The sequence below is a fragment of the Cavia porcellus genome, unplaced genomic scaffold (genome assembly GCF_034190915.1).
Source record: "Cavia porcellus strain 051 isolate PalLab524CR breed Dunkin Hartley unplaced genomic scaffold, mCavPor4.1 scaffold_24, whole genome shotgun sequence".
Taxonomy (NCBI): Eukaryota; Metazoa; Chordata; class Mammalia; order Rodentia; family Caviidae; genus Cavia; species Cavia porcellus.
In genome coordinates this window covers 21,444,098-21,516,186 of record NW_026947507.1, presented here as the reverse complement: position 1 = coordinate 21,516,186, position 72,089 = coordinate 21,444,098, and the positions used below count along the sequence as shown (strand labels likewise).

Below are 72,089 nucleotides of genomic sequence, written 5' to 3'. Positions count from 1 at the left end.
CTCAGAGAAATATGGCCTCCTGTATTTGGGGGCATGCTGACTATTGTAATCTCCTTTTTTATTAGTAGAAATGGTAACAGAATTTACCATTTTCTACTATTTTTTCCATTTTCCTAATTTCTAAGCAAAGTAATTACTCTCCATTAGAATGTCTGCTCTAAATCATATCTTGCATTACACATTTCTGCTTGAGTTCCTGTCTAAGGTTTACAGTGAGGTTATAATTTTACAGGTGACTGTCATAGTTCATACTCATTGCCGCAATTTTGTGCTGTAACCTAAATTTTATCCTTAAAATTCCTACTTTCCTGGCAACTGTATTCTTTTCTGTCCTAGTATTCCTATTGGATATATGTAATTATAAACTTATAATGTATTTATTACGTGGATTTATGTTAAAATACATGGATTTGTGCTATCTTGCTTCTGGTGGATGATATCCTCCTAAGCAAACTCTGTGCCTCTATATTTTATAATTCTAATAATGTAGGGTGCAAAGCTCTGTAAATAATGTTTGGCTAATAAAATGCTTTAAACCTAAGAGATGACCATAAAGAAGCAAGGAAGTGTCAGCTTTGTATCCAGCTTGCATAAACTTGCTAATCAGAGACAGAAGCCAAAAAAATGGAAGAGTTTGGCCGGTGCTGAAAAGTAGTTCTGAGTCTAAGTAATGGTTTGCTGAAGAAGTAGATGGTTTACTTATTTTGTGAAAGCACGACTCTTGGAATGTGTGGAAAAAAAACACGTAACAAAAAGCTGGTACCGATAAAAATGAAAAACACACAAAAAAAAAAGTAAAAAAAAAAAAAAAAAAGCTGAACTCTTTTATTTACTCTTCAGTGGTTCCCCCTTGTCCTTCACTTTCTTCACAGCCTCCTCTGCATCCGTGATTCCTCTCCTTTTCTCTGACTAATTTCATTATCTTGAATAACTTTTGATTTTCAATCATAGCTCACAAATTATGAAATGGAAGGAGCAGTTTTTAGAAACAAAAGATGGAAATAAGTTAAAAATAAAGCCCTGATGCTGACATAGCTGTTTGCTCGTAGCAACAGTACTCCCTACTGAAATAAATCTTGATTTATTTCCTTAGAAATCTGAGAAACATGACAGATGACTCTGGAGTTTTCACTTTTACTTGAATTATTGAATGCATGAATAATCCTTTATAATCCTTCATAATTAACAATGTTTCAGGAAAATAATTCATCTTTTAATGTAAATCTCATTTCTGATATTGATAGGCTGATCTATGCCTATCAAATATAGAATTCAATTAAGAACTTTCATAAAATTAAAGGAAAAGAATCAAGGGCTTGTGAGAGGCAGAGTGGGGGAAGACAAAGGCAATGAAAAGATAGATTAAAATGTTCTGTATACCAAATTCCACAAGGAACCTAAACTTATGTACTCCGCAGATGTACTAATAAACTAAAATTATAAAAAAGAGGTAATCACTTTTACAGTCTTTATTCTTCCTAGTTTTTGCTAAGATGGAGTTGCTTTATGCAACAAAGTCTTATTGGCAGAACAGAGCAGCTGGTGCAGAACAGAAAATACAGATGTTTAAACATGAAGGCACAATGTGATCAGATAAGTTAGAATAATATAAAGAAATAATATGAGCAAAAAGCTCCTGAAAAGTTCTTCAAAAATAGTGAGATGAAACTGGCGAATGAAACCAAGGTATACCTTTCAGAGAAAACTAAACCAGGCGATGCTGTATTGTCGAGTCTTTAATGAGCAATTTGCTAGCAATTCAAGAGATAATTCATACAATGATGCCGTAGAGGCAGGTGAAAATGGGCTTTTGAAAAATGGAAGCACAGTATTTATTTTTCTTTTCTCTTCCTCTTCCTTCTATTCTTCTTTTTCTTCTTCTAATTCCTTCTCTTCCTTGTTTTTCTCCTCTTCCTCCTTCCTCACCACAAATTGAAGGGGAAGTAGACAGAAGGATATAAGTTAAAATTGTCATACTATAAAAGACATAAATCAACAAAGTGTGTACTTACTCAAATCTTTTCAATAAAATTACTTCTGAATTTGGGGTGGAAGAATGTTTAGGAAATTGAAGACTATAGAAATTATTTAAATTAGGTTCTAGGGAAAACAATAAGAAAAATTGTCTGCTAATTCAAACCTTTTTCCATTTTCCTACTATACACTTTGAATAGGTATAACATTGGGTATAGGAGTAAAAAAAAATAGTAAGATTTGCCTAAGATTAAGGACTATCATTTTTAATACCATGAAATGTTAGAGGAACACCTGATTCTAAATTGCTTTTTGCATATCACTGAAATGGCTTGCTGTAAAGTCCAGACTTGGACAACAAAAATGGAGACAAGATATAAAAGATCACGAGGAGACTGAAAAGGACATTTTCTGAGATGTGGTACATGCCCCTCGATGGAGTAAAATGTTCTAATTTATTTTTCTGGGCTGTTACGGCAAAAGTGAGAAATTCACTCACGCAAGACAAGAGAATCAAGAAACAACTGAGTTTAATCTAATAGTTTGCAGACAGCAGGACAACTAGGTAATTGAGGCTGCTGACCTCGAGTCTTTGTTTTACCTTATTTTAAATATATTCTTAGAGGGTTCCAGATCTCCTGGTTGCTGTGGAGACCACACTGCACTGCATCACTTCGGTGGAATGTCACAAGACATCTGGCCTGTTTGTCTTTCAGGATGTGACTATAAGTCATTCAACCAGACTTTGTGGCTTCCTTTGTGGGTTTTATGGTTAACTATGGAGAAGGCTATTCCAGGGAAGCAGGATTAAGGTTTACTTAAAGTCTAACTGTTGGTTAAATGGAGTCTAAAAAAGCAAAATGAAGTTTATTTTGCTCTCATAGGGCCACTGTCTAATGACTATTTCAAGTGAGTAATCTTATCTTTTCTTAACTGAAAACCAATTTTTACAATATTATTTTTCACAAAAATATTTAGTAATGATTATAGCTTCGGAACTAATAGCAAATTTCAGAAAATAACATTTGTCACTCTTAGAGATAGTTCTTATTATAAATGTACACATTTTCTCTTAAAACTTAACCCTAATTTTTATTTAATGTTCTCAGTGGTAAAGCTTGCTAGTTCAATCATTGTTCAGCTTTCTTGTCACCAAGATTAGTTATTTGACTCTAGTCACACCTTTTTTTCATTCTCTCCTAGTTATAGATTATTTTTAACTATATTGTTTTTCTAGACCATGAATGATCATATAGTCACCTTAATAGTCTTCAATGTACTGTACTAATTTCATTCCTCTAATTTTGAAAATATTAGAACTAGGTCTAAGGCTTGGTTGTTGTTGAATGTAGAATTATGGAATACATTAACCAATTTTTTAAAATAACAAACCTTTTTACTGGTACAGGAATAGCACACTGTTTATGAAAGAAACTAAAAACACCAAGCTCCAATTACTCTGGAAAATATAGTTCATATGTTCTACCTATTCCTACTTATAGGAATTTCTATTCTTTTATTTATACTATATTTTTCTTTGTTACCTACATTATATAATTTTTATTGAATATTATTTCTTTTTCACCAACTTCAGTTTAAAACCAAATCATCTTGCAAACTTAATGAAAATGTCAATATTTCATTATCTTTGTAAAAATATATAGCTTTACAGGCAGATATTTATAATACAAGCAATCTCTGTTCCCCAGGTGTGTGGCCTGGTGAGCTCTCTAAATGAATGATTATCTCCAGTGGATAACAAAAGAATAGAAGAACCATAGCTAGCACAGTTCTGTGATGTGACCATCCAAAATAGTGTAAAAGAAGGAACATTTTCTTCTATCACTTTAGATTCTGTGGCTAAGCCTAAGAATGAAAATGGATATTAAGTATAGAACAGATTAGCCATACAAATTTTATTTAAGGTTGTCGTGTAGTCTCTTAGGAGAGAATAAAGACCTGAGGAAATAATTAGGATCAAGAGCTTGCATACATTTAACTTTCTAAAAAGTTTTTTGAATATTTTTATTTTTAAATTTTATTTATTTATTTTTTTGTTTCCAAAAATTTGTTTTTAAATTTTATTTTGAAAGTAGTAAAATACAACAGAACAAGACAGAATAAAGCCAACCAAGATCGTACAGTGAAATTGGTACAGAACTTCACAGCAGGGATAACAGTAATAGATATCACCGTATATTTTGTTATCTTTACAATAGTTGTTCTTTCAATCACGTATATCAAAATAACATGAAATACAGAACATTATAGAACTTATCAAAACAGAATATTGAATAGAGCAGTATCATTAATCAGAACAGAGCAAAACAGTAATAAAAATGTTTGTCTTTAAAGAGATGGTAGAAGGAAATCTCCCTTATTTGCTATGGTCAACCTCCAGGAGATGCTCAGATTTCTGGTTCCCATTTGCTAATGGGGGGACAGGAGAAGGGTGTAGGGGAAGTGGGAGGTTTGACTCTAGGCCGTGCACCAGTAGGTTCACTATTGCTTAGTAGGGAGGCAGGCTGGTTGCTTGGTTTCCCAGCTTCGTAAGTTCCAACATGGTGTGGATCTCAGAAGACACTGGTGGTTCTCCCCCTGGAGGTGCCATAGTCTGCCACACTGCAGCCACTTACCAGGGAGGGGAGCTGCTTGCTTAGCTTCCCAGGGTCCTAAGTTCCACATGGCACAGAACTCAGGAGACACTGGTGGTTCTCCCCCTGGAAGGGCCACAGTCTGCCACACTGGCGCCACCACTTACCAGGCAGGAGAGGAACTTGCTTGGTTTCCAGGGTCCTAAGTTCCAACATGGCGAGGATCTCAGGGGACACTGGTGGTTTTCCCCCTGGAAGGGCCACAGCTGGCCACACCAAGGACTTACCAGGGAGGAGAGGTGCTTGCTTGGCTTTCCAGCATCCTAAATTCCAACATGGTGTTGGAGACACTGGTGGTTCTTCCCCTGGAAGGGCCATAGTCTGCCACACCACCACTGCTTACCAGGGAGGCAAGCTTCTTGCTTGGTTTCCCAGTGTCCTAAGTTCTAACATGGTGCAGATCTCAGGAGCTGCTGGTGGTTCTCCCAGTGGAAGGGCTGCAGCTGGCCACACTGCAGCCACTTACCAGGGAGGGAAGGTGCTTGCTTGGCTTCCCAGTGCCCTAAGTTCTAGCATGGCGCAGATCTCAGGAGCTGCGAAGGTTCTCCCCCTGGAAGTGAATCTTTTTATTTTAAAGAGAATAAAATAAAAGAGAACAGAACAAAGCAAATCAGAACAAAACAATGCAAGCACCTCAGCACTTCATAACAAGATAAATGGATACCAACAGTGGGTACCATAATGTCTCTTTTCTTCAAAATAGTTGAGCATACCTTCACACACAATAATATCAAACATAACAAAATAATATAAAGCCATTCAAAAGAATGAACGTATTACAGTACTTCAAAACCAAATAACAGGAAATGAACAATGGCTACTATAATATCGTGTTTTCCTCAAAAAATATGTTTATACCATCTCACATAATAAAATCAAAGAAAACAACAAGATAGAACCAGTCAAAACAGAGGAACAAAATTATGGTAGGACTTCAAAATAAGATGATAGTAAGTCAGCAATGACTGCCAAATATTGTGTTTTCTTCAAAATAGCTGTTCATATCATCACACATAATAAAATCAAACAAAACAATAAAACCCATCAAACCAATGAATGAAAGCATCATAAGACTTCATAGCAATATAATAGGAAACCAGGATTATAATAAAATATTCCATTATATTCAAAATAGCTGCCCCTACTGATACAGGGGAATGAAACACCCAACCTACTATGTCCATGAGTTCGTGTTCTCTAAAATAAAAAAATGAATTTTAGAAACAATGAAGGTGAAGAGTAGAATGTATTTATTGAGAGAGAGGAAGCTTTCAGCTGAAGAGACAGAAGGGGTCCAAGCAGGTTGCCAAGGACTCTGTCTTTTCCAGGGACTTTTGTAGAGCACAACCATGGGTTCAAGGTGGGGAAGACTGGGAGCCCACAAGGCAGATGGGCATGAGGTGGGACATAACTATAGTTAGCCAATAAGATCAATAGTTCAGGTAAAATTGATTACAGTAGGAACAAATTGGGAAGTGAGTCATGTAGAAAGTGGGCATTCTTACAGAGCTGTGACTCTTTCCTAGGGGGATGGGAACTATTTAGGGTATCAATTTCAGAATATGGGTACATTTATATGGTCTTTTGTCTTGAGGCCTGGCCCACAGCAGGAGGTGTCAATTCTTCAGTTGTGTCCATTTACCTACCAGAGCCTTGAGATTATTCCAATTTATAGCTGGATATCTTTCCACTGCATGAAAATACTTTATCTTTCTTATCCATTCTGCAGTTGATGGACAAGTTACTCTTAGGTTTTTTTGGTCTCCTGTTACATGGAACAATTGTTTTCTCTCCTTTGGTTTTCAGTCTATGAACTTCCTTTTCAGTTAGACGTGTTTCTTGTGTACAGTACATTGATGGAGCTTGTTTCTTGATCCAATCTCCTGTGTTTCTTTTTATTGCTGGCCTGAGGCCAACTCCATTAATGGTTACAACCAGCATACATTAGTTTGTCTCTGCCCTGCTATCCTCCTGTTGTTGGCTCTCCACTTTTCTCCTTCATTCAGTTTTCTCCTTCATTCAGCCTGTCTTGTTTGGTGATCCTCCTCTGCTGCTATTACTGGAATCATAGTCCTCTTTATCTCTCTCTAGAATACTCCTTAGCACTCTCTGTAGGGTTGATTTGGTAGTCATCAATTCCTTCAGTTGTTCTTTATCATGGAAGTGTCATATTTTTCCATCAATTTTGAAAGATAGTTTTTCTGAGTAAATCAATCTTGGTTAGAAGTTGTTTTCTTTCAGGGTTTAAAACACTTCACTCCAAACTCTTCTTGATGGTTTGTGTTGATAAGTGTGCTGTGATTCTGATTGGTTTTCCTTTATAGGTGATCTGTCTCTTTTCTCTAAAAGCTTTTAATACTCTGTTCTTGTGCTGAATTTCTGGGATCTTGATTATTATATGTCTGGGTGTAGATTTACTTTGGCTATGGCTAGTTGGAGTCCTATATGCCTCACTTATCTGCATGTCAGATCCATTTCCCATGTTTGGGAAGTTTTCTTCTATTACTTCTGTGAATATACTTTTAGTTTCATTTGTATTGACCCCTGTTTCTTCATTGATATCTATCACTCTTATCTTATCACTCTTAAATTATGTTTCTTTGCACCATCTTGCAGCCATTGAGTTGTATTTCCTGATTCCATGTTATTTTTAAGAGATCTTTCCTTTCATGATCACTAGCATCAATCCTGTCTTCAAGGTTTGGAAGTCTATTGTCAGTCTCTTTCAAGCAGTTTTGCCAGCTTTTGATTGGATTTTTAATTTCCTGCATCTCTCTTTGAATCTGCTTCATGCATTGTAATTCCTTTCTACATTCATTCAAGGTTTCCATCATTTTCCTATGCTCCTCTTTATTGTCTATGTGTTCTTTAGAGCTGCAGAACAATTCTTTCAGTATGTTTGTGATTTCTTCTTTTACCTGAATCATTATTTCTGATTTGACTGCTTTTACAATCTCATCAAGTTGTTTCCTTACTTCAGTTGCTAGCCTCTCAGAGATTTCAGGTGTGTGGCTTCCGTTTTCTTCCACAACCTTATCTCCCAGACTTATTCTGTGTGGGCTAGAGGTCTGGGTTTGTCTTTTGCTCTTTCATCTTGACATTCTCCTGGGTTCCTCCCAACAAGCTGGTTGTGGCGTTCCAGTCACTTCCCACGTTGGCCGCCTGTAGGCAGTGTAGGGGGATGGGACAGGCACCTGGGTTCCTGCAATTCCAGATTAACAGGGAGATAGTAGGGCTGGAGTGGGCTTCTCTAGACCTATGCAGCTACACTGTGGCTTTGCTGATGATCAGTGGTGCATAGAGGTGGGCAGGTTCTCTCAGCCTGGGACTCCCATGATTTTGGTAGAAACACAGAGATGTGTTTGTCTGATTCTGCTAGTGGATGATGGCTGTCTGAGGGAACCCAGGGCCTCAAATGGTAGCCTACAGATGCATAGGGCTTACCTGTGTGTCCCTGCTCCTGCTGCCTGCCTGCATGAAAAAGAGCCTTCTGGTGGCAGCTCCCTGAAGGTGAAGGTGAACCTACTGGTTCTCTCTGCCCACACTGGTTGCCTGTCATCCATAGCGACGCACAGCAGGCAGAGGTGGATCTGTCTGTCTTCTTTGGCTTGTGTGGGCATGTGGATGACAGGGCTTTCTGATGGCAGAACCTGGCAGCCAGAGGTAGATCTTCTGGCTGTTTCTGTGCTGGGAATGCAGAGGAAAGGCCTTCTGGTGGTAGTGCCTGGCTGGCAGAGGTGGGTCATTTTCTGGTTCTCTCACATACATATAACTTTAAACAAAGAATGATAAATTTGTGCAGAAAAGACACAAAAGAAAGTTTACATTGTTAGGCATGTTAAGTCATGAGAAAATGACCAGGAAACATATAGGGAAAACTAATTTAAGATAACAATTATTTTACTAGTTTGTTTTGTGAAGCTTCATTTTAGTGTCAACTACTAGTCTCCAGTGATGGAAATAATCCTTCCTCATGGGACAAGATGGTGGTCTTTCCCTTGTGAAATGCTTTCAGGTACCAGTTAGGAGAGCAGAGGCCCCTTCTTGCATCTGCCATTATATGAGTACCTTCAAATTAAAATGTAATGCCTAAATGACATATTTTGGGTGGTCTAGTCGAAGTCCCTTCAAATAGCATAACTGAGTTTTCTTATCAAGGTATCAGAAGACCGAAATAAAAGTGTAGGCTGGGTTGAATTGTTGACTGGAGTGGCTATGGAAAAACTCAGCTATGGGTTCACTTGAAAGAATTCAGTTTCTTGTGTTTGTAGAACTGAGGTCCCTGCTTTCTTGCTGTCTATCACTCAAGGACGGTTTAGTTTAGGAGATGGTTCCCATTCCTTTATATACTACCCTTATACTCCCAAGCCAGAAATAGAACAGTGAATCTTAATTTCTGATTGCTTCTTCTGTCTGCAGTCTTCTTTTCCATATATATATATATATATACAAATCTTACTGGGGATTGTGAACCTGCTTAAAGCCCAATGACACATTCCATGAATCCACAGTAAATGATTTCAATTTATGGTTCTCAAGTGTGCCTCTGCTGTCCTGTTACTGTCTATGTTTATGGTGGAAATGCAGCTGTTCCAGTGTATGAGTGCTGCAGGATATAAAAAGCATCTAAATTGGTATCTTCTAAGGAAATAGATGTTTCCTCTACTTCCTAGATAAGCTATTGGATGATTAAAATAAAATCCTTTTTAAAAATAATGATAATTTTCTTATATTTTATTAACTATGTGTTTCTAACACCTGGCACAGTAAGTCCTTGAAAACTTATAAAATAATTGTTGATTTTTTATACAAACTCTCCCATCTCTTGATTTTGTATTACTGAAATGTTCAGGCATCATTTATGGCAACTATGTCAAGGAATATTTGTAAATTTTTATTAATTTCTTGCCTACTGATAACAATATGCAATACACTTCTCCACTTTTTGATGTGTTTTTTTTCAGAGCAACATTTTTTCATATTGAGTAAAATATTAGTACGAATTATACAAATTTTACCAATAACTTTGTGAATGCTTAGCTAATGCATACTATCCCTTTTTATAATAAGATGTGAGTTGAAAACATCAATTTAGCAGGATTTACTATTTCACAAAATTTTATTACTTGTTTTTGCATAAATTGATAAAAATAGTTTATTTTTTCAAAAGGGAAAATTATTTCTTTCAAATTAAGTACCCGTCATTAGGTCTTTTCTGAATTAAATTAGGATGACTGATAATTCCATTCTTTGTTTTCCATGTATATAACTCAATTTTCTAGATATTGTGCAAATATCACTAAAATTTGGCAATAAACACTACTTTCCATCTCAAGTATATTAGCCAAGTCCTTGGATTAGTATTGTTTAAAAGTATCTGTTCTCCTGAGACAACTCTGACTAAAATGAAATATTTGTGTACTGTATTCAGCTCATCAGAGTAATTCAAGGAATTTGACATTAAGAAAATGATTATAAATCTTCAAAATAATGTATCCAATTTTTGTTTTTAGGCAGGCACACTAATGGCGATGTCTCTTAAGCAAACATTTAGATTATCCCACCTGCTGGATCTATTCTTCTGAAAATGGAAGAATGTACAGATGAAGTGAATTAAACACATTCTTCATCTTGTTGTAATTGACTGATTCATAATTGGGAAGGCATTTCTTTTCCAGATGGAAGGTATTGTTTGTCTGTCTCTCATTATTTCATTCTTTGGTGATTTATTAATTTCAGATATTACCTAGATTTTCACCTTGCTCTACCAGTACCGGGTTCATTTTGTGTTTTCCTTTTATAAGGATGTGGGATGTGCCTAAAGGTAGGCAAGTGAGTGCGAGGTAGATGAACGCTCCAGAAGTGATCTCATTTTGCAAGATTTAGTGAAATGGTGAGGTATTTTATGCTCAATAGCTGTGAAATAAGTGATGTTTTTTAATTTCCAAATAAGAATATTGATTTCATTCTGTTACTTTTCTTAGAAAACAATAACATCATCATTCTCTGAGAGTCTTGTTTTTTACTTTCTTTTTTTTTTTTATTTTAAAGGGAGTAAAACAGAGCAGTAAAATGGAACAAGACAAAACACTAATAGAATGATAGGAAATTCACAATCATTACTATATTGAATGTTGTTATCCTCTAAATAGTTACCCAGACAATGTTCCAATCTGCTTACTTAGGTCAAGCAGTTATTAGAGACGTGGAGGTGTCTATTCTTAGCAGGGAACAAGGTGGTCAGGATGAGCAGAGAAAGAACTCACACGATTTTACATGGTTTTCTTTTGCTTTAATTTTATGTCTGACATGCAGATTCCTAGGATGTCGGACACACCCAGTTCTAACACAAGTACAAAAACAAAATTGAAAGCCAACCGTGGTTGAAATGTTTCATTGCCTATCAACTTGATAGATCTTTTCCCTCTCCCATCTATCTTTCCTTAATATGAATAATTCAAAGTCATCTCTTTAATAGGAAAAAACCCAATATTATAAGGAGTCATTTACATAGATGGATAACAGTTGAACAGAAAGCCCATCTCCTTGCCCAGCGCTCTGAACACCAGCAGATACTATCAGTGGTTTCTTGGCGATGCATCTGACCTTTACAAAGAGAAGGAAACACGGAGACAGACTTTCACATCTAGCCTTTGCGGCTGCGAGGCCTGTTTTCTTTTCTCACACAAGATTAACGAGTAGGCTTATTGAGATTCTATGTTCTGGCAAGCCTATTGCTGAACTTGGCAGGAACATTGAAATATCTTTATTAGAAGCAATGAATCAAGTTCCACTAAAGAATTCATAACCTCCCAAATCTCACTGGTTTCTTTTGTCAACCTTACAGAAAGGTGTGGCTTAAAAATCAGGTTTATTTTGAGAGTTGTAAATACCCAAGAATAATGCTAAATCTTGTTCTCTAAGAATATGTGGGAAATCTTCATTTAATTAAAAAAAATACTAGTCTGTGACTTAAAAATCCATCAACTTTCCAAAAGTAACATAGAGAATTTTGCCAATGAGAAAAGTTGGGCAATATGAAAACTATAATGGAGTTTGAAAAGTACTAATAGTTTCATTGAACCTGATGAAATTGACTTTGCTCTTTTAAATATCCATATTGAGATCATTATAATGGGACATTTTGTTACTACTTTCTTGGAGCAGACATTTAGAACTTTCTCATAATAACCTGCAATTCCAGAAAAGTAGCCTAAGGGAATCTGAATCTCATAATTCTGCAAGACTAAACTTGCCATTAGATCCTGGGCCCAGCTATCGAGAAAAGCTACGGACAATGAAAAAATTTTTAAACGCTGGGGAAACAAAGCTTAGCAAGTGTGTATGATAGACTTTCCTGAACTTGAGGCTTCCTTTTGTAACACAAGCTGAAGCCTGGAGGCCCTTCGTAGGTGAAAGGTAACATAAATCCACAAACCAGCCTCTTTATCAAAGTGAAAGTAAGACGAAGGATAGAATACCAGTCTACAAATATTAATACACGAATAAACCACTAACCCAGGATGATTTTTGTGTGTGTCATCAATGGAGGAGGGTAGAGTAGAATGACTCTGATTTAATTTTAAAGAAACATAAAATTACCCAGAAGCATGTGTCTTTTTAAATGTAAGTATATATTTTTAAAAGATGTAGATAATCAAATCATTCCATATAAATATGCTAGAAATTTGGATATGGAGGATTTATTGGTTTAAGGAAAAATTATTCTGTTTTGTCATTTATAATAACTTTGGTGGTTTGAAGGCATTCTATTAATATAAACATGCTGTGACTTTATAATTATATATGGTTATTTCAGAGAGAACAATTCTGTGTTAGACCTGAGAAGGAAAGACACTTGCTATTTCAACTCCTATTTCTATGATATTTTGAGAGCTGACCTGCAGATTTCATAGACTAAATGATCACCTATCATGTCCCTTTTAAGTATCAAATTTCCCAGGAATGCATTTTTTTTTTCAGCTGGCTGGAAACACAAGTGAAGTCTTATTATGTTCAGTGTTATCTATTGCATTTAGTTGTTCAGAGGCACAATGCCAGGGTACAGCCTTGTTATTTTAATAGGGTCAGTCAGGACACCCAGTATCTTAGCTTTAACACTGTTCTGTGTTCTTACAGTCACTGTACACTGTAAATGCTTTTCGCTTATTAAGTATTACAAGGCAAACTGAACTGAATGGCTGAGAAAACAACTGGCCATTGTTTCTCCCCTCCATGAAAGACACTTGACATCCATTAAAGACGTTTTGACTTCGAAATTTATCCTCTCCTTCCTGAATGTCTGCTTTTGTCAAAATCAGATGAAGTTGACAAGAACATTCAAAGATCTGGGAATTTCTGACTTCTTTATAGTGAAATTGTGGATGTATTGTTTTTGTTGCTTTTTAGATCTTTGTTAAGCCCTTGCCTTCGTGCACAGACTGCCCTTCACAAAGATCCCCATCAGTTTAACTTTCTATGAGATGGAGAGTCAAGAAAGGAAGATCACTTTCTTAGCTTCTTCCACACCAAAATGCTTATTTGTTTGTATTGTAAGAGGCTGACAGATTTGAATTCTGATTTCAGATGTCTGGATGGTTTAATAAAAAGAACACATGACATACTTTCTTTTTCTGATCCAGCAAGAAAGAGTTTCATGTCAATTCAACTTGTAAGTTACAAGTGGAAGGAAACTGTTATATAAATAAAAAAGACTGACAGAATAGAAAAAAGTGGACAGGTAGAGGCACCCTGCCCAGAAAAAAGGCATATAATAAAAATAACTTCTTTTAAACAAAGGCTGAAGTGTTTATATAATTTACTACAGTGTGAGTTTATACATAGCTCTAGACTCTGAGGTAATCCTAACCTTAGTATGTTTGCAAACAACTAGTGCTTAAAGCCTTCAGTATAATATGTTGTGAAAAACATGTTTTGAGTTAAAACTAAAAGAAAGAAAAGCCAGAATGAATATACAAGTCAAAACTATGAAGGCTCATTTAAGGGCAGATACACATTTAGGATCAACTGTGATTCATATTTTATACAAAATTCTTTTACCTCTAGGACTGAACACTTTCCAAATCAAGTCCAGTATTTTAAAAGCCTCTTGATTTTACCTTTCAACAAAAGTATGGTTATGTAGTTCATAAGCTTGTTCTTTTGTTCTATGATAGATATTTTAAGAAAGACCCAAAGAATTCTTAACTGAGAATTTTTCCAGTTCCATTTGGTTGTGTCAAATATATATCATCAATAAAATTTTGACAGAAAAATGAAGTGGAAAAATATTTAACACGGAGATTTTTGATGAAGACTTTAAAGCTCAATATCATACAAAATATCATATTTAAAACTAAATTATTGCAAAGAAGTCCACTTAGTTTATGAAACAAAAATTTCTTTGCTTTTGTCGATGATCTTTTGCATGTAGTGATTCATATAATCATTATGTTATCACTGACATGTTTAGAAGTTGACAATTTACTGCATGGATATTCTCATGCTCTTGGATTTATGATGGAATTAAATTCCAATAAAATAGTAAATTAAAAAGATTTTTATGTCAAAAATGCACTTAATACACCTAATGTACCTGAAAGTCATATTTTTGCAAAAGTAGACAGTGGATTGTCAGTTGTTTACCTTTGAGATCACATGGGAGTGGTAGCTTGCTGTTTGTCATCATAAAGTGTATCTTACCACGTAATTACAAGTCTGGGAAAAGGTCAAATTCAAAACTAAAAATATAATTTCTATTGATTATGTATGCTTTCATTCTACTGTAAAACAGAAAAAAAGGTAAGTCAAATCATAGTAAGATTTCTCTCTCTATATATATGCACATATATACATATATATACACATGCATATATATATATATATATATATATATATACATATATCATTCATAAACATTAAGGAACATTCTGACAATATAAAAGTTCCTGAACGACATACACACATCGCACAGTTTACTTATATTTATATTAAGGAACGCTAGAGTCTAATTAATTTCAGCATTGGGTAAGTTTGTTAGTCTGATAAAAATTTTTCTAGTCTTTCTGGGGAGGGGTAGGGTGCTTTCTGGGAAGCATGGAGTGGATGGGTACAATCAGGACCTGACAGTCTCGTTTCTGGCTGGTTTTTCTCAACTTAGCCTTGGATCTGCTGGATGATTGTTCATAGAGTACAGATCAAACAAAAATAAAGTAATCCAAACAAAAATAAATAAAAGTAAAACAAAATTCCTTGAGTCCTTACTAAACTCAGACACTGTTTGAAGCATTAGACAGATGACAAATTCCTTTAATGTTCCCCTATCGTAATTACTATTAGTTTGCTCTCACAATTTTTACATTTAACAATTGAGATCAAAATGAGATAGTGACTTAAATAGACAGTTATTTGGCTTCAAATTGCCACCCAGACCTGCTTTCTGACAAAGATTTTGATAAGGGTCTCCTTCTTATACAGGGAAAGGATATAAAGAATTGGTAAGTGTCATACAGGCCACTGACCAAACCAACTGTTAGATCTAAAGGAAGCAGGTTTCCCTCCCTATCTAATAATTATACAGGGAAAAGGGAAAACTAATTTTAAAAATCAAAATTGTATCTATCACAAAAGGAATATAGCTCATAGCCAGAGGGAAATTAACCTTGACTAGAACTATTTTCTGCTATAATTCAGAGGCCCTTGGACATCATGAGCTGGCCAATATATAACCCAGAGGAATGAACTTTGAACATGTTAGTAAGAAGCTTATGCTCTAGTGTTAGCCTGCTAATTTGTCAAGTAGCTTTAAAAATGTCATGCAAGAAGGCCCTGGGTTTAATGCTCAGGACTGAGAATTTAAAAAAAGAAAAGAAAAGAAAAGAAAAGAAAGTAAAAAGAAAAGAAAAAATATATATATGTATATATTTGCCTTTTTCCTTTTTATCGGTACCAGGGATTGAACTCACGACTGCCCGCTTGCAAGGCAGGCCCTTATGCCGCTGAGCTAAATCCCCAGCCCCTTAGGCAATATATTAACAACAAAACAATACATTTAAATATTTTAAGGGAAAAACATTTAAACTCCATATAATATTGCTATTACTAGAATAAGAAAATAAAATCCATTCTTACTGTCTTAAAATATTTCTCTGGGCCTAGTTTTCCCACTATTACAAGATTTTGGTCAATTTCCTCAGAAGTGCGAGGGAGTGGCGGGAAAGCGAGAGGTACAGTATCCAAGAGCTGCGTCATGTTGTAAAGTAGGAACGTGACAAACTGTGCGAGTATTTCATTCCTCCTAGGTTCTGCATTCAAATCTGGAGCTTGAAACTGAGCAGCAGGTGCTACTTATACTTTTTCAATTTGGAAGTTCTCTACTAGTATTTGAAAGTTAGAAAGGTAAGGGTAATAAAATTCTGTGGATCTTTTGACACTGAAGAGTTGATTTTAAGAAATATGAACACCTTCAATACTTTTCTACTTAGAATCTCAATGATTTCTATAGTCCTTCCATCCCAGGAAATCTACTACTATACTGAAGATTAGAAGTCATACTCATAAGGTTTCTTCAACATTTTAATACCAAATTCTAAGGTTTTCAATTAGGCAATTAAATCTATCTTTGAGGTAGAGATGTGCAGAAGAAGATAAAAAATGAATATCTAGGGTTTGCCTTACACCATTTTCTGAAATTCTTTGTGATAACTACCTTATGTATCTTCTAGAAATTGGGTTCAGATTCTTCAGTTAAGGAATGAATAATAATGATCAACTGGACATGGAACCGTATTAAGAATGATGGTTAATATTTTGGGCAAGCAATTTTCTGAAATGTGATTTTTGTCATTATAATTTTTAATGTCTTTTTGCAAATTCATAAATTTGGTCTCTTTAAGAGTCTAGGGCTCTGTGCTCCACTTTGATTCAGAAAACAAGTTTCTTTTTTGGATTGTGTTACTAATTTGTGGAGAAGGAGTAGGGTCGTAGGATTGAAAGTAATGCAGAAAATTAGGGCTTTGTAGTTCCTTGTGGCTTCATGAACTCTGATATTCTACCAGGCTTAGTTTATTTCTGCCAGAACCATAATAGAAAAGGGCAAGCCGTTGGCAAATGAGGTTATCTGAAAATTAGAAACCTACACGATGTAATTTAGGATATTTCCTCATTAAATAAAATGAAAAAGATCAAAATCACTAAAGTATCATTTGAACTAAGTCTACTGGTAAATTGTTACTATAGTTCAAACGAAGCTTGGATGGTACTTCTTTCTTCCTGAAATATAATCAGAGAGTGGACGTAGAAAGCAGTATTTTTCAATTCTAAAAGTTTCTTACTTTTCCTTAATATTGTAATTTTACACAACGAAGATTTTTCCTGAGTATATTTAAAAGGAAAATCCACTTTAGTTCTCTGTCTCTGTCTCTGTCTCTGTCTCTGTGTGTGTGTGTGTGTGTGTGTGTGTGTGTGTGTGTCTCCATCTGTCTCTCAGGAAAAAATAAAATCATAGTTTAAGACCTTTATTCTTTAGGGGAAATATCTTTCCTAAAGTAATTTTATTCAAGTTTTTTTTCTTCAGAGGTACACTATGAATAATTGGACTCAGAATCAAATAATATTTCATTTAATATATTGGGGAAAAAAGCAGTGAAAGACATAGCAGATAGATAACACACTGGAAGCAAAACAAAAGGCTTCATTTTTCTTAGAGAAGGAAGATTTATTAAATAACAGCTGAATCAGCTTTGGTTGTGTCTACAAGCAACCCTAGCACTACGTTATTGCTTTTTTTTTTTTTTTTCCAATGAAAAAGTAGGTTTTCACAAAGCAGAATCATTTCCAGCTTGGATGAAAAAGGTTGTAGAGAAATCTTCAAATATCTTCTAAGGACACACTGGCAAGAAAAATCAATACGTGGCAGAGTAGGGCAGGGTATTGGATGGGGAAAAGGGGAAGAGGAGCAGGTCATGAGGTCTACAATACGGCATCTGTTCAGATTGTTTACAGAAAGTCTCTGGCCTGAACTGCCTCCTGCTTCTAGAACATGTTCTTACTCTTCTGCCAATTGTTGGTGTCAAGGGTCACACTCATGTAAATAAGTAGCCAATCATCGGATGTAATTCATTAAGGTTCTCTGCACTAGAATAACATTCTGGGTGACTATAGTAATTGAAACTGATTTGGAGTTGATTTTTGCCTATTGTTTCATCAGTTCTCTCTGTGCTTATGATCTGGTCTCCACTTGGATTGGCTTCATTTGTAGGTTATCATGACCAGAACATGTTATTCTATGCCCTTCCTTTATCTAACACAGTCTGCATTCCATTTTCTCCTGGAGCTAATCTGACAAACTTGTTTCTGCTGAGTTGTTTAATAACAACTAATAGTTTGTGTCTTGTCCATCTAAGACAACAATTTTGAACGTAAAAGTCTTATCTTGAAAAAAATGACTCAGGTTAGGTATTTTACCTAATAAAGCAGCTAGTTAGTACAGAAAAACTAAATGAAAGGGGTTAGTTCCAAGCGAGTTCCAAGTAGTTCATTCTCTTTTCAGAGTATGTGTTTCTCATCACGTTTTCAAAGTTGACATCAGCATTTATAAAAAGCAGTAGAATTGATTACTGCTACCACCACTACTATGATTATTATACATACACGTACATACTCAATATCAAAAGAATGCTGTTTTGAGTATCTTAAAATTTAAGATACTCAAAAATTGTGCATGTTGTATATGCTTATGCTTATATACTGTGTAATGATTGCTACAGTCAAATCAATGAACATATCCATTGACACCCACAGCTGTCATTTGTGTTTTTGTATGATGAGGACACATAAAACTGTTCTTATGAAATCTGAAGTGAACAGTGCAATGTAATTAGCTAAAGTCATCTCTGTAAGTTAGATGCCAATATTTTATAATTGAAAGCTTGTACCTTTAACTGACATCTGCTCATTTTCACCAAAACCAAGTTTCTGGTAACCAGTATGTTTTCTCTGCTTCTATGAATTTTCTTTTTTATCCTAGATTTTACATATAAGGTGAAGCATTTTCAGTACTTGGTACATGCATGCGTGCATGCATGCACGTGTGTGTGTGTGTGTGCGTGTGTGTGTAGATCATTTCATTTAATATAATGTCCTCCAGTTGTACCCATGTTTCAGCAAATGGCAGGATTTTCTTGTCTTCTGTGACAGAATAATACTCTGTTGGGTTTGTGTGTGCATGTTTGTGTATGAGATTCTCTACAAGTTGACACTCATATCATGGCTATTGTGACTAGTGCTTCAATGTGTACATCAGGGTTCAGATATCTCTTCTGGAGCAATTGTTAATTCTACTTTTAATTTTTTGAGGAACTTTCATACTGTTTTTCATAATGACTATACTAACTGTGCACAAAGGCTGCATTTTTCCTCATGCTCACCAGTACTTGTTTTGAATGTAGCCACTTTAACAGGTCTGAGGTGGACTTTCAGGATGGCTTTGATTTGCATTCCCCTGCTTATTAATGATGTTGAACATCTTTTAACATATTGCTGGCCTTTTGTATGTCTTCTTTTGAGGACTGTATGTCTGTATTCTTTGTCCATGTTTTAAACTGGTTATAGTGCTCTTGAGTTGTGTGAGTTCCTTATGTCAATATTTTGAATGAGTTCCTTTAGTTAATATTTGTATCTTAGCCCTTTATCAGATCTGTGGTTTGCAAATATTTTTTCTCATTCCATAGGTTACCTTTTCATTTCACTTCCTGTGCTGTGCAGAAGATTTTCAGTTTGATGTAGTCCCATTTGTTTACCTTTGCTTTTGTTGCTTGTGCTTCTGCTGTTTTATCTACATCCAGTTACTGCCAAGGCCAATGGCAAAGAAATTTTCTTTACTTTTTTTATGTGTGTGCTGTATTGCTTCAGAGTTTACATTTAAGGCTTTAATCCATTTCAAAGTAGTTTTTGTACATGATGCAAGACAAGGATCTTTTCACTCTTTTAAAAGTAAATGTCTGGGTTTTTTCCTCAACAATATTTATGAGAAGACTACTGTTTTCCTCTTGCATAATCTTAGCACCCTCATCAAATATTATTGACCATATATCCATAGGTTTCCATTTAATATTCATTGATCTAGAAATGTTAAAAATAAAAATAAATTGTAACGATTAATTTAATCTTCACTGTATTCTGATATTCATTCCCTGCTGGACCTATCTTTCTAGACATTTTTGTGGAAATCCTTTAGTTTGCAAATAGCAGACCTCCAACTCAGTAACATGATGAATGAGCCAGATTCATTCATATATCTGAAAGTTTCAGGGATGTTTTGATTATGGCAATGTGTCCATTTTCTGTAACTCTCTTGGATGTGCACCCTCTGTATTCTGGCTTCATCTTCAAACTAGCTTTCATGACATTCACAAATGCTTGCAAGTGGCAGCCAACCATAGCAACATGCTACTCATGTTCAAGGAGAAAGAGTGTTCTATAATCACAAAGGTTTTGAGATTTTCTCTGTGAGTGATCCAATCTCTTTTTCCAGGAAGAAACCAAATTCCAATTTATCTGGATTTGTGCAGAAGTCTTTTCTTTACTGTCTTTGTTTTAAGTAGGGTAAAATAATATAACTTTGATGTTAAGGGGAAGTCAGTCTTCCAAAAGACCACAGCTACAGAACCATGGGAAAGAGATATTTCCAAAGGAAAATTTTGAGTGAAATATTCAGAGTTTATTCTTTCAGTCACTAAAAAAGTCTACGTGGAGTTCAGTGTTTGCCAAACAGAAAAATTATATGTGACTAATATCTAGTTTGGCAAAGAAAGTTCTTTTCTACAATATAGCAACTGATTCTTTACTTATTTTTTAGAACTGTCTATACATGCTTAGGCATGTAAAAGATTCCAAGTATTATACAATTAAATTTCACTTTTAGAACCCAGCCAGATGAAGAGGTTCTCAAATGTCTTAAACAATTAATTTAAGAGAAAAAAGAACAAAGTGATACCCAGCCAAAGTTCTATATCCCACATAATTTTGTGTAAGTATTTATAAAGCTCACCCTGTCCTGAAGACAGGGCATATATGAGCATACATTTGAAAAAATATAGAATTTTGAAGAAACAACTTATTATCTACCCACCAGTTTATTTCTTAGGTTCTGTTTATATGTCTGACAACAGTTCATTTTAATCTGATATTCTTATATCTGTCATTACTGTGGTCTGTTTATAATAAATTACAGACAATTAGAAGAATCTTTAGTGTCTTCATTTCAAATGATTATATAGAAATAAGAAACCTCAGGCAGCAGAATACCATCTAATAGCTATTTCCTTGCTTGGTAAGTGATACGTGGTTCTTCAACAGGCATGCTCCAACCCCCAACTCTAATGCTGCCAGTGCCTCTATATCTAAAAATATCTCAGCCAGCCTCTGGTGGTTAACAATCTTAACAAATTGGTTTTTAGAAACTTTAATACAGATTGAAGGGAAAAAGCATTTCCAGATAACAATATGAAAATTAAATCATTGTGTCACAGGAAATTAATGGCCAGCTCTTGTTTATCTGGTTCTAGCTGTGGGTCTTTCTTTACCTACATATTACAAAGTTTAAGTTTTTTTTCAGTTATTCTTGGTGATCTTTGTTACTACATGTTTTCAGTGTATAATGTTTGTATTCCTTGTGGGCAGTTGTTACATGTACACCTTAATTCCTTTCTGGATAGCCTTGCCCTGTCCTCCTGTCCCTCCTCCCTCCATCTCTGTTCCTGTCCATTTGAGAAAAATCTATAGCCTCCTATTTGGTATCTTTTATTTTGCTTCCTATTTAGGAGTTTCACATCTAGGAGAATTCATTAGATATTAAATCTTCAAAAGGCAGAATTAGATACGGATCTCTACTTGGTGAACATCCAGGGCAGATATGAATGAATCATTGTTGTAGTGAATGTCTGGATATAAGAACAAGACTGAGACCAGACAAGGTTAGGAACTGGGAAAAATACAAAAGGATTTTTTTTGTTTATTGATTAAAATTTTTTTCAATTTTTATTTTAAAGAGAATAAAACCAAATAAAATAAAACAGAATAAAGCCAATCAAAATGGTGTGATACAGGATTTCAAACAAGATAATAGAAAATCAAAAATTGCTACTGTAACGCCTCTTGACACCTTCAAAATAATTGTTCATTCAGTCAGACACAAGAAAATCCAACAAAACAAAACAAAACAGAGTACAGCCAATAAAAACAAAACAATGAACACAATACAGGACTTCAAAACAAGATTATAGTAAATCAAAAATAGCTACCATAATATATCTTATTTTTGAAATTGCTGCCCAAGCCATCAGATATAATAAAATCAAACAAGACAAAGCAGAAAGAAGCCTAACGAAAGAAAACAATGGGAATGATACAGGACGGTACAGTGAGACAATAGGAAATGAACAATGGCCACCACCTTCAGAAGGAGATCCCTTATAGGTGCTATACTGCCTATTATTATGCTCTAAATAGATGATCAGATTACCGGCTTTAGGCCTGCAAAGTCAGTGAAACACTAAACACCGCAAGCATTAAGTTGCATTGTACTTCAATAACTATCACCTCAGCCTGTGTTTCTCAAGATCATCTGGTCACTCATGGTGGGTGGGGATCTTGGTTCTTATCACCCAGCATGCATGCTGGGAGCGGCTGGTTTCTGGTTGTCCCGTCTGTGGCCCATGCAAGGTACTGACTCACAGAAAATGGCTGGCTTCTTGTTCTCCTCCCTGTGGTCTGTGAATAGCGCAGACTAACAGGAGGGGCTGGCATCTGGTTGTTCTCCCCATGCCCGCACATGGCGCTGACTCACAGGAGGTGGCTGGCTGGTTGTTCTCCTCATTGATTAAAATTAGTATAATATAAATCTAATTTCAGTGTTGTGGGAATCTATGGTATCATCTGGCTAGCACCTTTCCCTTCATTGTCCTGAGTGTGATTGGACCTTCCTTGTAATCCTTCCTTTCTGTCACTGGTAATTGGCTACCTTCCCCCAAAACGATTTCCTTGAGCAGTTTTAAAAATAAATAGAATGCCTCTCCTTTAATATTTCCTCAAGGCTGCAAGGTGTTGGTTCATCAGAAGGTACAATTAGAGACAGATCTATGAATTGTCCATGAGCAAAACTACAGGATTTAGCTTCAAGTTCCTGAAATGCTCATTTTGTGTTCATTCTCAAGAGTTTGCCAAGACAAAGAGACATTTTAAGTGGATAGGGACCAGAATGACTGCGTAAGTGTTATCTGAGAGCATCTAGAAACTGGACAGGCAAGTGTTATCTGTAGCAACTGCCTTCCGGCTCTTGTGCTAAATTCCTTGTCCCTGGGGTTGCACTGCTGGTCGTACGATGGAACAAAGTGCGGTAATAGTTACTGTAGTTTACGCTACAAAATCCCATTCTTATAGTAACTGATTGTGGAACAGGGGCCTGTGGAAAATTATAGTCCAGTTGGACATTTAAAATTCTGTCTGGTGATCTCTCTGTCCATTTTTGTGTCATTACGGGACTCATCTTTTTTTGCTAGTAAGCTTCACTTAGCTCTATCCATTCCAATGATATTTAATAATCCTTATTTCTCACTCTCTATCTTTAAGTAGTGTCTCAATGACCTATTTCCCCAGTCTAAACACACTTAGAGAAAAGTCAGTGACCAACATTAATTGTGTGGTTTCTCATGTGTTGGTGGATGACTAACTCAGATCCTGTTAGCTGCTTCCTGAAGGCCAAACTCAGTTCCTTGCCATAGAACCGTAACAAGGTAACTCTTTTTATTAAACAATTAAAGAGGGCACAAGGTCCCCAAAGGCAGAGTTAATATTTTGGTAACCTAATCCTGATGTCTCAAAACATCACTTTTCATACATTGTATTTACTGGGAGAGGGTCACTAAACAGAACAAAAACTCATGGATGTGAGATTACATGACAGTGTGGATACCAGGAGATGATCACTGTGGGTTACCTTGGTAGATGTTTGTAACATTTAGGAACTTGATATTTGAGACTTCTGATTTCAATTTAAAATTATAATCAAAAAATTGATTTTTACTTATTTATTCTGAAAGACACTAAAGAATTCTTTTAAGGTTGGAAAAAGTTTTGGGATACTTCACAGACTTATCTTTCAAGATACTTCAGATTTACCTTTATTTCCCCTCGTACTGGTGATTGAACTCAGGGCATTTGTACATAGTTGCTTCCTCAGCCCATAATAGTTTTATTTTATTTATTTTAAAAGAGAGTTTTGCTAACTTACTAAATTACTCGGGCTGGGCCATAATTTGTGATCGCACTGCTTCAGCCTTCCAGAATGCTGGAATTACAAGTATGTATCACCTTGCTTGGCTCAGAATTATTACGATTATAATTCAATTTATTTGATTTATTAAAGTGGTTTAAATTCCTTGAAGAATTTTCTTATCAGGTCACACGATTAAAATTAAAATGACATACATTTACTTTATAAATCCTGTTTATAATGTTTAAGTTAATTAAATGTACCTACTTGTCAGAAACTTGGCTGCTCAGTGAGTTTCAGTAAGGACAAACTAAAAGCAATCATCTAATTTTAACTCATATATAGAATTATATAATACATATAAAATAAAATTAAGTGCATAAGGAAAATGAAGTATTAGAACATTCTAGTTTAATACATTCAATATTAATTTCAGAAAATACCTGGAACTATAATTCGTCTTTATTATACAATGTGTGTATGTGTGCATATAATATATACATATTATGTAGTATGTACATATGTATATACGTGTACATATTACATAATATGCCCTCAGAGAAAACAAATCCTCACTTAATAAGAGCCAATTGTAAGAGAAAAGAAAGAAAAGATGCAAATAACATCTGAGAAAGGAGCAGTGATGACACTTTAGGATTTCTGAGTTCCAGCTGTTACTGCTAGTGGCCACATTTTGTCCTTTTGTTCTCTGACATTTTGGTGTCATAAATTATCATAAATTAGTCATTTTATGTAAATTATAATTGTTTCTTTTATCTAAAACCAAGAACCTTACCTCATGTGGGATTTTCCTTGAAATTTTTTTGCAGAATGGTAATTTATGGAGAGACATGAGGAACATGGCACAGTGGGAAGCAGCTGAGAAAGAGCCTTTCTGCGAACTGGTGGTCAAACACTGGAACACAGCAAAGTGAGGAAAATGAGAAGGTGGGAAATGAGTCACTGAGACCCAGGGGGATCTGAAGTAAAAACTGAAGCCCATGGGGAGAGCAAAGAGACAAACTTCATGGAAGAACATGGAAGCAGGTGGTGTTTTCTCCAGGAGCCCAGACTCGGTGAGGGGCAGCTGGAAACTGGAGTTGCTCTCTGACCGCTGGCTGCCACAGAGACTGGCAACCCCAGAAGCCCCTTGAGAGAAGCCCAGAGAAGAAGAGTACTGGTGAGCAGTCAGATAGGACTTCCCACAAGAGAGGGCAGTTGGCTAGGAGCCACCTTGGAGACGGACCAACTGAGCACAAGACCCTGAGAGACCGCAGTCTCCACCTAGAGGTTCCCAACTTAGACCTCAGGGCAAACTGCTGCAGGGAAGAGACTCCTACAGGTTGGACGAGTCTGGTTCCAGCCCGGCAGCCAAAAGCCAACATGAACTTGAGTGAAAACAGGGGTGCAGCTTGCTGGGATTAGCCTTTCCCCCATCATGGAGCTGCTGATGGCTTGTTTCGATCTGGATCTGAACTCCACTGTATCAATTGGCAGCAGAGACACACTTTGAAATGAACTTTTATTAGTCTTCTTTTCTTTTGAAAATTTTTTATCTTCTGTATTTTCTTTCTCTTTTTGTTTGTTTATATATTTTTCCTCATTCTTTGTTCTTGTTTTTGTTTAAGTGTGAACATCACTCCTGGTGTTTGCTGTTCTTGTTGTTGTTATTTCTTCCTTCTGTCTCTCTCTTGTCTTGTGTTCCAGTCTCCCAAAGTTCCCAAGACCCACCTTTGTCCTCCAGCCTTGCTTCTAATTTCTTCCTTCTTCAATTTATTTTCTTCTCTAAACCCTTCTAAATATCCTCCTCTGAGAGTAAAACTGCCATATTGAGGGCTTATTTACTGTATACAATTTTGCAGGCTTTGTTATATAATCACAAATCTAATCCAGTTGGTTAAAGGTGGAAAATTGTTACCTCAGTTTGTCATATTCTATGCTGTGTTTAATGCTACTGTTATTGCCAACTGTACCATCTAGCTAGGGTGACATAATTGTTCTAACCATTTGTTCTTCCTGGTTTATCAAGTTTGAGATTGCCTAGGGGTCATTAAAAAGTACTATAGACCAGTGCCAAAACACCTCCCAAAAAACCAAAACCAAATCAAACCAAAATAAAACAAACAAACAAAAAAAAAAAACAAACAGGGGCTGGGCCAAGTAGGCAGCAACTTCTCATTCCCAATAAATTGGAGAGATGGGATCTTTCAGTAAACTCAAAACTCCAAAGCAGGCTACACCCAGAAGACTTCTGGAGGTAGTAGCCACTTCCTGAAGGTGGTAAATACTACAAAGCTCCTTAACAATTTATAAGAATTGACACAGGATTTAGGCTAAAAAATATACAAATAAGACAAACAAGATGCAATCCCAGACATCCAGTTCACCAAAGGCAAACCCAGGGAACAATGAGGAGAACAATTTAAAAGCCACCGACCTGGACTCCCTGAGGTGGTAACAATAAAGCACATGAAATTAGGAATAATTTCTCAAATAATGACAGAGAGGTGACCATAATGAAAGGCAAGATTGATGGTTCTAGAGCAAATACAGATTTAAAAAAATAGAGGAGCTTAGGAAAATGATGGAGACCATGAATGTCCAACATAGGAAAAAAGTGGAATCCTTGAGATATGTTTGAACAAATATCCAGGAGATTAGATTCCATTTAAAGTATATGCAGCAGTATGATCCAATGTGAGGACAAAATTTCAGTCTTGGAAGACAGGATTTCAATCAGAGATCAAGAAAAGAAAAATTTCTTAAAAATAGCAAGGGACAATGAGATCAATACAGGAGCTGCTAGACAATGCAACGAAGAATAACTCCAAATGTATTCAGCCACCTTTTCTTTGACAAAGGAGCCAAATACCTGCACTGGTAGGAAGACAGCCTCTTTAAAAACGGTGCCAGAAATACTGGCTTTCCATATGCCACAGGTTAAAACTATACCCTTATCTTTCACCATGTATTAAACTAAAATTAAAATGAATCAAAGATCTAAATATTAAAACAGAAACACTAGGGTTGGGGGTGTAGCTCAATAGTAGAGTTCTTGCCTTGCATGGACAATGCCTGATGTTCAGTCCCTACCATCACAAAAATGACTAAACAAAAAATAAAAAATAAAAAAGAAGAAACACCAAATCTACTGGAAGATAGAATAACTAGAACTCTTGAAGATATTAGTGTAGTCAAAGACTTTTTGAACAGAACCCAAACCACAAGAGAAATACTACACAGGATCAACAAGTGGGAATTCATATTATTAAAAATCTTTGCACAGCAAAAGAAGCAACCAACAAAGTGAAGAGAAAATCCACAATATGAGAAAAAAAATTATTTTCCAGCTGCTCCTCAGATAAATCACTATATCTGGAATACGTAAAGAATTCAAAATAATCAGAACCCTCAGCTTTAAAGACCTAATCCAAAAATGGGCATCTGTAGTTAATAAACACTGCTCATAAGAGATACAAACAGAAAATAAATGCATAAAATATGTTCAGCATCACTGATTATTTGAGAAACGCAAATTAAAATAATACTGAAATTCCATCTAACCCAGAAAAAAAGTTATCAAGAAATTAACCAGTAACAAATGCTGGAAGACCTGTGGTATAAAGGTAACCCTCCTTCATTGTTGGTGGGATTGAGACTGGTTCAACCAATGTGATAATCAATGTGAAGCTTCCTCAAAAAACTAAAACTAAAGCTCCATTTGATCCAGCTATTTCCTTTAATATCATCCCAAAAGAATTAAAAACATCATACTGAGGCATATGCACACTCATGTTTATAGTGGCACAGTTTGTAATAGCTAAATCTTGGAAATGTCCACCAACTGATGATTGGATCAAGATTTTTTATACAATGTAGCACTTCTCTTCCATAGGAAGGATAAGCTGAAGACATTTCTAGGTAAATGAATGTGCTTTGAGTCATACTCTTAATTCAAATAAATTGGATACGCATGTGTAAATACTATATCTCTTTTTTGGTATGAAAAACTGAAATTAAAAGAGATCTAAAATGCATAATAGATATTTTGAAATAGGAAGAAGACATCCAAATATAAAGGGGAACTAAGAAGGGGGAGGGAGGGAGGAAGGAAATGAAAAGAAAAACAGATGAGAAAAGACAGCAAACAGGGAAACAAAAGTTTTTTAAATAGAGAAGGGAAGAGGGGTTGGAAGAAGGATAGGGAAAGGAGGAAAATCAAGTTACGTTATGTACAGTTATGAATTCCTTATAATGAATGGAATCATCGTGTATACTTAAAATGTATCAAGAAGCTTAATAAAAAATTAAAATAGTAATTTGTAAAATGCACAAACTCAAGACACCTTTTTTTCTGTTCATAATCTCTGATTCCCAAGAGATTTGTCCAGAAGGGGAACAGTGAGACTTAGACTTTATGCTTGATCTGACCTTGTTTTTTTCTTCCAGATTAACCAGTTTCCAAATCTACTAAAGGAAAGAAGATTTAATATTGGAGTCCTGCCTTGTGAATAGGATGGAGGGGAAATATTTATCAAAGTGTGTTGCAAAGTTAATCTAGCGCAACTTTAAAAGCACTATGGTCTCATTTCAATGATGTTTTCCAAAGAACTGGGATCATCACGGCACCTCTTTTACAGAATTGTCAAGACTTTAAAGGACTGCTTGATAGACTGTTTGGAAGAGTAAGCTTTCAATAAATATGATAGATGTTGCTGTGAATATTTTTTTAAACTACTCATGGCATTCGTATGCTTTGAGTGATTCCTGTACTCCTCTTCTTTTTCACTGTTTAGTCCCAATGGGCACTTCTGGTTTGATTTCCTGATTGTTTCTGCCTGTGTTTGCCTCTTCATGTCCATTGTTATGACATTTATTAAGGCCCCTGTTATCTTCTCTGATGAATTTTGCAATATGCTTGCATTTAGTTCTCCAGATTTCTAGGCCAGCTCTTATCTATTCCATTTTTGAAGCACTGCAAAAATAACCTGGTCATGTTGCTTCTTGATTAATATCCATGACAGGTTTTTCTTTGCTGAAACAAAGTGCAAAGCTCTTAGAAGGGCACTCTAGGTGCTACATACTGTACTCATTTTCATTGTCAGGTTCTGTGCTAAATTCATGAAAAATTGACTATAACTTGATGAACTAAGTATGCTATGTATGCCTTCCTGAAACTCTGTCCTCCCAAACTCTTATTAAAGCTCAACTCAAGTGCCTCCTCTCACTTTTGTGGTATTGGGGATTCAACTCATGACCTTCACATTGAAGTATGGCCTTATCCTTTTTTTTTTTTTTTTCTTTTTTTTTTTGGTATCAGGGATCAAACTCACAACCTGGAATTTGCCAAGCAATTACTTACTCCACTGAGCTAAACCCCCGGCCCATCCTTATCCTTTTGAATTTTTTCTTTTTTAATTTTGAGATAAGGTCTTGCTACATTTATATGCTTCCCAAGCCAGACTCAAACTTAAAATCTTTCTGCTTCAGCCTCCTAGAGTGCTGAGATTACAAGTACCTCTTATTCTATTGTTATGGTTTGGGTTTAGTTATCCCCGAAGCCTCATGTGGCCATATGGCTTTTTCAAAGGTTGTTGAATTTAGAGTGTGTGATGGTGGGATTAAGGGTATGAGATCAGCTCACTGATTGGTTTCACACCACCTTAATCTCAGCAGCATGATAGCATATGAAAGATTCAGACAGACCCTATTAAGAGCAGTGGTTAATTTTGTTGTCTTCTGCCTGACATGAACTGTTTCCTTCTGTAAAACTACCCCACCCTACCCTGGAGCCAGTTAATTATGGATTTAAACCTCTATAAACTGTGAGCCCTATAAACCGTTCTTCTGTTAATTGTGGGTGTCAGTACTTTGTCTCAGCAACAAGAGAAAAGTAAGACATTTATGAAGACTTTTACTTTTCTCATCCATTCAAACAGTTAAAATTATAATTTGCCCATTAATTTTGTACATAAATTAACTGAAATCTGGGGCTGGGGATTTAGCTCAGGGGCCTAAGTGCCTGCCTTGTAAAGCAGGCAGTTGTGAGTTTGATCCCTGGTACCCATAAAAAGGAAAAAGACAAATAAATAAATAAATAAATAAATAAATAAATAAATAAGTAAATTAACTGAAATATTTATAGCATGGAATATGTTTTTCTTTTCTTGCATGTTTATTCCCTAATCACAATTGTGAACTTCCTGAAGGCACATGGCTTACTCTTTTATGGTGTACTGGTGCCTGGCACTATGCTTTGGCTTTAGTGGACATTTAATAAGTATATATAAAGTGAAACCCAGAGCTTTGATTTTCTTGGAATTCTCAGTATTCCAAATTAAATTTAAATATTCACTTATAGAGGTTTTATCCAAGAAATTGAAGATTAACTTTTCTCACAAATTTCTCTTATATTTAGTACTGTGCTAGACATAGTACAGCCCTAAAATAAACTAAGTTTTCCTCTTCTTTTAGTGGAATAAAGAAAACCCAAACAATAGTTCACTCTTTGGTTTTTATATGCATGTTAAAATGTTGAATAAAAATTGCTACAGATCAACTGAAATGATTGAATGTAATTAAACAAAAGAGTTTAAAGCAGAATTCATTTGTTTACATGTAGAAGGAGAAAATGCCAATAGCAAAGCATTTGATGGCTGACATTTCCTGTTGAGGTGACTCCTTGGGTTATAAAATACAAGGAGCCAAAAGTATGTACATGGAAAAGGATAAATCATTATTAGCCTTAAAAATCTCTTGAAATACGAGCAATCTTTAAAAGAGAAGAGTATGTTTCATCAGACACTTCCACTTCTACTCATTAATTTGTGTTCTCTTGCATGGGTGTGTGCATGAAAATCTTTCAAAATAGTGTCATTCTGTTTGTCTTTTAAAATTGTTTTTTAAATATTTTACAGCAAGGACAAAAACTGGGATTGCTTGGAGTAAAACATTAGTTACTATTTGCAACTTATAGTAAGAAAAATGAAATTAATGGGAAGCAGAGATAAATGACTGCTGCAATTTTACTGTGTATGAAATAGTACTACAGTAAAGGAGCAGACCAGTAACCCTGGGGCCTAACACGTGATGCTGCAGACCATGAGAAGAAAGAATTGCCAAGGGACAAAGTACCGTGACACAAAGGGAATACGTGAATTATCATTGACAAGCCCTCATTACTACATGGTTCAGTAATGAGCACTGCTATGTATCCATGTGGCACTGGGAACCATGAAAAGGCTCTGTCTTAAATGCTATGATTATAATATGAAAAACTTATTCATTGTTCAATTGAATCTGAATCAACAGTGATTACAAACATCTGTCTGCAGAAAATTAAATTCCAAAATCTATTCCTTATGCTTGTATACAAGACTTAATAGGAAAAACATATTTCTCTGAGATTTATCCCATTCTCATTCTTGTATCTTTTCCTTAGAAATTCCACGACCCCCCAGCCACACACATCCTCTGATTTTAATTTTCTCTTCAAGGAATTCCATCCTAACCATCTCCCTGCACTCTCTCATAGCCCCTTCAATATGGAGAAATTTTACAGATGAGGAGGAAAGATTAAAGAAACTCAAAGGGCATTGGGGAAGTTTGTGATTTGACAAGGAGTTGTCCAGATAAAGCCAGGATGGTAAATTATGGTCTGATTGTGACACTCCTGGCATGTTTGGTGGGAGGTCAGAGCTTCATGTATCTGGGAATAGAAGACAGAGGTTTAGATTTTAGGAATGATGGGGTTAGAGGTATGTGATAGGTAAATTATAACAACAGAAATATTTACAGATATCAGATTAGGACAAATGGGGAGAGTCTGAGAGCTATTATAAGGAAAATCAAAATACATTAACATATATAAGTAAAAATACAAAGAAGCAATTAATAGAAGAGTTGGTTTTTTTTAAAGATTAAATAAAATCAACAAAACCCCTTATCCCATCTTATAAAAAAAAAGATAAGAAAAGACTCAAATTTATGCAGTTAGAAATGAAACAGTGATCACAATGGATGCTGCAGAAATTCAGAAGATCATCTATATCTACTTTGAGAAACTGTATTCTAATAAGATGGAAAATGCAGAAGAAATGGACAGATTCCTAGATACATTAACAAATTAACAAGGCTGAACAAGAAGATATAAAAACTCTGAATATATCAATGTCACTCAGTGACACTGAAGATGCAATTAAACACCTACCTATACGTCTGTAGATGAAAAGAATGGAGCGCTAATCTACCCACATTTTATAAGCTCTTTGCCACAAAATCTGCGTAAAATGAACATTGGATTTGTCTAGCATTATGGTGACCATTGTGACTCATTTTAAAAGTTTCTAGGTGGAGGCTGAAGGTAAGTATCCAGGTGGCCAAAACACACGACAGGACAAGTTAACACAGGAGGGTGCACACCGTTCTGCAGGCATACCTACCAGCACACTTCAGGCTGGAGACAACAGACATCTGATAATGAGGGAAAGCAAACATATAAAAGAAACAGAATGGCACCTTATGATTGAGGAAAATATTACCAGGAGTGGCAGGTACTTCATATAAACTAAACAGGGAATATGCAATGTCAAGAGCTTTCAAAGTCTACTTTTTGTTTACACAGAAATGTTGTGCATAAGAACCTAGTGTCTTGATGACATCCTTAATTATCTCAATGATCAAAGAATTTTCTGTATCTAGGACAAATGGATTTCCATTTGGGACATTCTAATTCTGATGCTATCTTATATTGTATTTCTTTCATTTTCACTTGTTCATAGTTCTGTACCTAGGAGACATCTCTATTCCATCATTCCTATGATAATTCCAAATGTTTGGAATTTTGTGTTTTTCCCTTTGTACTTACAGATTAACATAGGCTTCTTATTATGAGACTCAAATCTGACTTCCCAGAAGTCACCTGATTGATATAAAGAAATAACATACAGACTTCTGAGATTTTAAACATTTACATTTCTTTTAAGACACTGTAGAATCATTTAGCTACTTAACAGACATTTCATTCAGTCATATTTATTTAATATACAGCAAGTCTCATGTACTGTTTTATATATGGAGAGCAGAAACAAAGCTTGAAGAACTTCCATTATGCTATAGTATAGTAGAAAAACTATAATCAAGTAGAAAATAAAGCAAAAGAGAAAAATAAAAGAATCAAGCCTCTAAAGGTAAAAACAAAATAATGGTGGTATGATTATCTAGAAAAGCTAAGTGGTTGACTCCAAGTGGTGGAAATGGGAAACCAAATCAAGGAAATTGTTAGAGCCAACATAATCCTGACAGTACATGCAAAGAGAGCCAGCCAGACAGAGGAAAGAGTCCATAGAAAGGCCCCAATGGGGGACGATGTTGAGTGTACTCAAGGTTTTAAGAAGCTATGAGATTACATTGAAATTAGAAAGCAGAGCAGTGAAATCAGGTAAGGCCAGGCCAAGGAGGTTGATCATGTGTTACTTGCAATGAGAAATGAACGGAGGGTGATTAAGAGGTGAAGGTGACCTGATGGGCATTGTAATCACTTGTGCAACTAGAAGTACTCCTGTATCTACAGTGAGGTTACGCCTGATAAACTTATGCTCAGTTGGAAATACTGAGTACAATTTATGGGATAAATAGTTTAACAGCACAGTATACTGCCAGGGTTACCCAATCCATGGTCCATGTGCCACCTGCAATCCTAGGCGGTTAATAATGCAGCCCTGTGAAACTGTAAACTTTTAACATGGTCATGTAATTTCTAGTGATTTTTGCATGATTCAATTACGTGGCGCTCCAGCATGACTAGGCAACAACAGATTGTGCAATGCTAACTCCACTCCCTGTGCTTGCCACACAGCTGGTTGAATTGACCCATATCATTCATTGATTGGTCACTTCTAGAACATACAAAAGTATTGTGCCCAATTATAATTTACCTTCATAAAATGTTCAGAGATATTTCTTTGTGTATGTTAAGTACATTGTATGAAACTCTCAATTAGTTATTCATGTTCAAAGTACTTCCTAAAAGTGAAGCCAGCAGTTCTCTATAGCAGAATTAAAATGGAGAGAGGTATAATATTCCAAGATCTCATGGAAATTCTTATTAATTTCACATGGATGGGTTTTGCTCTAATCTAGAAAGTCTGGATCTATCAAGCAGAATGAGCCACTTCCACAATATTTCTTTGAGGAAATGATTGATTTGGAAATCTTTGGCACATACTACCCCAAACAAGTGCATTTAATGAATCTTTTATTAAGATAGATTCATAATAGCAAAAAAGACAGACTGTCACAGCTATTATATTTCGGTATTATTATGAACCTTAGTATATACAAGAAAACGCCTTCAGTTGTGGGTGTGGAAAAATCAGTTTCATCTCAACAGCAACATATAAAAGACTAAGTAAATTATGGAGATTAGAATAAAAGGGTTTTATTGAAATATAGTATTTTTGAAATCAGTACAAATCAACATAGAAAATATCTGAAAATAAAACCATGTTCAGCAAAATAAACCAGACTCAAAAAGTCAAATATCATATATCTTTCTCTCATATCTTAAAAAGAAAGAGAGAGAGATGAGAGAAAATAGGAAGCAGACAGGAGAAGAGTTAACAGACTGGGGAGAGGGAGAGGGAAAGGCGGGTAATGGGGGTGAAAATAATCAAAGTGCGTAATATGCATGTACAAATATGATAAAACAAAGCACATATTCTGCATAACTAATATACACTCATAAAACAAAAATACTGTCAACCAAAGAAAACTATTACATTTGTACTTTTTCTTTGTCATATATTACATATAAAATGTTAGGAGGACTAACAATCCTCTTTTTTTCTTCTATAACTGTTAAAAGCTTCATTCCTGAGATTTTTGGAGATAAAATTCTTAAAATAAAAAACAAATAGAAAAAAATGTTCTTCCATGATTTGAGACTGGACTTGGAATTAACAATCTCAGTCAGTTACTATCTGTCATTTTCCATGCATCAGATTTTTCACTTGGGATATTGTCACACTGTAATTTATTTCTTAATTTCTTTTTTTTTTTTTTTTTTTTTTTTGTCTTTTTCCTTTTTTTATCGGTACCAGGGATCGAACTCACGACTGCCTGCTTGCAAGGCAGGTGCTTACGCCGCTGAGCTAAATCCCCAGCCCCTATTTCTTAATTTCTAACCCTAAACTATGTTACATCTTTACAGAGTTCAGCTTAAAGATTACATAAAAGTAAAGATTATTACTCCTAAACATTTGTAAATGTTCAGTAGCTTCCCTCTTTTGAAGTGCAAAGGTAGAAACAAAGTTCTTTTTTACATTGCTTTGATTTAAATTATAATTCAAGTATTTTCTTTAAAATGATTTCTAAAAGACGTTAATATTCATGAATCACAGATTTAAATATACTTTATGAAAGCTGGAATATTCTGTAAATGTCTTGTTTTAATCACTGATTAGTTCATACACATTACAATAATATTGCTTTGTTTATACTTTTGATAGTTTATCCTAAATTTTTATCCATAGATTTATCTAATCACTTACAAAAGAATAACATCAGTTGTATGAAGGAAAGCTTTAGGCTGTAACATTTCATTTAAAAAGCTGTATTTAAAAATATGATTTGAATATGTCATGTGTATTTGTTTTCAGTGAGTTCTGGTAAATAAGATGTTCATTAATCTTTGGCATAAGATGGAGCTGTATCATAGTCTTGGAAATGAATTCCTTTAGAAGTTGTGATCTTCATGATAGCACCATTCAAATCATCATCTTCAATGAGTGTTATTAACCCGTTGGCAATCATTTCTGGGCTATAAATGAAAGAAACATTGGAATTTTGAAAATAAATAATGAGGCATTTTATCATTTCCAATTATTGTCTGAAGAATCTGCAGCCTTGAACATGTCATAGAAAATTATTTATCACTGAGCTATTTTTAACCTTCAATTTTTTATTCAGCAACAACCTAAATTACATGATACAGTGCTATATTTCCATGCCTGATCTTTTATCATTTTGAAAGGAAGTATTTATAGTTATTATTTTCACTGAGAAAATAATTATTTTTTCATCTTTATCAAATAAATAGGAATTAGGGTTATCAAAATTATTATTGGAAAAGAAATAAGTATCACTGATAGTGTTTACTGAAAATCTTATTTTTCACCAGTTGCTATTTAGGTACACTTCATGTATCATCTTTTTAAAAAGTCTTTTGAATATGAGACTTTAAAAAGTCCATGTTCCAAAGTCAGTACTAGAGGACAGACTTGGTCCCAGACCTGATTCATTTGACATAAGTGCTATGATTGTGTTGTGAAAGTCTCAACTACCCTCAGATCCAAGTCACCCATGATGTCTGTGTGTGTTTATGTGCATTTGTACAGCCCATCATTCTATGAAAATAGTAGAAATTATGGGACTTTACAAAATGTCAGAAATCCTACATGAATATTGCTTGGAATTTAGGCAGAAAATTATAATTTTCTCAAAAGTGATTAAATTTGTTTTTCAGAAAAAATTTTATGCACAAAGATGTTATCTGTACTGAAAATAAAATTTATAATGTATAAACATATTCCATTCCCTAGCTCAGAAAATTTTTATCTTTCAGACAATTTATTATAGCAGATTTTGAAGTTTGCATTGGTGACATATCTAAAAACTTGTTTTTACCCTCTGGTGTTGCTTGTCTAGATAGTACTTTACTCCATTAATGAAAAATGAGAGTGCAGTTTTACGTACTCCAGAATCCCATAGCACTTCATCATATCCTTGATGTGACCTGTGTATTCTATGTACGGCCCCATGTTTTCTTCTTTCTCAATGGACTGAAGAATGGAGGTGTTGACAAAGCCCGGACAAATGGCATTCATCCTCACTCCACTGTTCATGAGCTTAGCAGCCATCTGCAAATCAGAAGAGGTAGGGTGCAGGTTTCAGAACTTTTGTAAACAAATTAAAGTTATTTAGAAGACTAATATAAAAATATTACTCAAACAGCCTCTTAACTATGTAACAATACTGGCAAGCAGAAATACAGTAAAGAATACATACCTAAAGTACTGAATTAATTCCTGAAAGTCTCACTTCATCAATTTCTTAAGTAGAAATAGCACTGGAAAACTCCTGAAAATACTTAATTATCTAACCTGCATTTACCTTCTGAACTCTTCAGGAACATGAAGCTAAGTAGCAGAGGTCTAGAACTGATATTCTGAGTTTTCTTTCAAGAATATGTGTGCATAAAAGGATATTTTTTTGAAAACACATTAATGGAAATTTTTAGGGTTCTATATATTCTTAATAATCTGCATTATCTGGAAGAAAATTTAATTATTTTCAGACTACTCTTAATTGCACTCATTTTCAGCCTATTAATTTTATTTGAACTAATTTAAAACAAATACAGTTGATACTTACTATACACATTATCAGAGCCTATGAAATCACATTGGATTATTTCCTAAAATTTATTTGTAACTGCAGAAATCAATATTTGTGGTAACTTCACGATCATTTGTAGTCCTGTGCAGAGCAGTTCTGAGTCACAGATATGAGTGTTCCTCCTGAGGGATCTAGTCTGCCTTGCCATTTTTTCTCATTTTCGTGCTTTATGTGGTTTTCTTGTGCAAAACAGAAGTGCTTTGCAGTGTTCCTGAATAGTTGTGATGTGCTTAAGATAGTATTTGTTAGATAAGCTTCAGTCAGGCGTAAGTATTATTAGCAAGTTTTCAGCACTCACACCACACACACACACACACACACACACACACACACACACACACACACAAAGTAAGGTGACGGACTCAGTGGTTAATCAAAATTCAGTGATTACAGATTTTTGGAAATTGTACCCTATATTTCCCCTAGAAAGAATGATTCAGCAGTCACTAAATCAGTGTTTGCAAGCAAACTGACAGAACATAACTACTCTCAATAAAGAAAACTGACTACTGACATTTCCAGTCTTGTAATTTTAAATGCAAAATTTCTGATCTCTAGGATTTATTTTACTTTGTAATAGCTTTATGTGTTCACAAGAAATTTAGTCAGATTGCTTTGGCGATATTGCAGTGGTACATGCATTCTCATGCGTTTAGTAGCACAATTTATCATAGCTAAATCTTGAAATTAGCCCCTATGCCCCTAAACAGATGAGTGGATACGGAAATGTGGAATTCATATACAATGGAGTACTACTCTGCCATAAAGAATGGTAAATTTCAGGCATGTGTAGATAAATGAATGTTCCTCAAGATCATAAGGTTAAGTGAAATAAACTAGATACACACATTTAAATATATCATTCTTTTATATAATAAATCCAAAGTATAAATAAAAAGCAAGATAAAGGATAACAGGAAGTAGAGAGAGCTTTGTCAAACGGGAAGTGGAACATTAGATGGAGGGAGGGGGAGGGAAAGAAGCAAAAATGAATTTAAACAAGAAGAGTTGAAGGAAAAGTTCAAATAGATCCTTGGCAAATGGAAAGGAGAAGAAGAACTGGAGAGAGCAGGGATGGGTGGAAAGGGAAGACAGAAAACGAAAAATGGAGATGTGTTATGAGCAGATTCGAACTCTCCATTATAAATGGAGTCATTACATACTGTGAACACGTACTAATGAAAAATTGTTGGCAAATTAATAATTTCTAAGTAATTTAAGGGCATGAGAATTACTTCTCTTTCTTTCTGATTGAATAATTAATATTCACACAGTTGTTTGATTCTCTCCCTTGCATTTCTCCTGTCATTAAGTCTTTCTTTTTAATCTCTCTGGCTCCCCATTTGCTCACTTAGGTGAGACAAGCCCCTCTCAGAAACTCCTTAACACCTCCATATTTGTCGTTTGTGATACATTTTCAAAGTAGGCAGCATGGTACGTTTTTCCTTCCTTTTCTTCTCATTTTCCTTTTCTGTGACACTGGTGGATAAATCCAAGGTCTTTGCACTGAGTTATACTAAATTAAATTCTTTTTAAATTTTATATTTCAAGACAGAGTCTTCCTTAGTTGTTTGGAGCAAGCTCAAACTTGCCATCTTCCTGCTTCAGCCTCCTAGAGTGGCTGGGATTATGGAGGTGTTCTACTGTGCCTGGCAAAATTTGTTTTCTTAAAATGGAAATCTGCTACTGTCGCTCTTATGCACAAAATATCCACCAACAGCTGCACTTAGAATAAAATCCAAGCTCACACCCTTGGCCCATAATTCCTTTTTGGTCTATGCAGCTTACATCTCTAGATCTCACCCAACTTAGTGCTAAGTTACCCTTTTGTCAGATAAAGAGCCAACAACTCTTACCTGATGCTATCATCAAATGAGGCCTGAGAACTAAGCTCTGTGTACTTTCACCCCCAGTCTCCATGGAAACGTGATCCTTGCTACTCTATCAAGTAACTAGTGCTCTCATTCTTCCCTCCAGCCCCACGCTTGCACACATTTGCAAGGACAGTCTGCTGCACATTCCGTCTATGGAAGCCTCATGTTAACCATATTTTAATTTGGAGTCAACTTTCTCATTACTTGTCCTGAAGATAGTTTTAGAAACACATCTATGCTTAGAATCGACTCTTTCACAATGATGTGTTATTCTTTTGTGTGATCAGAAAACTGTTTCATAAAGAGTGAAGCAAAACACCATTTTTATCTTTAGATGTTTCTCATTCTGAGTTCACCCTCCTCTGTGCAGTTTTTGTTTCACATATGCATACAAAAGACCGAGAGAGCTTTTGTTGTTTCTGTGTCCTCACCGCTGCTGAACGTGTGAATCCAATTATGCCGTGCTTTGAAGCGCAATAAACAGGCTGTTGTGCAACAGGCATCAATCCTGAAACAAACAAACAAAAATGTAAACAGTTTGGTTTTAGGAAATAACTAGACTATGCCCAGTGATGACTAGGCAAACACATATTTTGTGGTCATAAAAATATTTTAATTTAAGATTAACCTGGAAATTACATAAAAATAAAAACAAACAATTTCGTAAAACTCAACAGTCTTAGCCTGGTTTTCACCCCATGATCTATGTGGCCTAGAATTTATGGTATGTAAATTCTATTTAGGGTCAGTCTAGAGTCATAAGTAAACTTTTTGTCTTCCTTAGCATTGTGGGAGATCAAGGGAGATAAATGTTACGTAAAGCAGAAAGAGAATCATCTTTGAAGCCAGTAAATAACCATCTACTTTTAATTTTTAAGTCAGGACTTTAAAAAGTATGTACCTCACATGTTTAAAGGTTTCTCAATGGCTGAAGAAATCTGAATCATTTAAGAGAGACTTGACAATTATTAATTTTTGGTATAAATTTTTGGTATATGTTATTTCCTGCTACCAATCTGTCTGATGTGATGCCTCTTACAGTTTAGTAAAATTAAAAATTAACTTTTTAGATTTAGATTTGTAGTAGACACCTAGATATTTTTGCTTTATATCTTAGGGAAAGAAGACGGGAAATAAAAGTTTATGATCCTACTTTATTGCCTTTCACAATTATATATTCAACAACAGAATTTAACCAATTATAGAACCTTTAAACTTTAAATTTCCTATGTAAACATCACATAACTGGTTAAATACATGGTCTGTAAAAAAATCAGTATTACACAATATATAATATCTTTTCTTCTTCCCTAACTCCTGGTCTAGCCCAACCCTCTGACAAGAAACAAAACAACAAGAAGAAAATCTTATTTTACCGTGTAACTTTTACTATCAAGTTTACTTCTGACGTTTGTCAAGACTCAACAAATTTCACTAGAGTCATTTTTATATTTCACTTTTTAACTTCTTAGAATAACATGATTTAACACTTCTTTTTAAATTGGTAATTTCTCTGAGTCAAGAAATAGTAATCCTTATTGCTATGGTACCAGTACCAAACGTCATGCTAATGCTACTAAATTATTCTACTGAGACACGCTCTTCTCCACCCAGTTAACTAGCCCCAGAACACCAGTGAAGTGTATAGTGCTAAAGTTCAGCAATAAATGCAGACCTCAGCCACTCCCTGGGTGCCTTCCAGGTCTTAATTTACAAAGCATGTTTGCTCAAGAGCAGTTTAAATCCCTGAGATGATAGATCACACATAGTGCGTCTACCCAGTGATCTCCAAGTACTATAACAAGTTGGTCCTCTTGTCATTGTTTTGGTTAAGTAAAATGTGTAAGTTCATTAAGTCCCTCAGAGTCAGTTGGGAAGAACTGATGATGTCTTTATAGGTACAGCTATGAAAGGAGTGAGAGAGAGAGAGAGAGAAAGAGAGAGAGAGAGAGAGAGAAAATAACTAGAGTTACCAATCTCTTAGTAAATGTTTATAAGACTAAGATAATGGTTTGTAAGACAGTGTTTACAATCTGCAGAGAATGCAGCATGAACTTTAATTACAGACAAACCAGTTGATACAGCCAGAGTCACACAAGGACACTGTTCATAAATGTTATCAAAGATGAACGTTGAATGAATTTTTTGTTTCATATGTGGAGGTAATGAACTGCTGAACCCTAATTAGTGCACAGAGATGAAGTAAATTAAGTAGTTTTGTTGGTTTTGGTAATGAGAAAGCACAGAGTATGTTTTCCCTTATAGATTTATAAATGCAACCAAGATGTAAAAGTATTAGTTCATATTTTTAAAATAGCATTTAATGTTATGAATCTTGTAAGAGCCTAATGACATTTTCACTGCTGTCCTGAAAAATGTTTCCCCTTGCATTGCTTTTACTTTTTAATGTCAGATCAAAGCTTACATAAATCATTTTCAGACATACAGGAACCAAGCTTTATTTTTCTGTAGCTTTACTGAGTTATAATTGGCATAAATGTGCATATACTTACAGTGTACAATTGGATAAATTTTAACATATGTTTATATCAATGAGATCACGATCACAAACAAGACAATGAACATCTCTGTGTCTAAAAGTTTTCTCATGCCTCTTGGTAATCCCTTCCTTCTGTCCTTCCTCTCTCTCCACAGGCAACCCTGGGTCTGTTTCATGTCACTGTGGTTTACATTTTTGAGAATTTCAAATAAATATAATCATGGAGTATAAGAGATTTTTTTTTTTTGGAGGGGAGTCTGGTTTCTTTACTCATAATTATTTTGAGATTGACCCATCTACAAAGTTCATCAACAGCTTATTACTACTACTCAGTAACATTTAATGGAAATACATACTATACACTCCATATTCATTTAATAGACATTTTGAGTTGCTTTCAGTTTCCAGTATTAAAAAGAGGGATGGGAATGTAGACTAGGAGTAGTGATTTATCAAGCATATACAAGACCCTGGTTCAATTTCCAGTACAGTAAAAATAAACAAATAAATAGAATTAGATAGCTTTAGAAATAAAATTCTATTTTGAGTATCATATTTAATCGTCATAGTTAATTTACTTAGAGTCTTCCTTTAACATCCAATATATGAAGCCTTTTTATTTTCCTTTTGATACTGGTGATTGAACACAGGACCTTAACACTAAGGTATACCCTCGTCCCTTTTTATTTTTTTCTTTTGAGATAAGGTCTTGCTAAGTCACTAAGTTGACCAGACTGAGCTCGAACTTGTGATACTCCTGCCTCAGCCTCCCAAAGTGCTGGCATTATAGGAGTACCATCAAACCCGACTTACACGTAGCTTTTAACTATTGCTCATATGTTCTGAATGGGTAGGTCTGGTTAGTGATCTGCAGTGCTTTCTCTTCAACTTGGTAACTCTCTTAATGAGAAATTGATGATTATACTTCAGTTTAGTGATTTGACAATTTGCTAAATGAGGAAAGAAGTGTTTTTCTTTTTCTTTTGTTTTTTAATAATGTTTTGGTTCGAGGTAGAAATTTTTCAGACATTGAACATTTCCAACTGACTCTCAAGATCAGTTTAGTCTTTGTGTATATATCTCTTGTTTTTGTTATTTTCTCATCATGAAGCCACAATGTCCAACACATACAACTCAAAAGAAGAAATGCTTATTTTGGCTCATAGTTAGTAGAGGTTTCAGTCCACAGCTGAGTGGCTCCAAGGCAGGGCATGGCAGAGGGACATAACACTGGGCAAAGGGCTCATAGCATGGCAGATGGGAAGCGCAGCAAGAATAAAGGAGGAGTAGAGAAATATACGTGACTCACTTTTTCCTACCAGGCTTTACCTCCCAACATCATATTTATCTGTAAACTCATCAGTGGACTAATCCAGTGATGAGTATCACACACTCATAATCAAGTCACCACCCAATCACTCCAACCTGTGAGTGCCAAAAGCTGTAGGGGGACACCTCGATAAAATCCATAAAATTACTGCTGTTGGGACCTCAAGTTTTGGTTCATCATGCTTCTATAACTTACCTTTAAGCCTCAACACCAACACATAAAGTTGTTTTTATGGACTTCAAATAACAATTTTGTTACGAGGCTGGTAATTAAAGTCAGCAAACAGCGTTATGGTGGGTGGCTACGTCCCACAATGAGAGTAACATTCACATGGTGGTTGCTATAAACTGCTCAATTATATATGGAGCCATCTCAAGTAGATGAGTTGACAGTAAGGCAGAGAAAAAGGATCCTGCAGAGATAAGGAGGCTAAGTGTTGCATCATAGAAGTTAAGGATGAAAATATTTCAGAAGGTTAAAGTGGACACTGCTATCAAGTGAAGAATGAAATGAGAATCATTCTCTTCCACATAGGGCCTTGTGTCAGTAATGTCCCTCTAAAAGTCATATCTGTTTAGACTCACACCTTCCTCCAGCCTCTACTTCATTTATCTGTACAATAAGAATCTTCAAAAAAATCGCATTCATTGTCTCCAGTTTCCTGCCTCCCATTTACTTCACAATGCATGCAAATCAGACTCTCTTCTGCCACTCAAATAGATCTCGCGGAGATTGCCAAATAGCAGCATCTACTTAACTCTAAATCTGTGTTTTCATTTTGCTTCATCCTGCCCATCCTCCATAGTCACTGGCCCTGTGAGCTATAATCTTCTTGAGTCTCTTGGTTATTTAGATGAGTGTCCTTTAATTTCACATCCACTAGCATTTCTTCCACACATCCTTTGCTGGTTCTTCCTCTTTGGACAGACTCACTAACACTAAAGTCCGTCCCCAGCTCTCTGTTTTTTCATGTTCTTTCTTTCTGTGTGTGATCTGATCTGTTCCCAAGGATGAAAATTCATTCTTTCAATTTCTGTCTCATTTTACACACACACACACACACACACACACACACACACTTCTCAAATTTAAACTCCAGGTCTTCAGCCAGGACACTTCTCTTTGCCTTGAGCTCTGAAGAGGAGCTGTGGGGTATTTATTGTCTTGTAGTTTTCTTTCATTAAAACATACATGTGCTAATTTAAAAGCTTAATAGGAGTGAATTCAGCCCAGAAATATGTGTTAGTATCATTAAGTACAAATTACCAAGCATGTTTTATTTAAGTATAGTAAATTGAAATGTACATAACTCATGAGTGGACTATATTCTATCAGAACATCATTTTTTTTCAGTAATTGACCATTTTAAAATGTGTGATAAAAAACTGAGAGCAAATATGTGTCAAAGCTATACATCGTAAGGAATCAATATCTAAAATACATAAAATCCTTAAACTTCAAAAGAAGGAAATGAACAACCCAGTTGAAGAATAAAAGCCATCTCACTAAGAAGAGTTTTATATTGATGACAAATAAATATATGACAATGTGCCAAACACTCTGTTATGATGGAATTATAACTTAAAACAAGTTACCCCTATACACTCATTTCAATGCACAAAATCCAGACACTAATGACCCTAAACGCTGATACTGAGGTACAGCAACAGAAATTCTCACTCACTGCTAGTGGGAATGTGAAACTGGGGCAGCCCCTTTGGAAGACAGTTTGACAATTTCTTATGAAACATATTTTTACAATACAATCCAGTAAATTGTGCTTCCTGGCATGTACCCAAAGTAACTGACTACTTCAGACTACACAAAACTCTGCTTATGGCAGCCTTGTTCATAATTACAGAAACTGGTAACAAGGTGTTTTTTAGTGTATGGATGAGAAATAAACCCTTGCATTCTGACAATGAAATATTATTTGGCACCAAGACACAGACTATCAAGTCATTTAACAGTATGGAGGAGTTTAAAAACATAGTACGAAGTAAAAGAGACCAGCCTAAAAAGCTGACACTATATAATTTGAACTGTGTGACATTCTGGATAAAGAAGAACCGTGGAGGCATAACAAAGCTCCGTTCTTGCTGGGTGCTAACAGGAGGAAGGGATGAATAAGCAAAGCATAGGAAAATTTTTTAAGCAATGAAAATGTTACAGATCACAGTGTCCTTGATATCTGAACTGTTTACCTTTATTAATACTAACTCTAAAACTGTATAGAGAAGTACATGCATTATGTTTTGTTCCTCTTACGCTCAAAGTATAATGAACTAATATTTTATTTGATTTTATCTTTTTTTTGGACAGGGGATCAAACACTACCTTGTGCCTAAGCTGCTGAGCTAAACCCTTGGCCCTAAAGTAATATTTTAAATATATTGAATTAAAATATGTAAATCTAATGAGAGGACCTCTGATAGCAGTGAAGGTAGAACTTTACTGGCTGGAGTTGCTGGTAATTCCATCCTGTTCTTCAGGAAGTTTTGCCACTATAAGGACTATGGATGGAATGAATAAAGGATTTAAAAAGTCTTACAAAATAATTTCTATAATACAGGAAAGTTACTTTGTCATTACCTTAACTATAACAACAAGAAGACTGAAGATTGTAAGTCTCTAAAGAAATGCTGCATTATTTCAAATTTTGAGAAATCTGTTGTTTATGTTTAAAGGTAGTAGTGTACATTTAAAGAAAAGCATTTATCAATAATCATAGACCCAATACTATTATAGGTTTCAGTATTTATTATAGTAGTATGCAAGTTTATTTATAAAAATGAACAACACTCCCAGAATTTCTTTAGCAGGTTTATGTCTAGTTTAACTGTAAAGTTTGCAAAAAACTAGTAGAAGAAGAAATTATACCAATGAAAGAAACATTTTAAAAGTCTTTCAGGATAATAACATTAAATCATCTACTGAGGAAATAATTAGATTTCAGAAATTACTTATGAATTACAGAACAAATAAAGTCATTTGGAAAAATAATGTTAAAATTCCATTTTCATATTACTTTGTCTAGTCTTAACATTCTTTCTACTCAGCTTTCCAGGAACCAAATCCAATCTCTGTAGCTCATAAATGGCAAAAAGCCTAAAAAGATTTGGTGGAAAATTGAACTCTCCTCAGACAAGAAAATTGCACTGAATCTACAAACATAGCTTGCTTTAAATGGACAGAAACCATGTTAAATTGATTGTACAGAATGCTAAAAATTCAACTTAGGAAAAGAAACTGTGACTCTAAAATGCTGATTCTTGGAGCTCAGCAGCTGTGCTAAAATGCAAGAATCTTACATTTCTCACTTATTCCTCACAATCAAAAAGGAAACTGCTTAGCAACTGTCTATCAATCTCCACTTCTCTGCTAAGAGGAAAAAAAAAGGATCAGCGGGGATCTGTTTGTCTGTCTGCTCATAAAGCTGACCCCCAGCAATCTATAGTTTGCTCATAAACCTGACCCCAATAATCCATGTGGGATTTTTCCATAAAATACAGCACCTTATCAGATCCTGTTTTCCCCCTTATTCTTATGTTTCTCACATAGTTATTCTTCAAATATGATGTGATATTAAAAAGTGGCATTAGCTTTTATAGCCACTACATCTTTTATAATAAAATTCTCCCCATAAAGATAAATCCAATAATACTTTCCAGTGATTAATTCTCAGAAAGTCACTTCTAATGTTTCACCAAATCCTTTGTCCCACAATTTTACTCACTGCTTGTGTGTGCTATGGTCAGAGCATACTGAGATGACTTCCCTTAATCACTCCAAGACCATCTTTAGGCATCCTAAAGGTTAACTTCTTAAAGGTTGGTCCAGAAATCTGTTTCCTTAGAGGCTCATTTCAGAGCCAACTTCAGTCACACTGAATCAGAATTTGCATCTGATAAAGTCCCTGGATAATAATTTATGCTTTTAAAATTGGAGATGCTTTGTTCTAGAAGTCTAGTCATTTCCTAATACTTTTCTTTCCTATGCAAAATAGCCATAAATATTTTATGAATTCCTCAAAGGCTCCTTAATAATTATTTAACATTTACTGCAATTTATTCTAGTGTATGTCTTCCTAATTATCTTTAAAAAAAGAGAAAAGTGAGCATCGATCTCTATGGACTGACATGCAGCAATCTACCTGCCAGTGCTGAGCAGGAAGCCGCTCACAGATTCTTCTCACTTTTTTTAATGGAGCATACAGATTAATGGGTTTCACTCTGGAAAACTTGAGCATATGCATAATACATTTTGATCAAATACTGGCATCTGAACAGTTAAGATCCACAAAGCACAGGAACAGTTAATTCATCCAATGATATTTGCTGAAAAAGCAAAATAAAATTGCTTTTATACCACTGTTAATTCTTATTGTGCTTTTGAAGTTACGGTGCCTGTTTGAGATTAGTTTTTAACCTATAAATTAAAGGTAATTAAATTTTCATTTCTAATAAAGACTTAAAAATTCAATGCGTCACAACAGATCCAATATTTTGACACAATGCCTGTTATTGGTAGTTATTAAAATGCATCAGGCACCCTTCATTGTATGGAGAGAGAGTAGTTTTACAGTGTGATACCATACGATTTTTATATATTGAGCCAGGAGATTATGGAAAGTGATCAATATTTTGTCTGAACTAGAACTTCTGGTTTGGGGATTGTTCTTCAGTTTTCTGGGGTTCTGAAATCCTTGTAACTTAAATATGCTTCTGCTTAAATAGTTTATAACATGGCAAGTATTTAGCCCTGCCATTTCAATAAGAGATAGCTAATATATAATTCTTGCGGTACAAGTTGCCTACTTTTTTATGTCTGTTTCTTTTCTACAACTATTAATACCTATTGAACTTGAATTTGTTAAACATGGAATTTAGCACCTTTCCTTTAATACCTACTACAAGCTAATTATATTATTTTAGACAAAATTCATAGTACAACTGGACATATTAGTAGGCTGCTATTTAAGACAAGATAAAAATCTCTGATTTTCAATTTTTTAAAATTTCTAGTGTTTTAAATTGTAAATAAGACCTTAGAGCCTCTCTCACAAAACGCTACTGAATGACTTCATTCTGAATCAGAGAAAATGTCCCTAGTGCATGGCAAAAACTCAGTTGCTGAGTGTGTAGGCAGGTGGAACATGAGTTGGTAGACAGAGTCTCTTTTCTGTGACAATTATTTTTCCTTTCTCACAGTCTGAAGCAACAAATACATAAAAGTAATGTGGTCAGCATCCACCATTGGGACAGAGAACAAACACATGAGTTCTTAACTCATTAAAAATGTGATTTTGTGGGGGTTTTTGACATAAAAGGGACATAAAGCAGTTTCTTCTAAAACTTATGACTCTTCAGGAGGGCTTATAAATGCCTAATATGTAACTAAATGTAAAACAGAGCTCGATCTTCATTTTGAATTCATTATTATTTTAGCTCTTTGGATACAGATATGTTAATCATTTAGGTGAAATTGACAAAGTAAGATTTATCAGTCTTAAATTTACTTATCTTATGTCATCTGCTTTCAAGACTGAGAATACCAAGAATATCTATAGTAGTTTTCAGGGCTCACCAGGATTCCCCTTTCTTGGCACAATGCCTAGAAACCTGTACCCCCTGTCCTAAATCTGGAGTCATCAGTGTTCCAGGGAAAAAGAGAGCCTTGCAGATAGTCTCAGGATGAGATCACCCTCCTGAGCAAAACCAATCACCTTGCTATTCAAGGAATAGGATTCCTCAGGAGCTGCATAACCAGGGCTGACTGATGGCACTCAACCCAGCCCACTAACGCGTCAAATGAGCCAGCCTGGCACTCTCCTGAGGCCCCTGTGCCTTGGCTTTCTCAAACTAAAGCCTTTTCCTATCTTCCCTTAGTTTCCTTTGTTATGAGACTGGCTTGATCTTTGTCATAAGTGTGCTTCGCTTTATTTTTCTTACTTTTGAGTTAAAGTACTTCCCTATAAATTCACACTGTTGCTTTAGTTTTAATGCAAGTCTGCATGCTAGCTGGTGACAAAACACTTATGGAATTGCTTCTTATGGAATGAATCTTGTACCTACTGTTGCCTAATTATTTACGTTAAACCAGTCTTTCTTCTTCTTTGTTTTTTCCAAGTTTTTTTTTTTTTTTAATAATGAAAGAGGAATGTGACAAAATGACTCTATGTTTGTGTATTGTATGGAAAAACAGAACCTGGAACAGAAGAGCCTACATAGTCAACAACGATCACAATTTCTGAGCTGTAGACTGACGTACACTCATTACTCACCATGCTAAAGAGTCACTGTTCATTTTACTCCTCTGCTTACTAAACTCACTAATTGTATTTGAAACTCTGTCTGTGTTAGTGGCCATTACTCACTAACTTGTCTGCCCCAACCAGTGTGTCTACTTAAACTTTTACCATGATAGCGAAGGACTTTTCTGAATCAGTGTGAGAGAGCATGAGGATGGATTTCAGTTGAATATTGCTCACAGTTGTGCCTTCGCTATAGTGTGCAGACAAAACTCTGCAATGAGGAACAGTTTAGAAAGCAAGGAGGAAGGAAATGTTGGAAGAACTTTGACTTTTATAACACCTCAAAGATTGTTCTGGTTCTCTGACCTGTACCTGAGTTATGATGACTCAAGGGCATAAACTGTCAGTACATTCATGAGAAAATGAAGACTGAAAGGTGATCTTTTATCTTCACCTGTTACTATAACACTGAATTTCTATCTGACTAATCCCACTAAGTGAAGAATAGAGACAGAAGCTCCGAAATGAAGACATGCTATTCAAAATCCTGTTGGGAAGAAAGGGAAAAGGACAGTCCAGAGTAGCCAGTGACCACAAGGAAAGAGTAAAGACATGCTATATGTGGAGGTTGGCATTCTTCAGGGAGCACACCAATGACAGATTCTGAGAACACAGAATACAAACCAAGCAGCTTGGACAAAGAGAGACTGTGTGTAACCATTGTAAAGGAGGCTGCCTTACCTATCAAACCAAACAATCAGAGAGAAAGAGACAGAAGTGGTTTAGAATGTCATAATATTCATTTAATTGGAACAGTGCCAGGAAGGTAATTAATTTAAAACCAAAACAATCTTGTCACTGAATTTATATTAATTCGTTGTTTTTATCTGCATTAATGGAAAACGGCTCACACAGGATTCCAAATACTGAGTCTGAGGTAAGGAAGGAGAATTAACCACCAAGACTAGGTAGTATTTTAAAGCAAGTTCTTTGCCAAGAAAGCAAAATGAACTCAAATGAGGAGCCGTAATTTGCTCTTCTCAATGACATGTTTTGACTTGTGGCTCTGCTAAGTTTCCCAAATGCTTTGAGGTCTTTGCTGTTTGTCAAATCATGGAAAATTTTAAGATTTCACTTAGCAAGATACCCTTGAGATGAAAGCAATGCCTTTGAGTCCTGAAGAGACTAGCTAATTGATCTGGCTTACTCACTTCATAGGATGCCAATTTCTTTTACTTTCTACTTGGCTAATACACTGGGAGAGCAAGAGAGGTAGACTAATAGATAAACTCATAGAAGAAAATGATAATCTAGTGGTTAAGACTTAAGGAGACCTGAATCTGACTGTTTGGTTGTGATTTCCAGTTTTGCTGCTTCCTTGCTGTGTAAATTGGGGCAATATCTATCTTACAACTCTCTTGCCTTGCCTACCTCCCATTCAAGATGGAGCCTACAGAATCTATCTCCTGGGGTTTTATGAGGGTTGAATGTGATACCGCATACCCAGTGTTTAACATGATATCAGGCTGTTGTAGTTTGGACGCTGAGTGCCTCCCAAGGGTTCATGTGCTAAAGGCTTGATCCCTATCTGGGATGGTGCTACTGGCAGACAGGGGAAACTTTAGGAGGTGGGAACTTATGCAGGTCCGTAAGTCACTGGGAACATGTTCTCGCAAGGAATTCTGTAACCCTGCTGGCCCTCTCCTCTGTTTACTGGCTCATGAAGTAAGTGGTTTACTCTGCCTCTGTGATTTGCTGCCCTTGTAAGAGATTCAAGGTCACACGTTTCCTGGTCTTGGACTGAAACCTTCAAAATGTGAGTCAAGAAAAATTTTTCCCTTTATTGCTTAATTACCTCAAGTATTTCATTATAGTGACAGAATATCATCTAACATACAGATAAACAGTTAAGTACCCCAAATGTTGTTGTTATAATATATGCATGTTTTGCTGTTTTATTTTGAGAGGGATTTCACTACCAGACTTCAAAGGCAGACCTCAAAACTGCAATCCTCCTGCTTCAGTCTCTGAAATAGCTAGAATTGCTGCACTGGGCATGTATTCAAATATCTTCATTGACTAAAAGGCAGCACAACACTGTATGTTGATATTCTTGCTCTTGTAAAGCGCAAAATCATTCCTAGAGTCCTAAATTCATCCAATTCCAAGAATCTCCAGATTTCCTAAAAATGTAACCAGAACTTCAGTGGTAAAAAGACAAGAAGCTGTCTATCAGCATTCTTCATTTTCCAAGCTTTCGGCACCCAAATAGCTTTATAGAAAGAACCAATAGAATTAGTCCTTAAATATAGACTCAGGTTTTTGTATATTTAAATATTTAAAACTTTAAGAAAATATTAAATATTTCTTATTTTCTTATATATAACATACAATTTTTTTATAATTTTCAAATTATAATTTTACTTTAAAATAGCATATATTTAGTTTTTTCATTTTTCCTGTATGATTGAAACCTCTAAGAGCATAAAAAGCTGGCCATTTCTAGGGCACATACCATTTTCAAGGACTGTTTATGCTCTCACATTTTAACATATCTTTAAGATTGAAATTTATAATTTATATGTCATATTAGGAAAACTAAAGTATCAAGAATGGTTTATAGAATTAGTTTCTTAATAACTTTAGGGATAATATTTTGACTGTAAGGAACCTAGAAAATCAGAACTTCTAAAGAGAGATTTCTAAATTTGCCTGATGATGGCTTTGTAGCGGTTTTTAGGAGCATCTGACATTGAACCCTAGAGGAATAGGAAGAGACTGGTTTGGTCACAGATATCTCTACCCCTGACTCTCCAAATACTGCTGGTTAGGAGGAGAATGTGGTGAGAGGTAGTGCTTTCTGCTCTGAAGTCACCACACAAACTGAAAGCTACCGGTAATTTAACAAGCCCTTACTATTTTTTTGAATGAATCATTTATATTTGCTGCCCAGTATCAATCAGACTTCTTCAATTTCATAATTTCACTTAAACTCTTAAGGAACCATTGCTTCCTCTTAAACTCTTAAAACTCCACTCACTTGTCTAACTTGTTCCAAAAATTCCTGTCAGAAATTTATAGTTACTGCTGAGGAGTAAGCTTGTCAGCTGATATTAAATCACATTATTTTGAATGAAACATAGCTTTGGATTGCTTGCATGGTACCAGTCCAGAAGTCTTTACTATGGCAAAAGTGATCAGCTATCCAGTGAAATGTATCTTGTTTTTAGGAGCCCAGATACAACACATTTCCCAGACTTTCATATTATAAGTGAACCTTAAGGTCAAGTTCCACACTGGAAATAAGCAAAAGTGCTATGATTGGGTTGGGGATTTTGAAAGATAAGCTCTGCCTGTTCCATGTTCTTTTCTACTTTCTACTAGAAAAATAGGAGTCCACCAGTTCCAAAGAGACTTTGTTGACGATGCAGACCTATGAGCAACTTTTTCAAACTGCATATGGAAAAGAAATCTTGCAAGGAGGAACTAACCTAGGTGGATGTATGATGAAGGACTGAGCTTATACTACATTTAAACTATGACATGGTGGGTCTGTTTATTAAAGCCATTTAGTACATCAGACTACTAAGCATCTATATTTTAAAATTACACTTTCTTATGAAAGTGTATGGAAACAGAGATTGCTTAATTTCACTTTAGTTCCTTTTATTTTGTCAAAGACACTTTTACCTGCATCGTTGTTCAGGGTGTCACGATAACCTTTGAAAACCAGTAACTGGAAAGATATGTCTGCACTTTGTAAAACTGTACTCCAATAAGATAACTCAAAAAGATACCACTTCAAATAAGTATATAGTTCAAATATGTTGGATTACACAATACAGAGTTCCATAGGCCGCAGTTAATGATAAACATACTTCAAAGATTTGCTTTTGTCCTTCAAATTACCAATAAGAAAGTGGTTCTGTTAACATGCTAATTATTCTTACCTGCTAAGGATGACATATTAATAATGACTCCACCTTCACCTCCATGTTGTTTACTCATGTAATCCAAACCAAGATAGGTTCCACTGATAACAGAAACCTAGTCCAGAGGCAGAAATGAGAAAAACAATGTAGCCATTAACTTTTATCATATATTTAAACGGTAACTTTATTAATGCTATTGCAGACACCTTCTCTCTTGTTTGCCTAAGAATTGTGTGGTTTGTCACGTCTCCACAAAACTTTACTTAGCTTCCCAATACGAAACATTATGATAAAACCTATATTGCAGTGTTTTGCCATTTTAAATTAATTCTCAATATCTGCAAGAATTGTACACATTCTTTTTTCTTTCTAAATAAGAGATGCAAATGTTATTTACCTCATCTCATTGTCAAGTATTCCATATTTGTCACACTATTAATTCTAGAGGATTTTAGAATATAGAATGGTAGGTACCCTTAATTTTCAACATGATTTTCATTTTTTCTTCTTTTCTTTCTAATACAATTTAAACTTTGTTTTTCTCTCTGCATCTTTTCCATTTTATAGCAGTCTAGAGTGGTCTCTCACTTTAGTTTAGCACGGATTAAAAAATTTTAAGAGAAAAAACAGAAAAATAAAAAGCAAACAAAAACAACCACAACAAAAGCAAAACGATGATGACAACAACAAAACCAACAGAGATACAGGATTTCAAACCAGGTGACAGGAATTTAACATTGGTTGTTATACAGCACATTGTTATCTTCAAAACAGTTGCTCAGGTTATCAGATACAGGCATGTACAATTGATCAAATAATATAATTTCCCTCTGAGCAGCTTGTTTTCCTTTTATTGTATCTATTGTAACTTTTTGATCTTATTTACTGTTTCATTTTTTTATATTAGCAAGACAATATGTTGTTTACACATGAAAATCTGATTTATTTCACTTATGAGTATGGTTCCTAGTTGTATAAAAGCCTAGACTTTATTGTTCTTTATAGCTAAGTAATATTCCATTATATAAAAGTTTAACACCTTTTTAAATCCATTTTGCAGTTGATGGGCATTTGGGTCGTTTCCAAGATCTGGCTATTACAAATTGTGCAGCTATAAACATGAGTGCACATATGTAGCTGTGGTATGATGTTTTAATTCTTCTGGGAAAACACTCAGAAGGTGAATAGGTGGGTCCGATGGAACCCCTAATTCTAATTTTTTGAGGAATCTCCACACTGATTTCCACAGTGGTTGCACCAGTCTACATCCCACCAACAATGGAAAAGGGTTCGTTTTTCTGCATAGCCTAATCAGAATTTATTATTGGTTGATTTCTTGATGTTAGCCATTCTTTCTGGACTTAGATGGCATCTCAGTGCTGCTTTAATTTGTATTTCTTTAGCGATCAATGATATTGAACATTTTCTTATATTGCCATTTGTATTTATTCATCTGAGAACTGTGTACTCATCTCAGATGCCCATTTTTGGACTGGATCTCTGAATTTGGAGGGCCTGATATTTTTTTCAGTTTCTATACATTCTAGATAGAAGTCCTTTGTCTGAGGGACAGTTGTCAAAAAATTTTCCCAGTCTGTGGACTTTCTTTTCATTCTGTTGGGTATTTCTTTCAATGTGCAAGAACTTTTTAATAAGATGGGATCCCATTTGTTGATTCTGTGAAATTTTTGCCATGCAGTTTGGTTTTTGTTTATGAACTCTTTGCCTATCCCTACGTCCTTGAAATTTCTACCTACTTTGTCTTACAGAAGATTTTGTGTTTCTGTTTTAATATTTAGACTTTTGATCCATTTTTACTTTAGTTTAGTGCATGATGATAGGCATGGTCTTTGGCACATAGAAAGTTAATTTTCCCAGCACCGCTTATTAAAGAGGCTGTCTTTCTTCCAGTGAACATGTTTGCCCATTTGTCAAAGATAGGTGGCTGAGTGTCTTTGTAGTTGTGTCTGCATCTTCTATTCTGTTCCACTGATCCTCAGGTCTGTTTTCATGCTGATTTTATTATAGCAGCTTTGTCTCAGAAATCCTATTCTCCTCTCTGATGGCTGCTTTAGGAACCAATGAATGACCCAGTTCTGGCTATTGAGACATAAGAACAATCAGCTGGAGCTGCTGTGTGAGGCCCAGGGAGGGTGCTGATTGAAATGGAAATTTCGCTACATGGTGAAGATGAAACCAACAGAAAAAGACAGCAGGTGGGTGACATTAAAAGACACTCAGTCCTAATGATATCACTAATCTTCACTGTCAGATGGACTCTTGTTTGAAATCACATTACTGCTTCATCTTGTTTAGTGGAAATTTTCTGTTAGGCGATCTACAATAATGTGCATTATTTAATTTGTGCTAATCACTGCTTACTGCTCTCCTTAAAACTAGTTTATTGTTTCCCTACTTCTCTTATGTCTTACTTCTCTTCTTCTCTTCTTGCTTTTACTCTAACGTTTAAGAATTCACTACTACACAAAACGATGTACTAGTGTGAGCTGAAACTGATATTCGAAACCTCAATTTCTTTTTTATATTCAAAATTCCTCTCTTCCAACTCAGAGTCTTTAAAAGTGAAAATTCCCTTTTGATTTCTTCATTCCTACTTTTTCATTCTGTACTATACTCAAAGAGAATAATTTACTAGCGGTGAGTCTGATGCTGAGTGTGCACACTGGTGCTTACTTTTTATTTTAAAAGGTTTTTTTTTTTGCGGGGGGGGGTATGTGATGAGTGTTCAGAGGTCCCGCACTTCCTAATAATAGCTCTAGAACCAAAAAAGTAAATTGAAAATATTATTCATTTAAGCCACATGTCAGTTTGATATTTCTAGGCTTATGGAGAATGAGTAAAATCTCCACATAATTCCCATTAAAAAGGAAAAAAGAAAGCACTGTTTATATCAGAAGAAAAATGTAGATATCTGAATACCTCAGTCAGGTACATCTGAGTGTCCTCCCAAGCCTTCAGCAAGTCGGGACAGAATTAAAATATTTTTCTTGTTCACTATCAGTCTAGACACTGAATGATTTTTCAAGTGGAAGAGTTCATGAAATAAATCCACAAAGCAAGTCTCAAGCTTTAGTTATATATAAATTATTTTGTTTTCAACTTTTTTCCTTTTAACAGCTCTCTTTGTATCAGATTTCTACTGTGAGAAAACCAGGCAATAAATATTTCCTATTAACAGATTCTTTTGTCCTTAAACAATGTTACATAATTTTAACACTGGGAATTGATATCACACATCAGAAAAAGAGAAAATTACAGATATTTCTAGGTACAAACATAAAATAATTTGAATCTATATTATTATTTTATTTTATGGAGGTACCTAAAATCCTATACTGTAATTGATTAAAAATCCTATGTCTTTATTCACATGATTAATGAAAAAGGCAATTCTTCAGTTTATTTAATGATCAAATAGACACATACTTAATGCTTTTAGTTATGAAGCAATAGCATTTATATATAATTCTGAAGTGGTAATTGTGTTGTATTCCAAGTAGTAAATTATTTTTAAACCAATTATATCATCCTACAACAAAACCACACTCAAAATTTCTCTAGGCTGAGAATAATTTTATACTATCAGAAATAAATGGGCAAATGGTAATATCTTATTTGTTTAGCTATCTACTTATTAGGCATTATGTCTTCCTACAAAATATACACATGTACATGCATGTATAAGCACAATTTTTTCACTAATTAAATTGTCAATCTGTCATTTCTCCCTTTTTCCTATCTCATCTCCCTTTACTTTGTGGTTTCTTGTAGTTTATTTATGATTCTTTAGTGTCCTGTAATAAAAATAACTCTGACAGCTAAATTAAGCAATTTTGCCTTTTGGGATCCTTGTGTTTTCTTTAGTTCAATTCTCAAAGAATATTAAAAAGGTACCACTATTTTTTTTAACCTCTTTTCATCCTTTATTTTTTCATATTGAAAAGTGTTTCCTTTTGTTTGTTTTTGTTTTAGTGCTAAGTATCATTTATTTCCCCTTGATGGAACTACTTATTAGTAGTAACAATAGAGACAAATAGTTACTAATTTAATTTGCAATCACTATCTTTGAAAGTCAAGAAAATAAGCATGTTTAGGATCAATGTCTACCCATTTCCCTAAACCCTTATTAGAAGTCAAACACGGCAGAAGAACTGATATTAAAATGAGGCAATGAGAAAATGTAGGCTTTGGTACTTAGAAAGGAAACACAGTTGCACTGTACTGTGGTAGGTGTCTTATATTAAACTCAACAGTCTTTTGAGGTAGGGAGTTTATCTTCTCCCTGTAAACTGGGAAACTCAATATAAAAAAATTAGGTAACAGCCCACAAATAGTAGATTCAGGATTAAACTTTAGTTTGACTAATTCTAGATCTCTTCTTTTGAATAGATCTAATTAATCTCGATTAATACACCTAATTAATATATTTCTGAAAAAAATTACCAGCAATAGCTATGTTAATTTTTATTTAATGACACAAAAGAATTCAATATATGTTATTATTTGTCCAATTTAGATTATAGTTCTTGTCTGAATAGCTTTATTAAAGCTTCAAAGAATTAAAAATAAGAAAAGTACATTACACACTGCTTAGTGCATATTTAAAGTGAAGTCTACTTCTACCCAGTTCCCAGAGTGATCTTCAATAGTTTATAAAGACTTAGTCTTTTCTGGACATTCCTTGTGAGCTCTGAGCAGCTATAAGTAATAATGCTGCTATTGGGGTCAGACAAAGGAGGAAGCATAAAACGCTATAATGAAACAGAACACTGGGAAGGTTTGGTGCAACTTGTGTGGGGAAAGTGATGAGATCAGCAGTGTAAAGAGTCAGGAAAGAGTTTGGTAAATCATGAAAGTGGAAGAACAGCTGATACTGTTGGCTGTGCTAATCTATTAGGAAATCACCTAAACATTGTGCTAAAATAATGGAATAGATACGAATGTGTACAGAATATAATGCATATATGCATTTAAATCTTGAATAAACATTAATTGAACTTCTGGTCAATTAGAACACAGAACAGTAATTTTCTGCCCTGAAAATGTTTAAGGTATATTATCATAAATCACACACACACACCGAGGTTTTAAATTGATAAATTCTATGAGAATATTATATATGTGTAGTGTAATATTTCAGAAGAGGGACAGATGATTCTGGTGGTGTAGATGCTGAGTGGTAGAGTGCATATGACCCTGCATTTAATCCCAAGGATAAAGATAGAAAAGAGAGAGAGAGAGAGAGAGAGAGAGAGAGAGAGAGAGAGAGACAGAGACAGAGAGAGACAGAGACAGAGAGACAGAGAGGGAAACAGAGACACACAGAGAGAGAAGAGAAAAAAATATGTGGTGAAGTCCTTTATCTCAGTGTTTACTTTTGGACATGGATGATAACATTGGGAAACATGCAAAAGAATAAACACGGAGCTACATAAGACAAGGAAATGTTCAGACCAAAGTCTCAAACCAAAACCAAAAAACAATGGTTATGCAAACCACATACAAATACTGGTACTAACCTAGCAGAAATAATCAAGTTAAAAAAAGAAAGGTTAGTCAGACTCTAATTTGTTTTTGTAATGGGTTGCAGGTAGTAAGAAAAATAATGCATTTTTTAAGCTACTTATGTACAGCAAAGGAAATACCTTGTACTCTCTATGTAAAAATAAGCAAATATCGTCAGTCCTTGAAGTGAAGCTAAACAGTGATCTGTTGCATCAAGACTACATAAAGACTCAGGCTGACTAAACTCCAATAGGGAAAGAGGTCACAATAAAATTTCCATCTTCTTCCAGCATTTTTATTTGCAAATAATGTAGAAACTTTCCAGTTTGGAGCAGGTGCTTATTCACCCACTCAGGCCATAGTAAAGACAGTAAGCCTTCTAAGATATATGAAATCATGCAAATTCTGTACCTCTGTGACAGCCTCACTATTTTCATATTTTTCTACATTAATTATAGTCATTGCAGTTTCTGATAGCTGATCTCTCAGAAAAAGACACAGTAGGTGGACATTATGGATCCATGTAAATTAAGATTTTTCTATTCTAATAATTCTATTTCCTTTATAATATCATCTGTAGTAATTCCTAATAAGGCTACTAAAACTATTAGTATCAATGCCAAAGATAGAATGTTAGTGTTGAATCCATGCATTTTCACTGGGATAGCAAAAGTTTAAATAGTCTTATCATTTAACATGACTTTAGTAAGTGACATATGTTTATAAAAAAATTCTTAAAATGTCCCATAGGTCTCACTGGCTATATATTTAAATATCTTGTTTTATCAGCAAACAAATTCTTTAATTAAGCATGGTTCTTAGTAAGTCAGAGGTTACTACTGAAGATTTTTTAGGAAGAGTATCATTTTTTTCAGCATCTCTAAAACTTAAAGTTATTAAATGAGTTTAAAAATGGAATGTACAAATAACAAGCTAAGAAGAAAATAGTAAATGTTAAGGTATAAAATAGTAAAGTAAAAATAATAAAAGGTTTTAATTCACAAATACAAAAAATAGATGTTTTCAAATTCAGTTTTATTTTATTTATTTATTTTTGGTGCCAGGGAAGGAACTCATGACCTTGCGCTTGCCAGGCAGGCGCTTATGCTACTGAGCTATACCCCCACCCCCTCAAATTCAGTTTTAAAAATAAGCTCTCACAAGAAAATATAAGAAGGAGACAGATTTAATATAAATATTTTCAAAATTAAAGAATGAAAAGATACCTAGGTAAATGTGAATCAATTGAAAATTATGGGCTATTAATTTTATGTATGAAAATTAGATCAATATATTATCGGCAGAAATACTGATATAATTTAAAAAACAAATCAAAGATCAATAAATTATATCACCAACAATTTAAGTTTTGAATATTATGGGCTTGTAATATATAAAATACAAACTGACAGAATTATTGAAAGAGTGATCACATGGTATTTTATACTCACTTGCTTTACAAGTCTAGTTAAGAATAAATTTATAAAAGGCAAGGTGACCCAAAGTTCATCCAACATTTTCTTTTAGCTAAGCTTTGGGTTTTACCGAAGTTTAATAGCTTATGTTAAAGGTGCTCATAAAATAATTTAACCAAGAAACTTGTGAGAAACCAGACAAAGCAGAAAGTTGTATTGTTTGATTTCATGTTTTTATCATTTAGGTCAGAGCTAAACAATCAGCAAATACTGCAGAAATTATACACACATACACATATATAAATTTTGAGGACACATACAAACTTATGAGCTAGAAGTTCAGTGGTGGAAGACAACCTGCCACTACTGCCACAGGAAAAAATTACCAACTCCTAGCCATCTCTGTACTTTGTTGGTTCCCCTCAGCACAGGGCCACACGGGTGACTACCAAACAACTGACCTGATCAAGAATGAGGCCAACACCATGGAGAAGAGGTAACCCTGAAAGACGGCTGATTCAGGGAGAAATCATGGATGAGCCAGCAGCACTATCAGAAAGAAAAGCCCATGGCTGCTGTAAATGGCAAGAACAATGTGCGACTTTACCCCAGGTTGATTTATTCATGGTGAGATACGAGTTGAAGAAGAAATTCAGTGCAGTATCTGCCATATTGCCAAAAAGAGTTTGTAATCAGATACCATTTTGGCAAAGGTTGATTGTGTGGGACTGAGACACATACTACAGTGTCAGTCCATGATGGAAGTGTTACCTTCCCACAGACTGGGGGACAGCCACAGGTACAGACACAGAGAGGTTGAGGGTTCAGTATGGACCCACTGAGACCCTACTGAGAGGTTCAAGTTCAGCCCAGGAAAGACACGGGGTCAGGATTCCATGGTGGAAGGTCGGGTTTGGTGTGAACATTTCAGAGGTGGATGAATCCAAAGGTAACAACATTGAGTTCAGCAGTTGGCCTGAGTCAGAGAGGACTGAACTGCTGAATTCCAAAGATTGCAGGTCCTTTGAGCAAACTACTTGTTTAGAAACACATAGTTAATGTGTGTGTGTGTGTGTGTGTATGTGTGTGTGTGGTGTTTAGAGATCTAGCTCCTATTTTCTTTGTCCTCTTTACTATTTTTATCTGGGTTGTTTTTGGTCTTTCACTTTTTGCTCTCTTCTTATTTCTTATTCTCTCTTTATTTCTAATTACACTATATCCCATTTCTGGAAAACTGGTCCAAATAAGTTGCAATCTCCCCTTGCACATAAAAAGAAATAGCTGGATCCTGCAACAGTGGCAAAGGCCTATAGTTAGCCTCATCCCGAGTATATCTCTGAAAAGTAGACATTAAACCAAAGAGGTCTCCATATTAGCAACAAATCTATCTACCACAATCAACCCTTAAGCCAAGGACATAAAACAAAGAAACAAGTGAAAAATAGAAACATGAGCAGACAATCCAACAAAATAGTTCCAAAAACTCCCAACTTCCTTCAATTTGATACACGAGGAAAAGGGGAGAAAACCACAGCCATACACCCAAATTACTCAAAGTGATGTCAGGTGAGATATCAAAGCAGATCAATAAGGCATCGACAGTCTCACAGAAGAGATGAGTAAACAGATATTGGACTATATAAACAAAATGATGAGTGAGTCTGCTGAAGACACTAATAAAAACCTATCAAAGCTAAATAAACAATGCAAAACATGAATGCCCAGCATGGAAAATAATAGAGCCCATAAAGAGGCTCTAAATAGAAATACAGATTAAAATTTCAGTCACAACTATGGGCAGCGTAAGTTTTCAGCACAAGGCCAGAGTGTCAGAACTAGAGGATAAGAATGTTATCAGAGAGCAATAAAGAGAAGTACTTAAAAAAATAAAACAAGAGACACATAAAATGAGTCCAAAGGCAGTTAGCTGATGCAAAGAAGACTAGTCTAAAATTAACTGAAAACAGAGAAAAATTAGAAGTTAGCAAAGAAGACATTTAAATTCTGTTTACATAAGTAGTAGCAGAAAACTTTCCAACATGGAGAAACAACTTAATAAAAAGATAAGTGAAGCATATAGAATTCGAAATAGCCAAAATCAGAAAATCACCTCTGTATGACACACAGTCAAAATATCAGAAATACAACACAAGAACGTAATATTAAAAGCTGTTAGAGAAAGGGAACAAATTACTTATGAAGGAGAAACCTTTCAAATCACAGCAGGCTCAAGACTAATCTCAAAGGCAAAGAAGGTCTGTAGTGAAGTGATTCTATATCTACAAAACAAAAACAAAATCTTCCAACACAGACTGGCCTAGTTTGCAAAATTATCTTTCAAAATGATGGAGAAATAAGATATTTTCATGATAAAGAGCATCTAAAGAAACTGCTGACCACCAAGTCAGCATTCCAGAGTATTCTCAAGGAGATACTAGAAAGACACGATTAAGTTCCCAATCTCAAAAGTTCCAATGGAATGAATGTAGCAGATAAGGCACACAAGTAAGGTGAAAGTCAGTGAATCAGCAGCAAGAAAATAATACACGACAGGAATAAGTCGATGCTTACTTATAATTGTCAAAGTGAATGATCGCAGTTTGCTAATCACAAAATACAGACTGGCAAAATGGATCAAGAAACAAAGTACAAAATGGATCAAGAAACAAAGTGCAAAAGAAACACATTTAACCCAAAAAGCAATTCATACACTTCAATTAGCATCTTATTTTCAAGCAAAGTCAATTTTAAACCAAGACTGATCCAAAGAGGCAAAAAGGAACACTACATATGGTTAAGGGAACCATTCAGCAGGAAGAGATAAAAATTATAAACATAAATCACAAAAGAGCGGTACATCCAACTTCATAAGACATGAAAAGTCAAACATCAATGCAGTTTTCGTGGGGGAACTCAGTTACCACTATCACAAATAAAAGGATCAACTAAGTAAAACATCAACAAAGAAATATCATAGTTGAACCACACCTTCAGACAAATTAATTTAATAGGTATATATAGCCAACAACAACAGAATATACATTCTTTTTGGCACCCATGGAACATTCTTCAAAATAAGCTACATACTGTCCTACAAAACTTGCTTAAATAAATGTTAAGTAAACAAAAATTGTCTTCATTAGTCATAGTATCAGGATAATAGTACAATGAAACTAAAGCTCAATGACAGGAGAAACCACAGAAATTATGAAAATCTATGAAAATTGAACAACATAATCCTGCTAACAAAGGCTTACAAAAGAAAGTAAAGAGAAAATAAGACAGTTACTAGAATTAAATAATAACACCAATCAGTACAACATACCAGAGTGATGGGACACAAAGTAGTCCTAAGAGGGAAGTTAATACTTGTGAAAGCCCATATCAGAAAAAGAGTGAGCCCAAATAAATAACTTAAAGATGTACCTAAAAGTCACAGAAAATCAAAAACAATCTAATTTCAGAGCTTGTACAATAAAAGAAATTATAAATATCAGAATGTAAATTGGTGGAATGAACACTAAAATGCAAGACAAAGAATCAATAAACCAAAGAGCTGGTTCTTTGAAAGAATAAAGCAAATAAATAAAACTTTAGCCAATGTTACAAAAAAAAGGAAAGAAAAGACCTATGTTAATGCAATTAGAAATGAAGATGGTGAAATCACAACGGACACTGCTGAAATCTAGATTATTAACAACTACTTCATAAACCTTTATGTCAATAAATTAGAGAACTCGGAAGAATTGCATAAATTCCTAAATACGTAGGGATTACCAAAACTGAACCGTGAAGACTTAAAAATCCTGAATAACTCAGTAACAGGGAATGATAATGAAGCAGTAATAAAAATTCTGGCAACAAAGCAAGCCCAGCAAGCACCTGTCTGAATGACTAGCTGCTGAATTGTCTAATAAGCACGGGAAGACCTACTGCAACCGCTTTGCAAATGCTTTCATGAAGTCAAAAGGAAAATGCTCCCAAAACCATTCCTGGAATTCTGGCACTACCTTGATTCTAAAACCAGATGAGGGTTCAATAGAACTGTCAATCACAGGTCAATCTTTCTAATAAATATTGATGTAAAAATCCTCAACAAAGATGCTGGTGAATAGAGTACAACAAATCATCAAAAAGTCATGAGCAACTAAGCTTCATTTTAGGGATCCAAGGGTGGCTAACAAATTGCAATCAATATATATAACACATCACATAAACAGAAGCAACGACAACAATTGTACTGTCACCACAACAGATGCAAAAAAGCCTTTGACAAATTCCATCATCATTCATGATAAAAATGTAGAATACACATAAAGAAGGATTCTATCTCAATATGATAGAAGTAACTTGTGACTAACTTACTTCCATTATATTAAATGGGGAGAAACCTTAAGCTTTTCGTCTAAAAACACAAACTAAACTAGGGTGTCCATTATGACTGCTCCAATGTAATCCACCAAACACCAGGGACATTGGGCAAAAGAAAGAAACAAAAGGGGTATGTTTAGGAAAAAGTAAAAGTATCATTATTTGAAAATGATATGACCCTCTGTGTACGACCAATAAATTTCACTAAATGACCTCTAGAATTATTAATAAAATCAAGCAATATGTCAGGACACAAGATCAACACACAAAAATCAATATGTTCCTGTTCAACAATAATCAAGTCACTGAGGAAAAAATCAGCAGTATAATACCACTCATAATAAGAGTAATTAAGAGAGGTAAAATACTTAGGCATCGACCTCTTCAAAGAAGTAAAAGGCTTCCATAATGAAAGTTACATCACTCTGAAAAAGGATTTTGAGGAGAATATCAGAAAATGGGAAAAATACAGTGTTCCTGGATAGTCAAAATGACTGTATTTCAAAAACTCATCTATAGATTTAATGCCATCCCAATCAAAATACAACAGCATTTCCTACAAATGTAAAGAAAACAATCACAGAATTCATATAGAACCAGAACAGATTCAGAATAGCAAAAGCAATTCTGAGTAGTTAAAGCAAAGCAGGAGGGATCATAGTCCTAGTTTTAAAGTCATACCACAAAACTATAGCAATAAAAACAGCATGGCCCTTGCACAAAAATAAAGACGTGGATTAATGGAAGAACAGAAACAACCTCAAGTACATTCAGCTACTTGGATAAAGTAACTAAAATATACTTTTTAATAAATAATCTAGGAAATTGGACTTCCATATTCAGAAGTTTGAGTCTAGACCCATGTACTAAGCTAAACTCAAAATGGGTCAAAGATATAAATATTGAAACAGAAACACTTTATCTTATAGAAGATAAAATAGGTAAAACTCTTGAAGACATATCTAGCAGAACCCCAACAGCATGAGAAATAGTACTGAGAATCAGAAAATGGGATCTTATCAAATTAAAAACCTTCATAGCAAAGGAAAACACCATCAGAGTAAAGGAACTATGTACAGAATGGGAAAAAATTGTCAACTATTCTTTGGGCCAAGGACTAAAATCTAGAATTATAAAGAACTAAAAAAACAGACCTTCCAAAATAAAAGAGCTAATAAAAAATGAGTAACTGAAACGAATGGACTTCTTTCAGAAGTGCAAATTTAGTACACTAAATACATGAAAAAATGTTCAGCATTTCTGGTCACTAGAGAAATGCAAATTCAGACAACACTGTGGTTTCGTCTTGCTCCAGAAAGAATGGAGATCATGAAAAAAATAGGCAAGAGCAAATTATGTGAGGCTTCAGAGAAAAAGGAACCTTTCTTCATTGTTAGTGAAAATATATACTAATACAATCCCTGTGAAAATTAGTACAGAGATTTCATAAAACACTAAAATTAGAAATTTTATTTGACCCAGCTATCCGATTTCTATCGACTCATCATACTGCAGTGAAACATGCACATCTATATTTACAACAGCACAATTCATAGTAGCTTATATATCCGTCAACAAATAGATGGATTAATGTGATATTTATGTATGATGGAGTACTACTCTGCCATAAAAAGGATAAACTTGAGAAACTCATAGGAAAATGGACACACTTAGACCACAATATTAGTGAAATAAAGCAGACACCCAAGTTTACATATCACATGGTTTCTCTTATATGAGAAATCCAAATGTAAGAAGCTAATTAAAGATAGATTATAGGAAGTAGGGAGGTCTTTTTAAAATGGAAATGTGAACATGAGGTAGAAGAAGGGAAAGAGCAGGGAAGGAAAGAAAATGAAAAAATAAAGAAAGAAAAAAAAAACAGAAACAGGCTTTTGCAAATTGGAAGGGCACCAACAGATGGAAGAAGCAGGGACAAGTGGTAGCCGTGGGGAAGAAGAAAAGGGATCAGAGGTGCTTGGTACACATGCCAACACCCACAATATATGTAACCATACACATACCACAAAAATAAACAAAATAGAAGTTATATGTTAACCTTATTTCTGCTATATTCTAGCATTTATTAAGGTGCGTACTTTTAAGTAAATAAGATATGTTAAGACTTGGCAAGCTCATTCTGTAAAGGGTCAGATAGTTAATATGTTAATTATTGCCCGCCAATTACTATTTCTGTTATAGTTTTCGACTCTGCCATTCTTATAGCATAAAAGTAGATACTGATGATACAAGACCAATAACTGTGCCTGTGTTCCTCTAAAACTTCAGTGACATTGAGATATGAATTCAATATATTCATATATGTTATTATTTTGCAGCCACAAAAGAGGTAGAGTCATCACTAGCTTGAAGATCTGTGGGTAGCAGGATGCCAGTCCCTTAGTTAAACAACAAACTGTTTTTTCTTACTTTTCCTAATGTCTGAAGTCAGGCTTATTTTAATATTTCTAAGTCTCCAATGTGTTCCTAATTGTTAAAGAAATGCTTCCCCGTCCCAACTTCTCTAAGTTCTGTTTTCTATATTGTAGGTTATAGTTTTGTTTGTATGAAATTATAATTTTTATTTTCCTTCATAAAGATCATGTTATCAAATGATTCTAAGCAATAAATATGGATAAAATAGCTTACCAAATTTATTTGCAGGGTTTTTTCCCAGTTTTTCTCATTATTCACTCCAGCATTATTGACCAAGATGTCCAATCTTCCAAAGTAGTCTACAACTTTTCTAAAAGTATCTAATTTAAACAAAAATTATAGATACATTTTATTATCCATATAAGCATTTAAATCTAATGTTATGACATGTAGTCAATTATTATTTATCTTCCTTTACATTGAAAAGCACACACATAACTTCCAACTTAATTCCTTGATTCTCAACCGTGTGATTTGTGGACCAGCAGCCTCAATAAGCATTACTCAGGAAATTGTTAAAAATACAAAATTTTGTGGACACCACATATCTATTGGGTCAGGATCTGACTTTACCACGCCCTTAGATGAGCTGTATGCCCATTAAAGGTCCCTAAGCTACTACAATTTATTGCAGTAAATTTTAGAGAACTGAGCATCCTTGCTCAGTTTGAGCTGCTTGCAGCGAAGAACTCTTTGAAGTCACCTTGAACAGTCAGCATCTTCAGTCCCAGAAAGGTAAGAAGTTATGCGACTGTAGCACAGACTGTGATGGACCCTTTTCATTAATAAGCCACATATGCTTACAAAATATCATGTTAACACAAATTTTCTTATGTATTCAAATCCATTGTGAGTATTTCAGGAAGATTTTATATTTAGTTGTAAAAGTTTCATTCAATGGATTTTATTACACACATGAAACTGATGTTTGCTATTTTATTTTTATCTTGATCACTATTTACTACTATATATCAGGTTTTATTAAAATTATGTTCAGTCAGGGTAAAAGAAAACTGGCTCCTGAGAACTCAGTGTCACCAATTCCATTGTCTGACCAGATATTCAGCTCTTGAAAATCCTCTTTATCCAGTCCAAAGAGGGTTTTTGCCACCTCAGTAATGCCAAACTCATTATTTCTCAAAAGCAGTCTGTTACGGAGTTCTATTGACTTAAACTCATTCTGAGGCTCTTTTGTTATTCAGTCTAGTTCTACTACTTGAGAGTGTAAATAACAATTGCAATAGTGATTCTAAAGGCTGGAAATATGTTCTCAGATCTCCAAGCCAGCACGCAGATCAACATAAACTTATTTTGACTGAGACACACTGGAGAATTATTAACAACCAGCACACACATTTGGAAAGGCACTGATTTACTAGCTCTCAAATGGATCATCTGCTGTGCAAGTTAGCTGCTGCAAACGTTGTCAAGGCTTTGTAATCTGTACCCTTTCACATTCACTGTACTGGAATGGAAAACAACAACAATAAAATAAAAACTGTTTACTTTTTCATGGAATTTTAAAACTGTTTCTGAACATCTCAAATTGGTTCCAGAAAAGGTCATACATGGAACACTAGTTTTTCTTTTCTTTTTTTCTCCTCTTCTACCCTAAGTGGTTCCATTCTTCATAACTCTACAGAGATGGTCCCAATTTATTAGGAATTAGATTGTTAAATACGTCTCTCTAATTTTTTTAGAATTTTCTTTCTTCATTCTGGTCTTCACTATATTTCTTTGCCTGTCTATGCGCTGTCTTTGTCAATGCACGAGCTAACGTTTCCCCTGCCATCTGAGCTGAAATGACTCCTAGTTTAGCTCTTGTAGCATTGTCTATAACTTACTGAAAGCCTCTGTGCTGTAATTTGTTAATTTGTAAAGTGAGTCATGTCTGGATCATCTCCAGAAATCTATTCAAGCTCTGGTGTTTTGTGAATTCAATGTATCCACAAATACTTTTAAAAGCTGCAGTCAATATTAAGTCCTAAAGAATTGGTGTCATCCTTCCCTTGGAGGCAGATAACTGCCCCTGTGTACACATGTGGATTTCTCATGACAAACACGCCTTCCCCAGATCATTCATTATGTGTCCCAGTTTCCTCCACAATCACTTACTCTTGAGTAATCTGTTTACAGCCAAGGCATTAATTTCAAATATTGCAAAGCAACTGAGGCTAAATGTCCCGAGTGAACTACATAAACTGAGCCAAAACTGTTTTCAGACTTTGCATACTGTTCCCTGTCCCAGCACGGGATTTGACATTGTTCTCTTCCTGAAGTATTGTGTGCAATCAACAGAGTCGTCCTTTGGCAGTCCTGCTAGCACTGTGTTTATAGAACTGTTGTACTGATGCTTGTCATCAGTGTTAAAGGTCTTTACAGCATTTGTGGATTTTAATCACATAACTTCCTCTCTGACACTTTCTATGCAGCACAATCCCTTCTAACATAACCATCCATTTTCACTCTTACAGAATATACCAGTTTTAAAAAGAAATTCACACTTCAATGTCTCACAGTGAGGACTGATACAAGGAAACTTAAGGAGTTTATCTAACACTTGGGCTAAAAATGTGCCTAACAAATTACTCAATCTCTTTGAATAAAACTTTGTGAACTGCGAATATTTTATTTTTCTATTTTTCCTCAGGGAAATAATTTTTCATGCGAGTCTATTGGGCTCTCTGCATGGGCAGAACTTTTTTGTCCACATCAATGCTGTCCCTTATATTTCACAAGTAGATGATCTATTTTAAGTGAGTTCACAGAAACAGGAAAGCATTGAGGAAAGGCTGATAGAGACTTTTCTTCTGCCATTCTAACAAAGTGCCCTTTCAAAGGAGAAAAGCCAGAGAAAACATTGGATAAAAGCCTCCAGGATCTTTGTGACCATGACCTTTGAACTTGTATTCTAATATGTTCAAAAGACAGATAGGCTCCCACATTAGATTGCCACTGAGCTCTGCCCTCTGGCTTTCTGAGAGTTGTTTGCCACAGTGCCTTAGCAGATTTTTCACTTCCGTGGTCCCTCAGCAATTACAATCATCCAACAACTACTGCAGCAGCGGTGTCTTTGAATACACAAAGGAATTTTGATTACATTCTGCGCTGCCAAATGACTACAATAAAAAGATTTCTCGGGCAGTCTTGTCTCTCCTTAGTTTTTATGGCCACTGGTTGTCAATAGGAAACCTAACAGTCGAGGCATCTTCTGGAATTTAAGCATAGCTGTTCTCCAGGAGGTAGCCAAGCTGGCCCTGCGCCTTGCCCGGCTCTCTTGCCAGGGGCTGCCTTCGGGTTGCTGCTTGCTCAGGGTGTGTTTCAGGTTGATGGATCATCCCCCTCCTTACCTCTCAGTTGCTCCTGGTCAGCCACATCACACTGGATGAACAGAGTCTTCTGAGGTTCAAACTCCTCATCCAGGGCAGCTTTACACTTTACACCTGCTTCAAGATTCCAGTCCACCAGGGCTACCTACGACAGCACCAGAGGAATCAAGGTCCTGAGCAGCTTGGGCGACAGCAGGGCAAAACATAAACAAGACGCTCCCCGCCTAGACCTGCACTTCTGCCGAATCCAGGTTGCTCGCAGTGGTTTGCAGGTCCGCCCTGAGCCTGGGCGCAGCAGCTTTTGGGAGAGCCGAGGTGGCCAGGGTGCAGGCCCTCCACCTCCCGGGGCCCCTGGGCTCCGCGCTTACCTTGGCGCCCTTGTGCAGCAGCGCCTCCGCGAAGGCTCTGCCTATGCCCTGCGCGGCGCCGGTCACGAGCGCCACTTTGCCGTTCACATGCATGGCGAGGTCGCAGCTGGCGCGCAGGCGGTGGGCGAGCTCCGCGTCCTGCGCCGCGGCGGCTTTTATGGCCCCCTGCGCTGGCTCGCGTGCAGCCCTGCCGGGCGCTCCGCTGCCAGTGGGCGGGGATGACACTGTCAGGCCAGCGCAGGAGCCCCGGCTGTGTCACCTGCCCCAGACTCCAGGGGCCAGGCTTGGCGATCTTTGCCTTCTAGGCTTGCCCCAGGCAGCTGATCTCCAGGGAGAGCTTCCTCCTCGGCCTCTGGGTGCGTGACTGGCGGTGAACTGACGGATGAAAAGTAGCACAATTATTTCTTCAAAAGAAAAAAAAAAAGTTTTCTTTAATGCCCTAAAATCCAGCCAGATAGGACAGCACAACGGAGAGGTTTAGGAGATTGGATACCACACCTCCTGGACCCGAAAGCAAGCAAACAAAAAGTTTCTGTAGGAACTCCCACTTCATGGTCTCGGAAAAAGGGGGAGGAGGGCTGCCAGGCTTGGTGGTGTATGCCTGTAATCCCAACATTTGGGAGGCAGAGGCAGGAGGATCTTGATGAGTTGGAGACCAGGTTGGGCTAATAAGCAAATTCAAGGTCAGCTTAAACTGCATTGTGAGATCTTGTCTCAAACCCCCCCACCGTACCCCCCCAAAAAAAGTAAAAAAAAAAAAAAAAAAGAAATAAAGCAAAAGTAACCAGGAGCACAGTTTTTTGTTTGTTTGTTTGTTTGACTTACTTGTGTTTTTGATATGTTGTACAGATAATGAAAATGGGAAACGAACTTGCTCTCTGGTCTGAGATCTCTGCATGCTATCATTTCAAAGCTGGAACTTGGAGAATCTTGTGGCACTCGTGATGGCTCAGATCAGGGTCGATTTCTGTGTCATTCTGAGCATGCCCTGCAAGAATTTTCAACATCTATTTGCACAGGACTTCCAAAGTCCTTGGAAGCTGAGCCAGTTGTTGATTCAATGGAATGTTTACTCACTGAATCACACTGGCTTGGAGAGTCAGAGCTCAGTGTGGGACACGGCTTCTTCCCATCCAGAGTCTTCCAGCTGGGTGATATGCATTAATCAAACCAGCAAGGCCACTAAGCAGTCTGTTTCCCATGTTAATATTGGCAGGCTTCAATTTTGTCAGTTTGATAGGCACTTATTTTGACGAAGAAATCTGAGCTCTTGGGGGAAATAGAAGTTCTGCAAGAGACTAACAGTGGAATGGATCCTTTGTAAACTTTCTTTGCTCACAATAGGAAACGTAGGGCCTGGGACTGGTTCAGAGGAAAAAGGTGTTGGGAAGACTGTAACATA

At 35.5% G+C, this 72,089-nt stretch overlaps 1 protein-coding gene across 2 annotated transcripts; it reads right to left on the bottom strand.

Annotated features, from left to right (window-relative positions):
* Positions 1–34,311: 34,311 nt before the first annotated feature.
* Positions 34,312–71,651, bottom strand: Hpgd (15-hydroxyprostaglandin dehydrogenase). 2 transcript variants are annotated; one of them, XM_063234507.1, is made up of 8 exons: positions 71,513–71,651; positions 70,688–71,062; positions 70,341–70,464; positions 67,204–67,310; positions 53,261–53,357; positions 39,659–39,735; positions 36,652–36,815; positions 34,312–35,716 (listed from the first exon to the last, which is right to left on the bottom strand). In XM_063234507.1, the coding sequence occupies exons 2-8, from the start codon at positions 70,778–70,780 to the stop codon at positions 35,581–35,583; spliced, it is 798 nt and encodes a 265-aa protein (XP_063090577.1). In that variant the 5' UTR covers positions 70,781–71,062; positions 71,513–71,651; the 3' UTR covers positions 34,312–35,580.
* Positions 71,652–72,089: the final 438 nt, after the last annotated feature.

Bases quoted from the DNA above. Each gene is read 5' to 3' on its own strand.
- Hpgd (XM_063234507.1), bottom strand. From the start codon at position 70,780: ATGCATGTGAACGGCAAAGTGGCGCTCGTGACCGGCGCCGCGCAGGGC. The intron at 70,465-70,687 runs GTAAGCGCGGAG...GTGCTGTCGTAG, and splicing joins TGCTGCACAAGGGCGCCAAG to GTAGCCCTGGTGGACTGGAA. The intron at 67,311-70,340 runs GTAAGGAGGGGG...TGTTTAAATTAG, and splicing joins TGACCAGGAGCAACTGAGAG to ATACTTTTAGAAAAGTTGTA.